General features: G+C 35.2%; 8 protein-coding genes across 34 annotated transcripts; 3 read left to right on the top strand and 5 right to left on the bottom strand.

Moving 5' to 3' along the window:
- Positions 1-3,247: 3,247 nt before the first annotated feature.
- On the bottom strand, positions 3,248-7,780 carry LOC112488968 (uncharacterized). Of its 2 annotated transcripts, XR_009634930.1 has the most exons (6): positions 6,332-7,780; positions 5,852-6,056; positions 4,939-5,005; positions 4,189-4,290; positions 3,993-4,066; positions 3,248-3,923 (listed from the first exon to the last, which is right to left on the bottom strand). XR_009634930.1 is itself a non-coding variant. In XM_060812836.1 (5 exons), the coding sequence occupies exons 1-4, from the start codon at positions 6,357-6,359 to the stop codon at positions 4,192-4,194; spliced, it is 399 nt and encodes a 132-aa protein (XP_060668819.1). In that variant the 5' UTR covers positions 6,360-7,780; the 3' UTR covers positions 3,930-4,066; positions 4,189-4,191. The 2 variants fall into 2 exon arrangements, 1 of the variants encoding a protein (XP_060668819.1); XM_060812836.1 differs by lacking the exon at positions 3,248-3,923 and having other exon boundaries at positions 3,930-4,066.
- A 1,826-nt stretch (positions 7,781-9,606) lies between these two features.
- On the top strand, positions 9,607-11,201 carry LOC125419235 (putative disease resistance RPP13-like protein 3). Its single transcript, XM_048464766.2, has one exon. It carries the CDS (start codon positions 9,630-9,632, stop codon positions 10,995-10,997), a length of 1,368 nt encoding a protein of 455 aa, XP_048320723.2. The 5' UTR covers positions 9,607-9,629; the 3' UTR covers positions 10,998-11,201.
- A 2,583-nt stretch (positions 11,202-13,784) lies between these two features.
- On the bottom strand, positions 13,785-15,937 carry LOC107433210 (uncharacterized). 4 transcript variants are annotated; one of them, XM_048465558.2, is made up of 5 exons: positions 15,801-15,937; positions 15,480-15,634; positions 14,343-14,407; positions 14,151-14,246; positions 13,785-13,979 (listed from the first exon to the last, which is right to left on the bottom strand). In XM_048465558.2, exons 1-5 carry the CDS (start codon positions 15,899-15,901, stop codon positions 13,893-13,895), a joined length of 504 nt encoding a protein of 167 aa, XP_048321515.1. In that variant the 5' UTR covers positions 15,902-15,937; the 3' UTR covers positions 13,785-13,892. The 4 variants fall into 4 exon arrangements, with proteins under 4 accessions (XP_048321515.1, XP_015899956.1, XP_048321514.1 ...); XM_016044470.4 differs by having other exon boundaries at positions 13,785-14,075; XM_048465557.2 differs by having other exon boundaries at positions 14,151-14,255.
- Positions 14,148-23,431, bottom strand: LOC107433181 (sucrose nonfermenting 4-like protein). Of its 6 annotated transcripts, none has more exons than XR_009634914.1 (16): positions 22,906-23,253; positions 22,439-22,626; positions 22,203-22,290; positions 21,411-21,590; positions 20,826-20,960; positions 20,655-20,714; positions 20,241-20,330; positions 19,655-19,789; positions 18,727-18,871; positions 18,476-18,649; positions 18,246-18,309; positions 18,023-18,092; positions 17,439-17,553; positions 15,801-17,078; positions 14,343-14,407; positions 14,148-14,246 (listed from the first exon to the last, which is right to left on the bottom strand). XR_009634914.1 is itself a non-coding variant. In XM_048464764.2 (14 exons), the coding sequence occupies exons 2-14, from the start codon at positions 22,561-22,563 to the stop codon at positions 16,987-16,989; spliced, it is 1,473 nt and encodes a 490-aa protein (XP_048320721.2). In that variant the 5' UTR covers positions 22,564-22,626; positions 23,313-23,431; the 3' UTR covers positions 16,401-16,986. The 6 variants fall into 6 exon arrangements, 2 of the variants coding, with proteins under 2 accessions (XP_048320721.2, XP_048320722.2); XR_009634916.1 differs by having other exon boundaries at positions 14,148-14,255; XR_009634915.1 differs by having other exon boundaries at positions 15,797-17,078.
- Positions 23,432-25,921: 2,490 nt separating this feature from the next.
- LOC125419612 (cysteine-tryptophan domain-containing zinc finger protein 7) lies at positions 25,922-37,156 on the top strand. Of its 18 annotated transcripts, none has more exons than XM_048465672.2 (14): positions 25,922-26,589; positions 27,371-27,443; positions 27,543-27,670; positions 27,815-28,213; positions 28,316-29,745; positions 30,027-30,466; positions 30,551-32,547; positions 32,651-32,808; positions 33,326-33,486; positions 34,194-34,348; positions 35,155-35,984; positions 36,091-36,209; positions 36,295-36,406; positions 36,535-37,156. In XM_048465672.2, exons 1-11 carry the CDS (start codon positions 26,485-26,487, stop codon positions 35,371-35,373), a joined length of 5,265 nt encoding a protein of 1,754 aa, XP_048321629.2. In that variant the 5' UTR covers positions 25,922-26,484; the 3' UTR covers positions 35,374-35,984; positions 36,091-36,209; positions 36,295-36,406; positions 36,535-37,156. The 18 variants fall into 18 exon arrangements, with proteins under 18 accessions (XP_048321629.2, XP_015899999.3, XP_015900000.3 ...); XM_016044513.4 differs by having other exon boundaries at positions 36,716-37,156; XM_016044514.4 differs by having other exon boundaries at positions 36,721-37,156.
- A 316-nt stretch (positions 37,157-37,472) lies between these two features.
- Positions 37,473-39,453, bottom strand: LOC125418236 (pentatricopeptide repeat-containing protein At4g15720). Its single transcript, XM_060812733.1, has one exon. It carries the CDS (start codon positions 39,345-39,347, stop codon positions 37,509-37,511), a length of 1,839 nt encoding a protein of 612 aa, XP_060668716.1. The 5' UTR covers positions 39,348-39,453; the 3' UTR covers positions 37,473-37,508.
- Positions 39,454-42,428: 2,975 nt separating this feature from the next.
- Positions 42,429-44,121, top strand: LOC125419285 (protein SRG1). The gene is made up of 4 exons (XM_048464895.2): positions 42,429-42,761; positions 42,841-43,088; positions 43,201-43,528; positions 43,618-44,121. The coding sequence occupies exons 1-4, from the start codon at positions 42,501-42,503 to the stop codon at positions 43,876-43,878; spliced, it is 1,098 nt and encodes a 365-aa protein (XP_048320852.2). The 5' UTR covers positions 42,429-42,500; the 3' UTR covers positions 43,879-44,121.
- Positions 44,122-46,665: 2,544 nt separating this feature from the next.
- LOC112488829 (cullin-1) lies at positions 46,666-52,258 on the bottom strand. Its single transcript, XM_060812711.1, has 20 exons — positions 52,049-52,258; positions 51,328-51,493; positions 51,130-51,229; positions 50,821-51,006; positions 50,679-50,726; positions 50,397-50,600; positions 50,232-50,309; positions 49,962-50,051; positions 49,799-49,879; positions 49,643-49,705; positions 49,273-49,308; positions 49,106-49,192; positions 48,880-49,029; positions 48,739-48,794; positions 48,477-48,597; positions 48,194-48,355; positions 47,906-48,049; positions 47,571-47,789; positions 47,319-47,486; positions 46,666-47,218 (listed from the first exon to the last, which is right to left on the bottom strand). Exons 2-20 carry the CDS (start codon positions 51,465-51,467, stop codon positions 47,117-47,119), a joined length of 2,235 nt encoding a protein of 744 aa, XP_060668694.1. The 5' UTR covers positions 51,468-51,493; positions 52,049-52,258; the 3' UTR covers positions 46,666-47,116.
- Between the last annotated feature and the right edge of the window lie 16,564 nt (positions 52,259-68,822).

Raw genomic sequence — 68,822 nt, forward strand, 5'->3', positions numbered from 1 at the left:
ATATAAGACAAAGTTAAATAAAAAAATTTATAAATTAAGGGAATGTATTCAATCTGCAATTTAAATTATTTTTAAAGTGTTTAAAAATTTGGATGTATTTAATTTAAATTTTAAATGAGTGTATACAAAGTTAATAGTATTCGATTCAGATTTTAATGGCTTTTATAAAAGTCCATTATTATTGAGGTGTATTCAATTAAGATTTTATATAATTCTTTTAAAATTTAATGGTATTCAAAAAATTATTAATTTTAAAAAATGATGGATTTTAATAGATTTGGAAGGATTTTAATAGTGAAATTGTGAAGAAAATTATCAATGTAAAATTCAGTTTTAATTCTAAAGATTTCGTTGGATTCTTATAAATTTTTTATGAAATTTATGAAATTCCATTACAATTTTAAACTCTATAACTCATTTTAAATCCATTAAACTCTAGATTGAATATACTCTCTTAAATTACATTTATTTTATAATTATAAATATGAAAAATAAAAATATTAAAGTAACATTAATTAATTGGAGAGCAAAAAAAAAAATTTAAAAACCATATCTATCATTAGAGAGCGAATTTGTGAAATTAACACTAATTAATTGAAAAGAAAACAAAAATAGTAACGCTGTATGCTGAATAAAAAGCCATAAAAATTGAAAAAAATTAATAAATGCCATTTAACCTTTTATATATATATATATAGTGAGTCTAGAATAGGGACTCATCGCACAGAAATCATGCGGACCAAAAACATGCTTATTTTGCTGACCGTTGGATTGAAATTGATGGTCCAGATTAGATTGCCATTTCCCTCCCATTCCTTTCCTTTCCCACCCATCTCCGGCCGTGTTCGATGCCCATTTCCCACCGTGTTCGAGCAAGCAGCCATCCCATTCCCTTCCTCTCCCTCCCATCTCTCATCTTTCCAGCCAGAAGTAAGGACCGTTCGATAGCCAGAGCCACCGCTGTTCGGCCCATATCGACATCCTAGACCACCCAAAACCCATGGCCAGAAAGAGCCACCGTTCAGGCCAATGTTCGTCCGAAACCCACTGCCCAGGCCACCTCTCAGAGAGACCATCTTTCTCTTTTTGATCTTTTTCCTCAAGGAACGATAGCGATTATGTTAGGGCTAGGGTTTTTAAATACATTATTCATATTTTTCATTCAATTTTTTATTTTTTATTATTTTTTAGGTTTTGATCGATCTTATTCTTTTTCTATCTATTGATTTATTTATTTTTGAGATTCTCTATCATGAAGATAGGTTTTTGAATTTGTATGTAAGATGCACCATCAGAGACACCGTCGACAAGGTTCTCGTCCTCTGATTTGGTTGTGCTTCCTATTCTATTTGTCTCCTTCTCGACGACGTCGTATGCGCCCCCCCCTCCCCCCCCCCCCCCCCCCCCTTCTTTTTCTTAGGGTTTCCTTTTTGCTATTTTGCTTGATTCTGTGTAATTTGTGAATTTTTGGTACTATACTGCTATCTGAACTAGCACCCTAGCTTTCTAAGTTCACAACCATCGCACTTGTTGATATGGATTCGAAGGATGTTCAACCAGGAACCCAGAATTCTGCTACTCTCTCTGTATGTTTAGTCCAATTTATATACAGTATCAGAGGAAATAGTGCTGGATACCAGAAGGAGATTTCTTTTGGAGAGGATGTTGTGATTGTAGCGCACGTTATTGATTTACTAATTTTAGATAATTTAATAGCAACTCTCTTTTCTTTTCTTTTCTTTTCTTCTTTTTTTTTTTTTTAATGGAAGCTTTTGTCTTTCATTATCTCCAATAATTCGCTGCAAAAATCATGGCAAGGACAGTGCATACCGTACTGCCATTTCCAAATCAAATTAGGGGTGGTTTCAAGGACACACTTCCTGATGATTTGCTTGCTGCTATTTTGAAGGTTGGATACCTTTGATCAACTTTATTTAAAATTTTCTACAATTTTCAATAATAAATGTTTAGAACGAAGATTGGTTCTGCTGCTTGGAGATTATGCTTTTCTAGAAGTTTGGTTAGTGTGAAGCTATAGTTTTTATAATTTTGCACTTATATATTGAAGCTTATCAATGCAAGCAGTGATAGAGAAAAACAAATTTGAATACAGGTGAAGTAGGAGACGACGTTGTTGGCACAGTTTCAACACCTGGTTTGCAGAGAGCAACTGAATGTAGGAAGGCGGCATTTTATGCTGGATTCCCCGGTAACTTTTCTTTATTTTTCCTTTTAAATTTATGTTTTATCAAATTAATGTGCAGTTCTCACTACATTGTTTTGAACTTGATAAATTCTACTTCATGGTATAAGACTACACAACTTGTATTTTAGGGTGTTCATTACCTGTATTTGGAACCCATATTGTAAACTAGGATTGGATCAATAATGAGTAATCGAATATTACAAGTTACTCTTCAAGTTTTCAATATTATAATCTTTCTTGGACATTTGGTGCCCTGATGTAAGATTCTATTTAGCTTATATTTCCACTATACTGTTTAAAACAGAAACAATGCTCATAAGAACCATCAACAGAAAATGTTCATGAGGCCTTTAGGCTGTTGCTGATGTTACTGCTTCTATTAAGGTGGGATTTTATGACATCAATAAGGAACATACTCGAATATGTTTTACACAACCTCAAATTTTGGCTCTGACCATTTTTGTATTCAGTGCAGGAATTGAAGCAGTATTGGAGTCCATAACAATAAATAAAATGAATAGGGTTACTAAAGTTAACCCAAAAGTATATTTCAAAGGCTACATTTTTGTTCTTCATTTCTTTTTCTTCTTCGAAAAATGATTGAAGTTGAATAACTTGTTTGGTGTATGATACGGTGTCAAGAGGTGGAGATCTTTACACATGCCCATGATTGTCTTCTTCTTGATGGTATTACATCTGAAAATGTCATACAACGTTATGGTGTGACACATGAAGAGCAGGATATAGCTGCTGTGAGGTCTATAGATTTAAATTGTATCTTTATGATTGCTTAAGTAAAATTTAGTAGACCACCATAAGGATAAATATATAATAAAAATTATTTATTTATTTTTTAAAGAAGGGATATTGTTGGGAACTCTGATTCTGATTATTCGCAGGTAAGTAAAATAGAAGGGATGTTGTTGGGAACTCTGATTCTGATTACTCACATTACATGCGAATTATAATATGCCAATTTGTTGTGGATTACATTGTTCTAAAAAATATAACAGAAGTGAAAGGGAAAAAAAATTACGGTACTAAATGTGACAGCATGTTATATTATATTTAAATTTTGGAATAGAGTTCATCCAAAATAGATTTGGAACATCAAACATTAACATAAGAATACTCATTCATGTATAATTCTTACACAACTTGTCAGCTAAAGCTAATATCCAGATCAATTTCATCATTTAATAGGTACATCCTCTGATTGATGCCCCAATGGTTTGTTGAGTGCTTAAATTGTTATATTTTTATACACTAGATTTATAAGCTGGAGAGTCCCCTTCCAGCTTCACCTTCATCTTTACCAAGGACTGGAGCAAAAATCAAAGTTAAACACGAGTTATATTAAATTGCATCATGCATGATAAACCTCAATCAATCACCACAAAATTGACCTATAAGTGTCTATTATATATACATATTAAAAAACAAAGAAAAAAGAAAAAAGAAAAAAGAAAAAAGGAAAAAGGAAAACAGAGTGCAAAATCAATTAAAAGAATTCACTTGCCTGAAACCGTATTCTGAGATGAGTCACTTGCAAAGTTATAACATGTTACCAAGCTTTTTTTTTTTATTACACATTCCTAAGTTTTTAACCCTAAAGTACCATATACTCCAGTTTATCATATGCGAGAGACCATTCCTTAACAATGGCAAGCAAAAATTAACATCGTAATTGAGAAAGTTCCTCTTAAAGTCTTCATACCTACACCCAAAACCAAGGGATTTATGCAATGCTTGCATATAAATCAAATGACTGAAGAAAATTTAATACCTTGGAAGGCCATGAGGCTCTTACATAAAACTACTTGCTCAAGTAACAAATGCCTGATGCTCATGCCCAAAGGACTGTCCACAAAAGAAGAAAAAGATATTAACAAAAGAATCTATTGGCAAAATATCTTAGCGCAAATAATGAAGAATAAAAAGTATGTACTAGCAAGAATTTTATCTATCTTAGAGGGAATTACCTCTCAGACATCCTCATGTAATAACTGATATTTAGGTATTCTTTCTGGGGGCAGAAAGCAATTCACTATCAGCTTCCTTGTCATTGCTCCCTTAAATATTGCCTGCAGAAAGTGCAAAGAAACTTCATCTAAGACCCATCATACATATATCTAGAAGCACATATATGAAAGAGCAAGAAGAAATTCTTAGAATCACAAAGTAAGAAAAAACATAGAATCTAAAACAATCATATGAAATGGTTAAAAGTAAAGAAAACTATAGCAAAGAACCTTATATATACTTTGATGTATCCTGAAATTACCAGGCTTTTGTCACTTAGATACAGATCATATTGAAACACATATTTTGCTTGTACAAGCAAATTTTGTCTAATCCAACATACTAATTGAGCTAAAATTTTATATATAGTTTATGAATGTTTTCTAAAAGCCTGACTGCTAATAGAAATGGATTACCACTAAGACATATACAGAGCATGTAGCAAGACCATGATATGACATGGCCAACAACTACAAGAAACGTGGCTGCTAATAGAAATTAGAAATAGGCATCTAATTTCAATTCAGGAAATTATGTGTCCTCATATTTATATGGCATCAAAAACACCCATAACTTGTAACTAGTGTTGTATTTGAAGAAAGTTAAAATAGTTATACTAAGAAAGTCAAATGGTTTATCAGAAAAAAAAAATTCTTATGAGAGTGCCAGTTCATTCATTGTTTAATTTATAAGAACCATATGCCATTTACCTCCACAACATCAATGAAGTCCTGCTTTTGGTGAAATGCGCCAACCCATTTAGTGTGATCTGCAGTCCTGCGTGACAACAAAACAACAGTCCAATGTGAACCACTATTCTCTCAAGATCTCAGTTGCGGGATGCTACTTAATATATCTAAAAATTGAAAAAGATTCTCCTTTCCCCCAAAGCCCATCCAAAAAAAGAGACAGATTCTATTTCTTTAAAATGCAAAGTCACAACTTTTATCCACTCAATTCATCTATAATGTGCAAAAACATCAATAAAGGAGTGCAAAATGCATATGGTCCCATTTGCAGTCACATATTGTAACAGCCCAAACCACCCGCAAGCTATATTGTCCGCTTTGGGCTGAGCCCCCACGGTTTTGCTCTTCCCGACCCCAGAACAACGGTGGGTCATAGGAAAAGGCCTCGCAAGGGAAAGGTATCCACACCCACTTATATGGCATGCTTCGTTCCCCTTTTCCAACCGATGTGGGATGTTACAATCCTCTCCCCTTGGGGCCCAGCGTCCTCACTGGCACATTGATCCGGGTCTGGCTCTGATACCAACTGTCGGGACCCGTCCAGAATTCCTCCCCGGAACCCTAGACAAGCTCTGATCCCAGGGAAATACCACCGAACCTTCCAACGGAAAATCCGGCAGCACCTCCCCTAAGGGTAGGACTAACCAAAGATTTCCTGCACTGAAAACACACTTCTATAAACATCCCCTTATTCCTCCCACGTTACTACAATTTGTTTCCACAAACTTACAGCACTTCAAAGAACAGTAAATCAGTGCATAAATAATAACTACACGTCCAATACAGTATACAGAGCATTATACAATAAATGTGGAATTAATACCATGACAGATAAGAAGCAATACAAGATAGAGAGGAAAAAGGGAAGAAATACTTCTTGAACTTTCGGCAACGAACTAAAATGATTGTAACATCCCACATCGGTTGGAAAGGAGAACGAAGCATGCCATATAAGTGGGTGTGGATACCTTTCCCTTGCGAGGCCTTTTCCTGTGACCCACCGTTGTTCTGGGGTCGGGAAGAGCAAAACTGTGCGGGCCCGGCCCAAAGCGGACAATATCGCATATGGGTGGTCTGAGCTGTTACACATATATTACATAAAAATCAGTTCAATTCAAATCCAATGATGTTCAGCATCAAAAAGTAATTTGCGAAGTGAAAAGATGGGCCTTAATGGAGGGTTTTTAAGATCTGATGGTTTAAAGAGAAAAAAAATACAATGAAACAAATGAGAGAGAAAAAAGATTAAACCGTAGATGAAAAAAAAAAAAAAAAGAAGAAATAATATCCAGAATCCATCGTCGAGAAGGAGACAAATAGAATCAAAAGCACAGCCAAATCGGAGAATGAGAACCTTGTCGATGGTGTCTCTGATGGTACATCTTAAATACAAATTCAGAAACCTATATTCATGACACAGAATAACAAAAATAAATAAATCAATATACAAAGATAATGAATAAGATCGATCAAAACCCAAAAAAAAAAAAAATTGAAAAAAAAAATTCGAATAAGGTATTTAAAAATCCTAGCCGTAATGCCATCGCTGCTGCTCGTCAAGGAGAAAGATCAAAAAGACAAAGAGTCTCTGTGAGCGGTGGCCTAGGCCATGGGTTTTGGATGGTCTGGGACGTCGATATGGGCTGAACGGCGGTGGCTCTGGCTGTCGAACAGTCCCTACTTCTGGCTGGATAGGTAGGAAAGGAAGGGAATGGGATGGCTACTTGCTCGAACACAGTGGGAGATAGGCATCGAACAGGACAGAAGATGGGTGGGAAAGGAAAGGAATGGGAGGGAAATGGCAATCTAATCTGGACCACCAATTTCAATCCAACGGCCAGCAAAATAAGCATGTTTTTGGTCCGCATGGGCTTCTGTGCGGTCGATCCCTATTCTAAACTCCCCTCTATATATATATATATATATAGGGAGAGGCTATTATCAGGTCCGTCTAGATCCTTTTATATGCTGTCTAAAAATGCGTGTTTATTCTATGCCTTTAGAATAAAAACAACGGCTCAAAAATTTCCTCCCAAAAATACTCTCGCAGGTGCCCACAGTCTTCCATTCCCTTTCCTTCCTCTTCTCCACCGTTCCAGCAGCCACAAAAAATCCACCTGAAAGTCTCGGTGTATTTTACAAAATTAATAACCAAGCTTCACCTTAGCTTCCTATTCTCTTGGATTTGACAAGATTTGCATCCCCTATCATCCAACAACGCCGCTGTTCAGCCCAGACCACCATCGTTCATCCTTCCCTTCCTCTTATCCTCTACATTTTTAAGGTAAAATTAAACAATTAAACAATTTTTTTAAACCAGGTCCTTTCCTAAACAACCTTTTAAACAGCGACAACCATTGTCGTTCACCCAAGCTTTGTTATCCTGGATTTTACAAGAAAAATTAAATTTTGATAAACAACTTTTTGAAAGTAAAGCAAAGAAAAGGAATAAATCTTTTTCTGCTTGATGGGTTTTCATGGCTGAAAATTGTTAGGTTTTCTTCCTGACTTTTGTCATTTGGGACCAAAACATAGAAAACCCAAAAAAAAGATAAAGACGGTTGTGACCAAGTTTATGTAGATGGGAGGTTATTGCTCTGTTTGTTGTATAGCAAGAATATAGTAAAATTTTGAACTAAAAAAAATTCTTTTTTTTTTTAAAAAAGACCCATGGAAGGAAAATATGAAAAGTAGACTTGGCGAAAGAGAAAGGGAAAGAGGTGGATTTTTTGTGGCTGCTGGAACAGTGGAAGCACAACAGGAAGAGGAAGGGAGGGCTGTGGGTCAAGTGAGAGAGCATTTTTGGCAGGAAATTTTGAAGTATAATGTGAGCCGTTGGCTTTAATCAAAGGGCAGGAAATTAAAACACGTTTTTGGACCGCATATAAAAGGATGAGGACAGAGCTGATGATAGTCTTTCCCTATATATATATATATATATATATTGGATGATGTGATATTTTTATTTTATAATAATAGTTTATGCAATTATAACAGTGATTTAGGATTTTTTTTCATTATAAAATTGATTTATAGGATTAAAAAGAGTGATTAAACAAAGGGGGAAAATATTAAAATGAATTTCCATAACCCAAAAAAGGGAAAGTAAAGCATTTTATAATTTTTTTCAATCGACGCCATTTCAAACATAATCCTTTTTCAATAATATGACCTGTGCACCATCGCTCTCAATTTGGGGGACCCAGGAATATTTTACAGAAGGGCACCGTTGGCTAATTTTTTTTTTAAAAAAAAATAAAACTATTAATATAAACGAGAGAACACAAAAATAATTATTGATAAGATTTATACAGTATGTTTTCCAAAAAAAAAAAAAAAGATTTATAAATCAATTAATAAACAAATCAACATTTATTTTGGATGTATTTTCATGTTGATTTTCATTTTTAAAATATTTTCAATAAAATAATATAATAATACCAAATGATATAATAAAAACTTTAAATCAGGAAGGGGAATCATTGTATATAATAAAACTATAAATTAAATTAATTATAATATAAACAAAGATATTTAAAATTACATCAAATTTATACAAAATAAATAATTTTGTGTAGTAATTTATCATCCTAAAAAACTTAAATGATGAATTAGTTATTATATATGTTTTGTACAATTAGAAACTATCTTACCAAGCGAACAAATTATGTGAACAGTTTAAATTAGATAAATTTTTAAAAAGCTAGTAATATCTTTTTATTTGTAATCTTAAACTAAAATAAAACTAGAAGAATTAGTTAAGTTAATTAATTTTTAATGGGATATATATATATATATATATATATATATATATACAAAGTCATATTTATTAAAATACTGAATTAAACATATTAGAAGGGAAACATTATGGGGGCACATTGATTAATTTAGGGGTATAAAAGTAAGTTTGCCAAAGAAATATAGAAAACGAATTAGGATAGTATGCTATGCTTGTTTTATGTTTGACTTTAAATTTCAATTATGGATTGTCAATCCAATGAAGAAGATCAAGTTATTTTATTAAAAAAATAAATAAATTCAATTTAAGCATGTGTTCAAATATATTTGAAGTGTTGAGAAAACATACATAGACAAATATTTAAAAAAAAAAAAAACAAAATCCAAATCCATAAAAGATAATTAGATCACTTTTTACCCCCAAAAAAAAAAAAAAGGAAAAAGAAAAAGAAGAAATGACTATTACTTATAATTCAACTGGCTTTCGAATGTGATAAACAGATTTACTTATGTATACTATTCTTGTACGGAGAGCAAAGTTATACATTCTCCTAAAGGGTATCGCGTAAAGGGCTAATACTACTTTTTCTATTACTATTAGATTCTCTCATGATGAACCGCAAGTATGAAATGCAAAACAAAAGTTTCAAGTTTTGAATTAATATGTATTAATTAAAAACGGGAATCAGAATTTTGTTTTCTTTTTCTAAAGTATTTCCCTTCAGACAGGTTAAGTATCTCTATGCATTCCAAAACCAATAAACAAGGAAAGAAAAGAACAACTTAATTGTAAAGTCATAATATCCAAAACCCTGTTCCGTTAGACAAGTATATTTCTTCTTATGTATATATGCTTGCAAAATCTCTTGTGAAAATACGCAATTAGCCGAGAAAGAAATATAAAACAAATTAAAATGAGTGACATTGTTGTTAGTTTTGTGTTGGAGAACCTAAAAAATTTGCTCATCTATGAGGCAAATTTGTTTCTTGGAGTGAAAGAGCAAGTCGATTTGCTCAAGGATGATCTTGGCTTTATGATTTCCTTTCTCAAAGATTCTGAAGGGAAACAGAACGAGGATTACACGGCGAAGGAGGTGATCAGCCAAATCAGAGATGCTACCTTTGAGGCTGAGGATGTTATAAGCATGTACATGGCCCAGGTCATAAAGCAACGAAGGAGGAACCTGCTGCAGAAATTATTCCACTCATTTGGTCATGCAACCATGCTTCATGATGTTGCAAGCGAGACAACGAGAATCAAGAACAAGATCGACAACATTTATGCTAATAAATCAAGATTTGGCATAGAAGCTGGATCTCTTTCTCATTTGGGTGAGGACGAAGAACGATTGCCTGTGCAGTGCCGGAGAGATGTCGAGGAAGTCGATATGGTGGGCTTCGACAATGACACAACAACATTGGTGCATCAACTTACTGATGGGAGCTTACAGCTTGAGGTAACTTCCATCATTGGCATGGGTGGTGTGGGAAAGACCACGCTTGCAAGAAAAATTTATAACAATTCTCGTATCAAGAATCACTTTGATTGTTGTGCATGGGTTATTGTATCTCAACAATACAAAACCCATAGATTGCTTCTTGATATGATGAAGTGTTTTATGTCATTATCGGATGAAATATTCAAAAAATCTGATAAAGAACTTAAGCACAAATTACGTGACAACCTGAAAGGAAGAAGGTATTTTGTTGTCATGGATAATGTGTGGAAACCTGAAGTTTGGGATGAGATAAAAGCAGCTTTTCCTGATGAGTCAAATGGAAGCAGACTACTAATCACTAGTCGGGAAAAAGCTGTTGCTACTCATGCTAGCCCAACTCCTTATTTCTTGCCATTTCTTGACGAGGAAGCAAGTTGGGAACTCTTTTGTAAAAAAGTGTTTCGAGGAGAAAAATGTCCCTCTTATCTAGAAAGTCTTGGGAGACAACTTGCCGAAAGTTGCAAAGGGTTACCACTTTCTATTGTGGTATTAGGAGGTATTCTAGCAAACAAAGACAAAACACACCAAATATGGTCCAGTTTTGTGGGTAATGAGAGTCGCTTCCTCTTTGAGGATCGAAACACTTGCTTTGATATCCTTGCTCTAAGCTACAACCAGTTGCCGCGTAAATTGAAATTATGTTTTTTATATGTTGGCGTCTTCCCCGAAGATTTTGAAATCCCTGTCAGGCATTTAACTCACCTCTGGATTGCCGAGGGATTTATACCTGTTCGAAATGGCATCAACAGAAAGCTGGAGGAAGATATGGGTATTGCAGAGTAGTACCTGGCGGAGCTAATCGATCGAAGTCTGATCCAAATAGCAAGAAGACGAAGTGATGGAGGAGTGAAGACGTGTCGTGACCTGCTAAGAGACTTTTGTATAAATGTGAGCATGGAGGAGAAACTTTTTGAGGTTCATGCGGATGCTGATCTTCTTTCCTCATCATCATCATCTAATAATACCACCATCAAGGCTCGAAGACTTTCCTTTTGTTACGAAATTGGGAGAAAAACAAATGGCAACAGAAACAAAGGAATCGAAGAACAAACACACAATTAACGTGGAAACCCTTGACGGGAAAAACCACGGGCAGGGAGAAGCAAATCCAATATCGAAAGATTTGTACAAGGTGAGCCAAATTTCGAGATACCCTAAAAAACCCCAATGACGGCCGAACAAAAATACAGATATATATATAGTACAGAAGAAACCCTAAAATTGAACAGGTCCATACCGCGGGGGCGCTGCCCCAGCACCCCCGTCGGGCTCAGTGGTGGGCTACAGTCTCGGGCCTATCGGCCCGAGACCTCCGCTTCCACCACAGAGCCCCAAATTTTTCTCCAAAATTTAGTTTCACCAAATGGGTCGCACCGCGAGCTTTTCGGATCGGATCAACAAGAATTCGGGTCACAAACTCTAACACCTTTCAAGGTAACATTTCTCATAGCACTTTCTTAGCCATTTTGGATTCGTTATCTGTTCGGTCTGTGTTGTCATTTCATCTAATAGAGTGGTGTAATAGTGTGAAGTACTTGAAATGGATTTTGAAAAACTTTAGGTTTATCCGTGTGTTGTCTGTTGAGAAATGTTCCATCAGTAGCTCTATTATTCCTAATGGAATAAAAGAGCTAATCTTTCTAAGATACCTTGGCATATCATCCAGTGATGATGACCCCGTAGTTATAAAATCAATTCCATCATCCATATGCAAGCTTTTGTATCTAGAAATAATTCACATAAGAGGTATTGTTGAGAAGCCTTTGCCAAAGAGTATATGGATGATGAAGCAATTAAGACATTTGAATGTAACTGAGCGAATGGAATTGTCGAATCCTTGGTCTTGGACAACGAAATTATTAGGGGATGATGATGATCACGCTTTAAGCAATCTTCAAGTCCTTTCCAATCTGTTTGTTGGTCCGACGACTGAGCTTCTCTTCACAAAATCTTCATTATTCCCAAATCGAAGGAAACTCCATTTAAGTGGAGATTATCGCCAATATTCTGAGCTCTCAAAAATATTGGCAAGCCTGCAGGGTTCTAATAATTCCCAGAACCTAAAAACCTTGAAATTGGGCAATCTCAGATTTGGGCAAGCTTTGTATTTGTTCCCATCAGTACTCACCAAGAAAACCATTATCGAATGTCCCTTGGACTCTGACCACTTTAAGATTCTTGGAAAGCTTCCCAATTTAAGGATTCCAAAGATCAATGATCCTCGAATTCCAGATAATTTAGGAATGCTTTCTGTCATGGCGGGTGAATTTCCGCAATTCGAAGTATTTCAAATGATTCATTTTGGACTTCAACGGTGGGAAATGGAGATGAATGCAATGCCAAACCTTCAGCGTTTGATCATCAAAAGATGTCCTTATTTGAGAAATCTGCCACGTCAGCTCTGGAGTTTGACTCACCTGAGACTGGTAGAGGTATACCACTGTCTCTCACTACGGATCAGAGGATTAAACATCAAAGCCGGATGCAAAGTCATAATATCTTAGTGCTCAGTGGTTCCACTTGGACTTGACGGCATTTTTCTCTCTCTTTATATATATATATATATATATATATATTTTATTGTGTTTTATGTTGTATTGGAAATAATAATTATGTATATAAATAATGTTCATTCTATAATAATTATTGTTGCATGTAATGTTAATTTTTTATAAGCATACGCTCATTTTAAATGTGATTCATTATATAATGTATTTTGGTCCAAAGTTCTAGAATCCCCCATCCCCACCTATAATCCCAATATCAAAATAAAATTTTAAAAAAAAAATCTATAATTACTAAAATTTAGATTTACCAAGAAATGTTTTTAAATTAAACTTAGAAGCTCTCCTTTTATTTTCTTCGTTTACTTATGTTCTCAAATAAATCAAACACTAACAGAAAAATGAATCCCCGAAATTGGAAAAACTAGACGAATGAACATCTAAATTTAATTCATAAATAAACCATAAATTTCTATACCAACTAATCTTTGTGTATGTACCAGAGGCTTTTCAAAATAAAGAACATCTTTTTAATGATAAAAACTGAAAAGCATTTTTGAAATTTTAAAAGATTTTGCAATAATACTCTATATTTTTCTCTTGCTCTTTGTTTCTATTTTTTCTATAAAATTTTACTGCTATGTTAATTTCCCTTTTTTTATTTGAATTTTCCTCTCAATTATTTATTAATATGATAGCGGCATTGGAATTTACTCAACATTAAATTAAAATATATAATGTTCAATACAAAGCAAACTTCTACTGGCAAACTCACTCTTTATATTAAAATAAATAAAATGAAGAATTGGTTAGGGCATGCAGCTTAGCTTTATAAAATAAAAATTATAGGACGGATAAAAAATCCGTTGGAAATGCTCTAACTTGGGAACTCCATATTTATTACATGTGCATGATCTCTCATGTATACTCATTCTTTTGCACATTTTGTATGTCCATTATGTATTGCTTTATGTTCAAATTAATTAAAGTTGAGTTTTTTTAATAAGTGGACCGCCATTTTCAAATTATCTTTTCTCTTACATAACATAGTTTGATACGCTTAATATAATTTGCGATGAAATCTACACAAAAATCTAATTGAAATGTGAAACATAATATACCATCGAGGGAAGTAAGTTCTCCACTTTCCCATGTTAGAAATGGAAGGGAAAGCTCAGTTATGAAACAACTCGCAATATCCATTCCTCTGGCTACGGAGATTCCTCACACCTGTCAAAGGAGCCCACTTAATTTTTTTCACCTACAATCCAATGAATTGCAATCTTAGCCTCCATCACAGTTTCGACTTCGTTTTTTTGGGTTTTTTCATCACAGCAGACCCATGGTCCTCCATGGTCTGCAAGCATAACAGAATTCTTAGTGGCAGACGAGATTGCAAATTCAAACAAAAATGACCAATAATTGAGCATACCTTCTGCTTTTTGTTTTTCTTCTTTTCATGTTTCTTCTTCTTTTTCTTACGTTTTTTTGGCTTAGAACTTTCCGCCTTTCCTTCTTCAGAAGATTCCTGCGCGTTCTTAACCATTTGAGAATTGAAATACTGAGAAATACTTCAACAGTTAATGATCAGGTTCCAATTTACGAGGATGAAGAAAAAACGCACCTCAGGCTCAGAGTCACCAAAGGAATTTACATGTCTAATATTTCTTCCAGAATCTGAAGTGCCGCCTGATTGAAAATAATAATAATAATAATAATAATAATAATAACAATGATGCCGTGATGGGTTTGGCTATTTATCTAAAATCATGTATAAATCTTGACAAAAAATCACACCATTTATTTTGACATGATAAGCATGAGTTGAGAGAATGAAAACAATTTCTGTCAAAATGGTGCTTAATAGCCTCCTCTTTTTTAAAGTGATAGTAATAATAAAACCAAAACCAGGTATGGCAGGCCATATTGATCATCTTACATAGCCCTAAAGCATTCAGACACCTTAGCATACCTCAACTATGACTTTAAAGTTCTTTAGTATCAAACTCCTATATTTCTCATCCAATTTTGAACCGTCAACACCCGAAACATTTCTCAAATCTTACTTTAAAAGCATAAAATCTCCAATAGGTATATATTGATATAAATACATACATACATATATATATATATATATAAGAACCAAAATATTAGCTGCTGACCTTATAATGATCATGAAAGCTTTATTTAACACCTTCACTTTTGCAGGAAATAGGCAAATATAAATGTTTTTCTACAATCTACTATGACGAATAAAATCCATCAAGCTTCAATATCTGGGATGATAAAATAACTTTAGAAGAAGAATAAATATAATTCTGATGCTAAAAACTACCTAGACATCTAAAGTACTCCATAGTTTCTGAGTGCTACTACTACTACTACTACATGGTTGTCCATAGTGTTATTTCATTATACTGTTCCATGGCACCACTGCATAAAACTTAAAATATTTTAAAAAAAAAATAGCATTAATATAATCTCATATCCCTGGATTATATAATCTCATGCCCCTGGATGTGAACTCAATGGCAGGTCTATAGAATATTAACAATCTCAAGATACAAATCCAGGAACTTAAAATTGCTAGAACCTATAAGAGAATAAGATACAAACAATAAACCCAAAATCCAGTTTCTAATTAATTCAACTGATACATGCCATTAAAAATAATAATAATAATCACAGAACTTTTTTTTTTTTTTTTTCAAAGAATGTAAAAGATTGAAGTAGAATAGAAGAGGGAAGGGTGAGGAAATACTGGAAAAGACAGTGTTTTTAGCATTATTAACAGCAAGTTCGATGAGATCTGGATTTAAGGAGGCCAATCCATTGGGTTCCTGAAGTTTTCTTTCGAGGAATTTGGCTAAAGCCGCTGCCTTGTTCGTCGTCAAAGGTCCACCTGGGTGAGCCAACCTAATTGGTTTCTTCTATTGTTAAATTTTAAACTACTAAAATTATATAACTAGGAAATTAACCCTAGAAATTTTAAAAACAAAAAGGAAAAAGCAAATAAGAATCAGTCTGGAGGAGGAGGAGGAAGGCGAAGAAGAAGAAAAGGGAAATTTGGGTTTTTACCTACCTGGGTTGGGAACGAGAAGATGAGGGTAGAGAGGGAAGGGGTGCGAATTTGCTGCCTCTCAAAGCCTTCTTTTCTTCTTCGCTCAACTCCTCGTCCTTCATCTCTCTCTCTCTCTCTCTCTCTGTGCGTAAATTGTGGGAGACCCAGTTTGAAATTTCTGGTGTTTGTATCCAATCCACTGGAGCTGATATAACATGGACGGCAACGACGTCGTACGAGAGTAGGATCAATTCACCAAACGGACTAATTACTAGAGTCTCAATAAGCCCAAAAAAATAAATAAACACATTGTTACAAATTCGACTTTACTTGCTTTAATATTTTCTTATATTAATAATTTTAAGTATAATCAATCTCATTCGCAAAAGTTAAACTATAATAATAAAATAAAATTCTTTTGATTCTTATTATTGTTCATTTCCACCTTCAGTCTTATTCCCATAAATAAAGGAAATTATATGACATTGTTTACCATCCATAGTATTAGAGACTATAAAAGGGTTTTTTTTTTAACTTGATCCGTTCGATTATTTGGCTTCCATAATAGCTTTTTGGATAAACGGTATAATATCCAAAAATTAATAATTTTGTTTCAAGAAATAAAGTGCAAGTGAAGTTTCATTCATACACCAAAAAGCCAAATTACAGGTTAACAAGTGAGCATAGCACAGAATAGTTTTAATCGTTCAGCATTCCTTCCCAGCCCCCACAATAACATCCTCTCCAACAACCATTCTTAATTTTTTTTTCTCTTTTTTTTTTTCCACAAATTTCCTTCCATGGTGACAAAATAACACTATTACAGGTCCCTGCTACCCGGTAACAAAGCATCTACATCAGCAGCATTCATGCGATCCATGAACAAGGGAGAAAAAAAAAAAAAAAATGGGGAATGGGGGAAGACCCAACAAATTTTCATGAGGGAATCAAATCCTCTCAATTTACAGGCCTCTCTATCTTTTAAGCCTAAATTCCTAAAAAAATATAGTAATAGAAAAATACAGGCGATGAAGCAAAGAGACCAATCCAATTGTATATTTTCAATGAAACAGGACCAAAGCACCGTGTGTAAGTACTTGGATTTAATAATGAACAGTTGGGTAAATACGATGTGCCTGGAAAACGTGGAGGGAGTCCAAACACCGATGACAGAGAGCCCTTCTGATTTTCGGTCATCTCTTCATACTTAACTGAGCAAGAACTTGAAAATGTCACTGACTGAAACAATGCCTTCGACCCTCTTACTTCCAGCTTCCACAATGACAAGTCGTCTGACACCTGAAATGCCAAGTCCAACACATGAAGAATTTTGGTTTTGAAGAGAAGCCACATAGAGATGTAACAACAACAAAGAGAAAGTTACCAGATATTGGTAACTGGAAAATTAGCATCACCTAAAGATATACATTAAGCCAACTATACAAACAACGCAATGAAAATGATTATCAACAAGATCCCATAGCCTTGTGCTGCAGCCTCCAAGCAGAGTAGTTAATAAAAGTTCAGGTACCATTTCCAAACTATTGTACCAAAAAAACCTTAAGAAAGCCTTCAAACATCATTGTTTGAATATATTGATGCATCTGTATCATAAATGACAACTACATCCAAAACTAGTGAATGGGAACTTAAAATTACCTGGATTCGCCAATCGCTCCATTACTTTCTGTAATGAATCAGAGCGCAAACACATCTGACATCTCTGACTTCTCATCTCATAAGGAGAATACGAGTCTTGTCCCAACTGCAGTGCCTGGATAGAGACACAGATGAAGAGTCAGAAAAACACACAAGGCATTGATTATGAATCTAACCAACAATATCAACCACTTTGAAGAAGGGAAAAAAAAAAAAAAAAAAAAAGTCTGTCCCCTACTTGAGGGGGGGTTAGCATACAGAAGCAGTAGTTTTCTTCTAGACATCATCACCCAAGAGCATAAAATTTTCTCCTCAACAAACCTTCACGTACAAAATTCTCCTTGACATCCCAAACCTCAAACCTCTCTATCTTATCCTTTGAAAAGAGACTTAAGAGAAAATGCACCTAAATTATTCTTGAAAGTAAACCACTGAAACTATGGCCGATTCTCAAAGTAAACACAACCTCAGAGTTTAAAATATGGAAGTCAACCAGCAGTTAAATTTACATCTCTCTCCTTTAAGAAACATAATGAAGCTGACTTTAAAACTTATTTAAAAAAAGAATAGGTATGAGTAGTCACCTGATGTATAGTCATTTCGTTAAGATTAATGTGTGTATAGACTCTATCTTTAGCCAAAGCTGTTATATCACTGTCCAGAAAAAGGAGAGAATATTAGACAATCATAATAATAACAATAAATATCACCCTAAAGAAGAGTAGCTAGATATCAATTTCTAGAGGACTTGAGTCATGCAATCAGTAATCAATGTAAAAGTTAGACCCTAAAGGAGTTAAGACTAACCTCCGACAATATATATCCAGTAAAGAGTCATTATCATCAACTATAGGTATTGAACTTACTTGAGCTGCAAAAGCAAAAATGCAATAACATAAGTGTTATAGGAAACTAAAAAACTAGATCTAAGACACATCTTTACAAAACTTTGACAAAAAACTTGCTCCTCCAATTATGTAGTTTTTGCAAAACCTTTACAAGACACTCCCTCTCCACTACAATGTAAATGAGCATACCTTGAACTAACAAATTTAATGCTGAACTAAGAGAAGCACTAGGTCTCAACATTGCTAATGGTTGTCGATTTGACTCTCCAATTTTTGGAACCCATGTTCCCACAGGAATTTCACATATTGGTAGTTGAAGTATGGGCAATAAGCTAGAACAGTTCCTAAAGTACCTCCAAATACCTGAAAATTAACATCTGTTAGTCAGCAGCAACTATCAAGCAATCAATAGTTCTTTTAGGGCACAGCTAACAGCTTACATTTAAGTATTCCAGAAAGTGAAGCAAGATGCAACAGCTGCGGAAAAGAACCATCTTCTGAGGTTGAATAAATAATGGGAACTGTAGCCACCTCATGTTGCAAAATTTTCAAAGCAACATCTTTCAAGTTATCATGAGGCCCAGCCTACACAATAAAGAACTTGGATTGTGGACATGAGAATATCCATGGTAACTTATTACAATAAATATGCTACCCTCTTGAGGGTGGACAGAAACCTAGAGATAACGATTCATAGAAACTAAGGGGCAGGTTTATTAATCCATCCATTGATTTAAAGGTACAAACAAATAGTTGGTCTCACATAAGATAATAAATTAGTTTTGTATGCAAAGTAACATTTTCTGTAGCATTTTGTTAGTCAGGTTATAAAACGATTGTCTGATAATGTAGCAATACAGTTCAAATTAATGCTGAATTGCCTGGCATATAATGACACCATGCATCTGGTGTACTACTGCTTATTGCAAGATTTGTAGGCATAAAAATAATATCTGATAGTAGATCTACTTATGAGAAAATAGTCTATAGCAGGGTTGAGTAGTGAACAATCTTATGAAAGCATTGTAACAAATCCTTTCCTTTTTTGATTAAACCATGGGTATTATCCTTAATTTCCAACTAGTTTTTACCTTTATCAAACACCCTGAGTTAATTGGTCAGTTCTATTCTCCACATTCCATCCTTCAATAGTACTTGCCAAATGAAATTTGCAAAGACAAAAAGGCTAATCTGTAACTTAGTTCTAGCCTGAACCATGAATACCAAGATGATACAGTGAAAACCAGATCAACTAGAAATATGTGCACATGTGACCACACAAGTACACAGACATTCAAAGGCACTACAGAAACACAATACCAAAAAGAGTTGCCCAATTAAACCTAAAAATTCAAATAAGATTCTCACATGGATGAGGTGTCTTGACAATGCTCTTCCATGCCCACCAATTTGTCCATTAAGATATGCTTTTCCCTCTTTCCAAGCAGATATAGTATGTGTTTCAAGCTCTTCTTCCGTCAGATTAGATCCATGATTCCCAAGCTAAAAATAATAGATGAGTAAATACATTACAAAATTATTATAACCAGATAACATAACTGAACATTAGATGAAACATACACGAAAAAAAATATAATAAAATAAGATAAAAAATAAAAAATATTATCTTACTCTAACCATCCAACAAACAGATGGCCATCAACCAAATTAAATATCAATTAGGCCAATCATGCATCTCAAATGTCAGAAACATCCAATAAGCTCAATCACTTTTCAGAAAAAAAACAAATAAATAACTCGCAGAACAAAGCAAATAATAATAGCAATAATAACAACAAAATAAAAGTAGTGAAATTCATAATAATCAAATAATGGAATTCTACTATTATGGACATCATAGCATCTATTTATCGAAGAACAAATAACAGTGACATATGAGCATTTGGGAAACCTGACCAGCTGAAAAGATAATGATTCTAGCAGCAGAATATACCTCTCTTAAGATTAATATAAAATCCAACACGCTAAGAACACCAACGAACTGCCCCTTGCAGAAGTCCCAAAGTGGCGCTAAAGGGATTCCCTGGAAATAATTTGGCTTAGAGAAATATATATATGAAGCTCTTGATCTATCAAGCAATTATGCAACAGCTGAAAACTGACATGAGAAGATCAATACTAAATCTATTTGTAGGATAGAATACTTGTACACCCCAAGGCTCCCAAAACAAAAAGGTTCAACCATTAAATTTGTGTTCTATTAACTACTATGGTGTCATTACTGCACCAACCCCCAACTCCCAAAAACTGAAAATAAATAAATCAAGGTTTCCTTTTTCTCAGCTTGAAGGCAGAGAAGACAACTCAACATCTTCAACCATATACCTTGGGAGGAAAAAATAGATACCTGCTCATGCAGTATATGAAATGCTTGCTTTACAGGTAAATCAACATCCAGGGCAACAACCTGTACACTAGATGTTATTAAATTTTCAAATGGTGGAACTATTTCACTGATCATTAGATCTAAAAATTAAGTAGGCCACAAAAAGGATTATCCATGGTAAAGAATCCAAACCTTGCCTGACTCCGGGAGTAGTTCATATACTGTGTGTGAAGACAAGAAAGCAGAGATACGGTGACGAGAGCCCTGTATATCAGCCTCTGATAACCTCGGCACCACATCGGTCAAAGTTCCATCTGCAATACGGACCTGCATTATAAATCAGAACCATGTTTTACATATGTAACTCAAGAACAGACCAAGAAGCAAAAACAGCAACACAATGGAGAACAACAACATAAAGGTTCATTAATTAAGTTCTAGGAAACAGCAAACTCTGAGGCATTTACAGTACAACAAATTATATACATAATATATATGGGATATATGAATAGAGATTGAGAGCATGCACTTCTAGGGAGAGAAAGTAAATATATCCAGTGACAAAATGAAGAAGAGTGGGTCTATGAGCTTCAATACATGCAGAGACCAACTGTGGATATAAATCTTAAGGAGCATCCATGTTCCTAATCTGGGAGAGATGAAATTACACTAGCATCCTTGAAATCAGAGACACTTTCAAGGAAGCACAGCTTAATATAGGATGAAGAGCTTTCCAGCTAACCATGACGCCAACTAAACAAGATGACCAACTCTTACCAAACGCCGAAAGGCCTCATTATCCACATCCATGTTAGATCCAGAAGATATCCCTGGACTTACATTTCCAGGAAGGAAATTAGCTGTTGCCAAGAGCACTGTGTTCACTATTCCATATTCTCCCGTCACGAAAGGTTGGTGCTCATCGTGTTTCCATTCTCCATCAACAAAAAATTTGTACTGCATGCAAGGCATGATCCAAATATGTATATAAGCATCCAATAATAAGAGCCAAACATATCATGTATCAATGACCCAAAAAAAACAAAGGGACTAATAGAAGCATTTCCAATTGCAAAAGAGTGAACATGTATTGTTTCAAAATTTTCACATTCAATAACTTTTAACACATAGTTCATAGGTATTTATTACCGCAAGTAACATTCTTTAAAATAAATAAATAAATAAAACAATTTAAATATAACCTTTTAGTACAAATTATATACTCTACACCTGTGTATTATCTGCAGTAACTTGTAACTAGTAACTTCAATAAAAATTCTTACACCAAAGGAACTTCAATCAGCATTTCAAACCCCCTTTCATAGAAACCATATTTTAGCAGATATAGCAAAAAATGGCAGATTGCCATATACTTAGTTCATAATATATAGGATAGGAACTTGTAACTGACAAGCATAAAACATGTAAATGAAGGCTTTCTTAATCTGTCACTTGAAAATTATAGTAATAAGTATGATTAACTGATGAATCTCCATGCGCAGAATGCAGAAAAAGCAGATTCCATCACCAAATCCACAGTGCATAGCACTCAGTGTATCACCAACTAACCTGGTGGAATCCGGGCATTACACTGTAAATAGCCTGAAACACAGTGGGGCAACCTTCAACGGGTGTCATTGGCACAAGTTCAGACCACCTTCACAGAAAAAACACAAAAAAAAAAAAAAAAAAACACCATTTATTAATATCCAAAAAGAAAACACCAAATTGAACTAAATTACAATATTTGATCCAAAAAAATCTCTTAGCAATTAAAATATAAGGCCGAGAACTAAGACTCTCACCGTGTGAAAGAACCACTGAGAAATACACTTCTACCCCCATAAGGCCATACGAACCGCATTGGAATTAGAACTGTGCTCGGAACCCCAGCGACTTCCCGCGTAGATTCCATGTCTGCAGCGAACATTTGCCCCCGATAAATTTTGAAAAATTTCTCAATTTCTCCACGGCATGCCCGCTTATCCGTTTACTATGAAGCAAAAAATATATATAAAAAAAAAAAAAATTCAACCAAATTACGCTGTGAATCAAAATCTCCATTAAGGAAAAAAAAAATTCAGAATAATGATTTTCCCGTACAATCCCTCCCAAGTAAATTAAAAAAATTACTCCATTTTCATCCGATGCGAGAAAACCTAGTAAAGCTAAAACGAAATACCAAAAATAGCAAAAACAAAATAATAATAAAAACTAAGAATTTATTCCAAATTAAAAATACAAACTGATAGACTAAAAGGAAACTACTTACACAAGCCCAAATCGTACGGACAAAACCCTAACCCTAACAATGAGGCCCTCGAATTTTAGAATCGCTTAGCGAATAGGGAAAAAAAATAATAATAATAATAATAAAAAAGAGCGAAATATTATCGAAACCCTACGGAAAAATTTTACATATAAACTTAATCTCCCCCCAAAAAAAAATAATAATAAAATTAAAATAAAAATAAAAGTGGGTGAGAAAATCGAGAGAGGGTGCGATACGATCGAATCTTTAATTTCGAACCCTAAAAGACAGAAGCTCTGATAAAGATGTTAAAAATAAAAATAAAAATCATAAAACGATGTGTTTTTTTCTTCCTCCGCCTTTTTTTTTTAGATGTAAAAAAAATTAAATAAAAATAAAAATAATATTTTGGACGCTTGAGAATTTACCACGACTTTGTGGGAAAAATAAAAAGCAAAAACTGGTAAAAAAGTTTTCAGAGAGCGTGAGACATCGTTGAAACTGTTTGGCAGCTCGGAAACACGTGCGGTGGATTCGTGGGAATTGGAGGAGGAACTCGGAAATGAAGAACCGGACGGGAAAAAAAAAAAAAAAAAAGACGTATTTAATGTCTACCATTATGTGTAAATTTAAAACTTTTAAATTTTCATTTTTCATTCAAATAAAAATAAAGATAAAACTGTTTAAAACATATTAATTACTATTGATTTGTGTTCGGAATTTATCTTGTATCAAGTTTTTCAATGAAATTATTTTTTTATTTTTTTATGTTTTTTAATTGGTTATTTGCGATTAATATTATATCTTGATACTTTCTTTTAATATGTTTAGTTTTTCTAAATTCAAAATTTTAACGGCTCAACAAAAAAATAAAAGAAAATCAAAAGTTTAAATATATTTCTTAATTAAACATACATTTCTGATTTTGTGCAATAGTTGCCTTATTTAAAATTGACAGAATTTTTTTTTTATGGAAAATTGACGATAATTTAAAGCTTGAAATAGAAATTGTAGTATATATACAAGTTTGATATTCCTATATGTATGAATATATACATATACATATTTCTAATTTTCTACTAGAGAATATTCTTAGTTAAATTTTAGCATAAAACCCTTAACTAGAGAATATTCTTAGTTAAGTTTTAGCATAAAACCCTTAAAAATAACCTTCTTCTTTTTTTCTTTTTTCTTTTTTCTTTTTTTTTTTTTTTTTTTGAATCACCCACTAATATACTTTTCATGGAAAGATTATTGAACAATTTTACAATATGAAATCAAACAATAAAATACAAACTATTCTATTTCAAAAGTAACTTTCAAGTACTATTGCTTTGACCCCCTTTTTGCTTTATGATAAAACAACTTGGAGTTTCAAGCATAATGAAATCCGTAATCCGTTTTGTCTTAAAACAATTCCCAAAGACTCCAAATCATAATTGAAAAAATATATATATGTTTGAAATTTTCTCATCACTTTTGTTCTATATAATATTTCTTTTTTTTTTTTTTTTTTTTTGTAATCTCTTTTAGCTTCTTCACTAGTTATGTCTTGGTGAAGACTAAAATACATATCATACATGATATTCCTCTTACTTTTTCTTATTAAACTCATCAATTTTTTATTCTTGCTATTTTAATTTATTGATTAAACTTCATATTAATGGTTTATATGTCTTAGTATTCTTAATTTCAAGTTTCATAAAACCCCACCAAGGAAAAAAACATGGTACGTTGTTTTAACCATATGGATAGGAACATATGGATAGGAACAAGACTCTTAAAATCATTAGAAGATATAATATTATCGAAAGGTGTCGTGATGTTTGATAGTTAGAAGATATTATTGATTTCCATGATTAAAAAAATAAAAAATAAAGTAGAAGAAAGATGAAGAAAAATACAAGGTTAATCAGCCATTTCCAAAATTTTAACTTTGGCTGTTTTTAATTGATTACGTACTTTAAGTAACAGAATTATAATTGCTATATTTTTTTTGTGTTAACATATGATTTATAATAAACTAATAAACTATTTAAATATTTTTAACTAAAAACATTAAACACATTTATAAAAATATTAATTACATTTTAATACCTTTGAGTTTTTCAAATTAGCCTTATATTTTTTATTGGTACGTATTAAATGTTTTGGAAACTTTTATTTCTTGTTTTTTTTTTTTAATAGAAGATAACCTTATGTTTGTTTTAAACTTTTATAATATATTTTTTTTCCTTTTATCCTTTTTTTTTAAACAATATTTTATAAACTTAATAATTATAGTTTTTTATTTTCTTAAATTGTTGCAGTTTTAAATCTTCAACATAACTATGGGGTATGGGCTGCAACATTAAACAATTAAAATAGATGTTTACATTTTGTTGAGGCTTAAGTGTAGCATTTTAAACATATAATATTTTGTTTGTATCATATTAAAAAAATTTGATGATGAGTGGATCATTATTTAACAAATTAAAAATTAGAAGCTTGATAAGGTGGGTTTTAAAACCAAACACTTAAATTGTAACATTCTATTCTATCCAAAAAAAAAAACAAAACAGAAGAAGAAAGAATTATAACACTCTAAAATTAAAATATCAAAATTCAATTAAACCTTTTTAAATCTTGTAAAATAAATAGTATATTATTATTATTATTATTATTTCTATCAAGGAAATGAAATTGATAATAAAGCTTTTTTTTGTTTTTAAAAAATTTGTTATTATTATTTTTTAAGGCCAATTTTGTTAATTTTATGTTTTTTTATTTATTTATTTTGCAGGAGTTTCACAGACCAACCGAAAATAGCCGTCAAAGTCAAACTGTTAACCAAAAAAAAAAAAGCTACAGCGTAAAAGTACAAACTAACAATTGATCCACTTTACTTGGCAAACGACACCGTATTTTATGAAACATGTTCCTTTTGAAAATCCAAGAAATCGTATATCCCCACGCGCTCTCTATGCGCGCGATCAAACAGAGTGAGAGAGAGAGAGAGAAAATAAAATAACACAAAGGGTAAAATAAAAAATTAAAGGAAAAAAAAAAAAAAAAAGAGGCCCAAGACCAAAACCAAAACCCAGCTCGCTCTCTGCTGTACAAAAATAAAAAATTAAAACCAGAGAGAAAGTGAAGGGGAAAAAAAAAAATTCGAATCCATTACGAACTCGACGACGAAAAACCCGTCAGAGTCGGAGTCAGGCACTGATCGATTCGTCAATATCCGCTGCACAATAATTATTTCCCGATCGTGAAGTTAGAGGGAGAGTTTTTATTATATTAATTTATATATATATATATATATATTTTTTTTTTGGTGTAAAATTTTGAAGAATTTAATTGGCTTAGTTATTAATTAGGGATTTATTTTTTGGTTGGAATTTTCAATGAGGATTTGTGATTTGGTAAGGAAAAAGTCGGTTTCAGGGGATTTCGTTTCTGGGTTTTATTGGGTTTTTTGAGTGCTTTGGTGGGTAAGAGAAAGGTGTGTATTGGGAATTGGGGGAGTGATGCTAGACTTCAGGGAAGGTCGGTGTGTGAAGGGGTTAGGGTTAGGGTTAGGGTTTTGGGGTTAGAAGAAGAGCCTCCAGTAAGTGTTTGATGAGGTTGGAGATGGAGGATAATAGTGAGCTAGAAGAAGGCGAGGCTCGCTATTACAAGGACGATGACAAAAACATTAACCCTGACACTGATCTCTCATACATTGTAAGGGTGTTTACCTGTTTCTGTTTCGAATTGGTGTTTCCTGTTGAAATATGCTTAGCTAAAGTCGTGTTGATTGCCAATGAAAGCTATTTCAAAATGCATTGCTTTTTAATTGTCTTTGATATTTATGTATGTTGAGTGAGATGAAAATTCATGATTGGTAATGCAATTTTTTTCTTATTGGTAAAGCTGAATGATCATAATGGGAACAAAAGAAAAAAAATAACAACTTTAGAAACCGCCTGAATGTTTTCTTCTGGTGCTTGAGATCATATTTGATTATAGAAGAATAATAAAATTGCATATTTTAGCTAAAGTGCTGAGTAGCTGAAGTTGTGGCAGCTCTGTTTGAATTGATTTTTGGAAATATTCCAAGCTTCATCCTTTGTATTATATAAGTTTTGGTATTTTTTTGACTTCACGATTCATCAATGACTGTTGAGTTACAAAAACAAATTTGTGTAGCTACTGGTTAAATAAAAATTGTGGATTTTTTAATGAATTATTATGAAACTTGACAGTCTGTTCTACCTTAAGGAAAAAAATTACTTATTGTCTATTTAAATCCCTTGAATTGTGAATTTAAATTTTATTTCTTTTTGTGGAGAGTTCATATGATTAGTTTTTATGAAAATAAAAGTGGAGATTTTCTCGGAGTGCAATTCTTTGCAAATTGATGCCCTGTTATGTTTGATAATTATTGATGTACATGTTTCTAGTTTATGTTTCATGTTATTAGATATCTAGTGACAATGAAGAGATATATTTTTTTTGCCTAAAGGATGTGAAGATTCAAAATTATTTGGGCCATTTCCAGAAAGATTTTGAAGGTGGGGTATCTGCAGAGAATTTGGGTGAGTGACAGATGATGGAAGTTATAAATGACCAAGAGAAGCAAATTGCTTCATTGTCCACTCTAACTGATGATGTGGGACAAAAATTTTTTATGGCAGGGGCAAAATTTGGTGGATATGGCTCATTTTTGCCTACCTATGAACGCTCTCCTGCTGTTTCATCTCATCCAATGACACCGCAGAAAAACCACATGATGTCCAAATCTCCTAGCAATTTACCAATGGAGGTATATGGACAAATATTTTCCTTTTTTTTTATTTTTTTTTATGGCCGTTTGGTAGGAAATATATATATATATATATATGCCTGACATCTTGTCGACTTGGGAATTCTATTCTGCTTGAGCACTGTGGGTTATGTGACCATACAGGGTGCCTCTCAGAATGAGAAAGCTTCTTCAACTGCACCCCAATCTGTGAGGCCCGGAGCTGTTTCGTGCAGTGCTCATCCATCACATAATAATGCAAGGGCACCTTCTGGAGATGTTCCACTCAAAAAAGATTCAAGCTTGCGTTCTACTCAAGTAACTGAAAAATATTGTTTGAAAAATGAAACTACAAACAGAATGAGTAATCCGACTGATCAAAGAACACTGAAGGTTCGAATCAAAATGAGTTCTGATAACATGGCCCGGAAGAATGCGATTTATAGTGGTCTTGGGCTTGATGACTCTCCATCTTCGTCTTCGGGGAACAGCCACGAGGAAAGTGGAGGGGTGCCACCTGTAACTCAAGAGTCTAAAAAAGAGTCTCCCACTGATATTATTCAGGTGATGACTATTCTGTATTTTCTTTCTCTTATGTTCCTTTGTCGGTAAATGAATGTAACTAATCTGGTAGCATTTTCTTCGATTATTCTGTATTCAAAACAGGTAATGACTTCCTTTCCCGTTCCTGGAGAGATACTAGTATCACCACTTCAGGACAGTATGCTTTGCCTGATAAAAAGGGAAAAACTTTGTAGAGCAAGTAATCTGGAGCATTCTCCCAAGCGTATTCAAGAGCAGTCAACCTTGTTAGTGCAGGAGCCGGATTCCATGAGGGGAGATAGAAAAGTGTTAAAGGAGAAGAAAACAAAATTAGGTGGGAGAAGTGAGAGACAGACTGAAGTGAAGCATGAGAATGTTTGTCATTTTGAGAATAACACAACAATTCCTGAGAAGAAGACATCCAAAAATGAGGCCCCAGAAGGCAAAGATTTTTTGCCTAATGGCTTGAAATGCATGCCTTTATCTAACTCGATATGTGGTGCTGGAGACTTGTTGAAAGTAACTGGTCAGCCATCTGAAGTTTCCAGGGAGGTGGACAATAAGAATGAGGTGAAAGGCAGATTATTTTTTTCTGAATTAGCAAAAGTGGAATCATTGGAGTCTTTCTCTGGTCAGGACCATCGCAAGAATGAGAAGAAAAAATCTAGGAGTGCTTCAGTGGAAAAGGTTTTGGAGAAAAGAGAGACAAATTGTCGCAAGGATGTTACTGGTGACCTTAGGGATCACGGAAAGGGCAAGAGCAAGGGCAAGGGCAAGAACAAGAACAAGAACAAGAGCAAGAGCAAGAGCAAGAGCAAGAGCAACAAGATCTCTCCCTCCTTAAAAATTTATGAGGTACCAAAATGTAAAGAAGAGGTAGATCTGCAATGGCAGAGTGTTGGTCAGAAGAGTATAGTTCATGAACAAGATGAAAGAAATGTGCCTCATAAGGAGGAAAAACCAACATTTGAAGGCAAGGATAAGTCAAAGGAGATACTAGGTAATGATAAGCCTACAGCTGTTTTAACCAAGGATAGTCTGAGGGTTGAAATGGGTGCAGTTCTTGAAGATAAAAAGAATATTGCTCGTGGTGTTGCTCCTAGTGGTAGTAAAATGCAGAAGCATAAATCACATAATAATAACAAGGGCAAAGATAATTACAAAGATCCATTAAGGGGCAAAAATTTGGAACAATCAGATAACAATATGGATCCAAGAGAGAGGCCTTTGGGTGATAGGCCAAAGGATGCTTACCTCGATGATGTTGAAGCAGAAAGAAAAATGGTCCTGGATAAACCATTGAAAACATTAAATGGTAAAAAGGTTGATAATCAGTTGATGTCAGAGGCAACTTTAAAAGGTGATCCAAATGCATTGCCTCCTGTGATGGCAAATGGACATACTTCACAGTTGGTACCGGCAGCAGTTGCTCCTGTAGTTATAGAAGAAGATTGGGTGTGCTGTGACAGTTGTCAGAAGTGGAGGCTTCTACCGTTTGGTACTAAGCCAGAGCAACTCCCTGAGAAATGGTTGTGTAGAATGCTAAACTGGCTGTAAGTTTCCTTTTTCATTCTGGGTTTGGATACTGACAAATTAGCCTATTCAGTTGTGTCTATTAATGGTTGTGGCTGAAGCTCCAGATAAATACTAAATAATAATTCTGTTGCAATGCCTATTCTCTTTGCTTATGTATGTACCCTCTCTCCCTTTTTAGGTGTTCATGCACTCCTGTATGTACACCAATTTATATGTATAATTATGTACTTCTACATATATTTATATTTGTATCTATATGTTGATGCCCTGCTAACTGGTCGCTGAAATTATAATGTAGGCCTGGAATGAATCGGTGTGACATCAGCGAGGAGGAGACAACGAAAGCACTAAATGCGTTATACCAACTACCTGTTTCTGACCATCAGAATAGCCAACAGAATCAGGCTAATGGAAGCGCATCTAAAGTAACTGCAGTTGGCGTCCAACATCCGGACCTGAATCTCCATAACAACAATTCCCATTCTATATCTAATCGAGGAAAAAAGCGACATGCATCAAAAGAAGTACCAAATTCAGGTGGCAGTGGTAGTTCATTTTGGATCCCAAACCCCACAAAAAACCACCTGCATGAACCTGTTAAAAGTAAAAGCTTGAATGACATGAACCATCCTCCTTTAGAATCTAGTACAGCAAAAAAATCTGATTCTCAATATTTGAGAAAGCCATGCAACATGGAAAAGAACATATCTAGGCAGACAGAAAAGCATGTAAATGGGGGTATGTATTTCATTTTGTGTGTGAGACTTTTAGTTAAAAGTTGGTAATCTGTGCATTCTTATTTTGATTGCCATTTCTATGCAGGTGATATTAAGGAGAGGAGAAATAAAAGCAAGAGGGAGGCTGATCAATATGCTTGTGGAACTTCCAAGAAACCTAAGATTGATGATATGTACATTGCTGTTAAACAACAGAATTCTGATAATGAGCTAGGGAAAATTGGTCTTGGTTCCAATGCTTGTTTGTCAAGTAAGTTACATGAGAAAGATGTGAAACAAAATGAATATGGTTTATCCAAGGACACAAAGTCTAAGGCCAAAGACAAGATACAAATTTCTGCAAGGAAACTGGAAGACCAAAGTCAGGTTTCGTCAGATGGGGGGTCTTTAAATATAAAAATGGGCAGTAAAAGAGAAAGTTCCTCGAAGAAAAGGAAATTGAAAGATTGGCAAGAAAACCAGATCTATGAGGAGACATTTCAAATTTCTATGCATGATGACATGGTACATATGAAGGAGGAAAGTAGTGAAAGTGGATTCAGAAAGGAGAAGAAGTCCAGGATTTCAAAGACTGATAAGAAGGAGTCAAGTGCTAATGGTGGATATGATAAATCAAAGGAGTCAAGTGCTAATGGTGGATATGATAAATCAAACAGAAAAGGCAGAGAGGCTTATGTTTCATCAGGCACCAAAAATCAGCAAGTTGATCGTATGGAAGAGAATGGAAGTATAGATAATGAACAACAGCCCAGGAAAGCAAATAAAAAGACTATGGGTGGTGTATATTCCCTGGGAAAAGATCTGGGGACTGGGCAAGTTTCAATGGCTGCCATGTCAAGCTCTTCAAAGGTTTCCGGTTGCCATAAAATTAGGGGTAATGTTGAAGAAGTGAAAGGCTCACCAGTGGAATCAGTTTCCTCATCTCCTTTGAGGAACTTCCATTCGAATAAGGTTACATCAGCAGTGGGGGATGTTTCCCAGAAAGATGATGCTGGAAATGGTGGTTTCCCATCCGTAAGTAATCCTATAAGATGTGGGGATGGGGATGCCAATGTTGAAATGACTCGATTTGGAACATCCAGGAAGGAGAAAATTTCATGTGATGGTCAACCAAAATCCTTTAAGATTTCAACTCTAGACTGTCAGGATGGAGATGCTAATCATAAATTCAGTGTCAAAGCTAAACCTTCTCCTGACGTTCGGAATGGCCATTTGGTTAGTTGTGATGTTGGTACAGTTGAACATGGTCAGTGCCCAAGTCATCAGCATGATATGGAGCACTACCATGATGAGGATAAAGGGCATAGGAATCAGGATGCAGTTTTTCTGCACAAATCTGGCAAGGGTTCCTCTTTGCAGTCCAAGGACAAGGGAAGAAGTTTGACTTCCAATATAGATAGAGGTAAGATGAAAGTTGTGGATTCAGTGAGTGAGTACTCAAAGAATGTCCAGAAGTATGAGTCAGAGATTGACACCAATCATCATGCACCTGGTACTGAAACAACTACTGATGTTAAGAACAGATTTTTTAAGAAGTGTAGCATTAAATCCGTCAAGGATGAGAAGAATCATAGTGTTAGAATGGGCCATGCAGGACAAGGGTCAAGTGGTAGTGGAAAGGAAATTCAAATGAAGCGAAAAGATTCTGATGGGTCAGAAGTGAAGTTGGGTGCCACTAATGGGAATGTCTTCTCGCACATGAGTCAGGATTCTGAGGGTGTTCCACCAACAGTCGAGTCAAGAACCAGGAAACCAAAACTGTTCTCAAATTCCACAAATGAAGGTAAAAATGAAATGCAGCACGTTGGGCGTCAACCTTTGCCAGGATCTGAAAGAGCAGGCACTTTGCATGGACTTCAGGTTGAAGCTCTTGGCAATGGCAGTGTGCCAAAGATACCAGAGCATTCTGGCAGCACAGGCAATAAGAGTAGAGCCAGTCGCAGTTTTGGACGTCTCTCACCCAACCAACAAGGAGCCAGAGATGTCATTTCATCAAGTCCTTTGAAAAACTCCCCTGACCCTACTGCTTCTAATACCCTGAAAGAAGCTAGAGAGCTTAGAGACTATGCAGATCGTCTTAAGGTTTGTCCATTGCTCTTATAAGTTTTTAGTTTTTGCTTAAATGGTTGACATGCTAAATAATCTTGTTTTTCTGTAATTGACTATGTTTTTCAATAATTTGTAGAGCTCTGGGTTTGCTTTTGAAAGTAGTGAGGCTTACTTCCAAGCTGCCTTAAAGTTTCTCCATGGAGCTGTGCTTCTAGAATCTTGTGGTAGTCAGAGTGCCAAACATGGAGAGATGTCTCAAATGCAAGTATACAGTACTACAGCCAAACTTTGCGAGTAAGTTAAAATCTTAATTTTTTTTTTTTTAAGAAATATTAAATTGAAAATCTCTCCTTTCTTATTTGATCTGTATGCTCACTGAAAACTTTTTTATATATTGGTGAGAATTTACCTCATCAGTTCCTTGTGTACGAAGCATTTTTGAACTTAATATTTGTAGAATAGCTATGTATTTGTTTAAATGAAAATATTTTAGTGTCATCCTGTTGCATTCTTCAGAATTTGGATGTTTGTATTCTCATGTGAATAGGAGCCCATCTATTCATAAGATTAATTCCAGTAGAGCTTACCTTATCTTTTTTGGGATCCAAAAAATATGCTCAGACTCTATTGAGATGCTGTTCAATTTTGTGAGCACCAGATACCATAATAGTAGCTCAATTAGCTGCATTTGCATAAAGTGATGGCTAATCTAACTTATTTCATTTTTTACTGCACAATAGTGATTTGAAGCTCTCATTTCTGCATCTGTCATCTGCTATATGGATTTCTGATGAACTAGTTAAATTTACAGATTCTGTGCCCATGAATATGAAAAACGCCAAGAAATGGCGGCAGCTACCTTGGCTTATAAATGCATGGAGGTGGCATACATGAGGGTGATATACTGTAAAAATTCAAGTACAAACAGAGATCAGCGTGATTTAATAGCATCTTTACAGATTGTTCCTCAAGGTAATAGAAGAAGATCATCAACATTGTGTACTCATGCTTCAGTTGTATGTTTGTACAAGTCTTTTGACACTTTCAAGTTGCATGCCATTCTTTTGATTATGTGTTGTCTATCATATTAATTTTGGAAACTATTTTAATGAATGGTAAAACAAACATTGAAATTGGTTTATATTGATTAGATCTAATATGTACAGTTCTTGAGCATGTATGATGAGAATATTTGAGGTATTTTATCATTAATTTATGAGAATATTTGAGGTATTTTATCATTAATTTTGTTTATATCTTTTTCTTTTGGGAGAAAATGCAGAGGAGCCTTGGGTTGGTTGGAATCTAACATGCACAGTTATTGAGCAGAGCATGATTAAGAATTTGAACTATTTTACCATTTATTTTATTTGTATTTTTTCTTTTGAGAGAAAAAAGGAAGGGGCTGGGGAGGATGACAGAGATATATTGAAGTCTTAAGATGCATTTTTAGCAGTAGTGAGTTCTAAAATTAAAGCATCCTATCCTTGATTTTTCTTTTGTTTGGGTTTGAAATTTTAGTAATAAGTATTGGTTTTTCTATTTTCTTTATTAAGTAAACCTTATTGGTCTGGCATACTAGTTGTGGTTGGTTTTAATGCGCATTTACGTGCTTCTGTGCTTCTGCACTGATATGAATCAATTATGGGTTGGTCTGTTTCACAAATCCTTTCTTGTAGGTGAATCTCCATCATCTTCTGCATCAGATGTAGATAACTTAAACAACCAAGTGACAGTGGAGAAGGCTACATTACCCAAGGGTTCTTCTCAAGTTACTGGAAACAATATCATTCTTGCTCGAAACAATCCCAATTTTGTTCGGCTGCTTGACTTTGTAAGTTGATTGTCTCCATTATATCACGTGTTTAGGAACTTTTCTATTTAAGGTGTCTTGGACTTGGCTCAAACAGCTTTTTTGTCATCATTTACTATGGAAGTTGTGGCGCCTTATGGATCAGCTACTTTAGTGGTTAGAGTAACAGGCCTCTAAGGTTAGTGAGGTTCCTGCTATGGTGAAGGATATACGGGCAAAAGAAGTTTTACAGGCAAAAGAAGTTTTACATTTGAACGGGAATCATCAGCCACTGGTCATGTGGTGCATGTTGACTTAGGATTAGAAATGGAGGTTCAAGGTTGTCAAAACACCATTTAAATTGTCTTGAAGACCTTGGAGTAGTCCTGTCTTATACAAGAAAATTAGGAGTGACTTCTGATGTGTCATAATTTTTTTTTTTGGTTGAGGTATCTGCCATTTTTATTCTTCAATACTAATAGAACTGTAGTTTGTAACTTAGTTTTAGATGGGCTTACAGTTACAGATTAATATACTTTCAATAGATTAGTGAAATAGATGGGTTATGTGCATAGAATTCATTCTATGTCCTGATTGTTCCTGGGATATAGTCGGATTAGTTAAAATTCGTATAGGTTAATGAGTGGTAGATTTTGTACTCATGGATATCTCTAAGAGGAAAAGTGGGATATTTAACGAGTGTTAGATTTTGTAATCATGGATATCTCTAAGAGGAACAGTGGGACATTAGTTTTTCTCCTAGCTCGATGTACGTACCTCATATGCTGTGCTATGCATGAATCAGGGTGTTACAAGAGGGTAACAGTCTATATGTTATTGTTTTGTAGACGCAGGATGTAAGTTTGGCAATGGAGGCTTCAAGAAAATCCCAGAACGCATTTGCAGCTGCACATATAAACCTGGAAGAGGCTCAAAATAGGGATTGTATTGCTACTCTTAAAAGTGTCATGGATTTCAGCTTCCAAGATATAGAGGAACTTATACGCTTGGTTCGGCTTGCTATGGAGGCTATAAATCGTTCTGGTTTCGGCAGTTCTAGAGACTAAGTCAACCCCTGTATATATTGCATGTTTTTCTGATTTTCTCCTAGTGAACAGGCATCTGAGGGGGAAAAGGGTGCCTACATAGACCTGCACTGGAAGATCTGCAAAGAGGCGGGTCATCGACAGTTCATTACCCCTCTGTACATGTGTACAAAAGTGAGATTGATTAGCAAATTTTGTGATGTAATTTTTTTGCACATTAAGTTTATTATTAACGTGGATAAGAGCACAACATGCTCAGCCTTAAGTTTCATGGGTTGGGGGTAGAGAAACTGAAATACTTGTTCGGCAGCACGTCTCAGAGGTCATGTAATAGTTCAGTTTAATATTCTTTTGCTCCAGTGATTCGGAGCTTGAGGGAACAAAAATATTTATAGAGATTGGACACTCTTAGGCAACCATTTTGAGGAGGTTGATACATTAATAGGGATGACTGGTTAATGTTCTATAAATGACTTTTTCTTTATATTTTAAAATTTTGATGAAATGGAAATACCAGGTTCTTGTGTTGGTTCTGTACTTCCCTGTATATCTCTAGAATTTTCAAAGCTTAAGATATTGGTCCTAACTAGCTGCGCAACATTCCTGGGAAAAGATACTGTTGGAGTCATCAGGTATTTAATATTTTATTTTTATTGCATTTTCAGTGAAATTTCTACTTCTAATAATTTCAACTTGCAGGTTGTGGAGTTCTTAATGGTAAATTTTTTTTCTGCATAGGTTGCAATAAAAAGGCTTCTTGGTCTGAGCAGTTTTATTATTTATCAGACAAAGTGAGAAGTTCAAAGGATTTCCAGTATTATGCGATTGGCATTCTGCTGCTAGTCAAATAACTCAAGGTTAGGGAAACAATTTTTTTTTTTAATAGCAAGAATTTCCACATTTGAGTCGTTACATTGAAATGATAATTTCACTGAAACATAGATGGCAGGAGGTATTTGTTAATCTCCATCAATAAGCCACTTGATCTTGGACAACAACATATGAAAGATTTTCTCTTCATGCTCTCCATTTATGCAGCATAGAAATGTAAGAGGTAAAAGTCAAATTTCATTTGTTTCTTAATGTTGTAAGATGATGTTTTCTTTTCTTCAATCATATTTTTAGAACACAGCAAATTTTTGTATTTCACTTTATGTACTGATTATTCATTATTGGCAACAGAAAACGATTCCTGGGAAATTAAATCTTTGAGCAACTAATTTCACTAAATTTCATTATGCTGCACCCTCTTTCTAACTCCTTGCATGACTGTGCTGTATCTCTTTCTGGTTGTCTCTGTGCTTGAATTCTGTCTTCGTTTTGTTCCTCTTTCTGATATTGGCTGTGGGTTGTGTTGAATTAGTGTAGCTCAGTGTTGCTGTTTCTCTTGGGTTTTATTGGTGATGTAAAGTACCCGCTTTGCCAGAAACTCCCTATCATTATCAGATCTTAATTCTGGTTTTCTAGGAATGATCATTACAGTTTTGTGTTCTTGTAACAATGAAATGGTGGATATTGTTTTCCTGTTATGATGAGAACACATTATCATATTGCTACTGGTTACGGGTACTGAAGCAGAGTTTTTATTGATTATGATTGTAACACTACCGGATATTGGTTTTAGGTAGGGGGGAAATAGATACGTCGACTTGGTGGTTACTAGCAGCAAATGCTGATGCAAAGGATGTCTTCCACTTATTTTTTTGTATCTAAAATTCTTTTTTGCTTAATTTATTTAGTATTCTTCTCTATTGATATGGTATAAATGTACACATTTTCTATATGTTTGCTGATTTCAGCGCTTTGTCCTCTATGTGACCTTATGTAAAACAATCTCATCTAATAAAATTGCACTTTTTTTTTTCGTTATTCTCACTGTCGTTTGCCTCTGCTTCCAACTTTTGTCTGGGCAATTGGTTCAACTTCATTTTTTTACATGGTGCAAAATTTATGAAATTTGAACCTACTTATTTGAAAATCAGGTTTTCGAATGGTACTGGACAAAACAACTGCTATTTGTTTGAAAGATCCAGCATTATTATAAGAAAGTAATCCGCTAATCAAGATTTTTTCTTTATGTTTGTTAATCTTTTGAATAAAGATTGCAAACTTTTAACATGGAAATCAAAAAGAGAAAAACTGAAATTAGTTGATCATCACCAGAAATCCCTACAAATACAGGACCCATTTTTAAAGAGATGAAATCTATTAAGATCTCTAACAACAAATTCTCTATCCACAATCTCACTAATAAGCGTGAAAACCTCATGACAGTCCCTGCACATTCTGAGGTTCTTCATTATTCTAATGGTAGCTCCTTTTGGTATGTTTATTAACCCAAAAGCCAAGGCCAATCTCTCGCTGTGCAGACCCAGTATTTCCTCCTTAGCCTCCTCCTCCACATCAACAAAGACCAACCCCATACTTCCTCCTACATACCCTCTTTCTTTCACTCGTCTTTCTAACTCCTTTAGCAAATTTACCATCTCACTTCCCTGTGGACATGATGATACATCTCCAGCATAGAACACGTATGTTGAATCTTTAATTTCAATCCAACTGCAACCTGGTTCTTTATAAACTCCGGTTTGCTTCATTTTAGACCGAAGATTATGAGCATTTTCCCACTCTCCTGCCAATGCATAAGTGTTTGATAACGTAATATAGGCACCTGCTACTTGTTGATTGGAATCTATTAGCTGTTTACTGGCTTTGACTGCAATATCCACCCTTCCAAAGAGCCTACTAGCTGAAAGAAGCGTTCCCCACAACAGAGCCCAATCATTATGTTCTGCTCGGGTAGATTTGGCTAATTGGTATGCCTCATCAAGCCGACCAATTCGTGCAAGCATATCAACAACACATGTATAATGCTTTGCATCAGGTACTATCCCGTATTTCTCATGCATAGATTTCAAGTATTGGAGGCCTTCATTGACAAGTCCTGAATGGCTGCACGCATGTAAGACCCCCACAAAGGTGACATCATTGGGTTTTATTCTTCTATCAATCATTTCTGAGAAGAGTAGAAGTGCCTGTTTCCCGAGTCCATACTTAGCAGTACTAACAATCATTGAAGTATAGGGAATTAGTGAGGGATATGGAATTCTCCTAAAGATCTTATTGGAATAATCAAGACACCCACATTTGGCATACATATCAACAAGTGCACTGGCAACTATATCACTTGAATCATGGCCCCTGCGAATAACTGCTCCATGCGTGACTTTCCCAGAAACCAACTTGCCCAAGCTTGCACAAGCGTTGGTGATGCTAGCTAACATAAAATGATTTGGATGGTCTTCCATCAGAAAATTGAATTCCCGAAAGAGTTGGAGCGCTTCATTGCCTTGTCCATTCTGCACATATGCAGTGATCATTGAAGTCCAAGAAACAACATTCCTATCGTACATAAAGTCAAAAACCCGCCGAGCTCCATCGACATCGTTGCACTTCCCATACATATCAACAAGCGAAGAGCACACAACAAGGTTAGCTTGAAAACCCAAAACCTCAACATGAGCATGGATTTCTTTACCAGTTCTGAGGTCAGCAAGGATCGAAGAGGCATTGATCACTGTAGCAAAAGTAAACTCATTTGGCATAACAGAGCATTCGGACATTTTCCCAAAGAGCCACAGAGCCATTCTGGCCTTACCTGTGTTTATATAACCAGCAATAAGCGAAGTCCATGACACAACGTTTGGTGCAAACATTTCGTCGAACAGTTGGCGTGCATGGTCAATTCTTTGGAGTCTGATATAGCAATTCATGAGAAGGTTGGTAGTGAAAGTACGTGTTAGAAACCCACATTTCACAGATTCCGAGTGCAGTGACGTTGCGGAAGCGAAATCTATGCAGTTCTGAAGCTGTTGAATATGATGATGGGCTTTTGAATGAAAATATGACCGTTTAATTTGGCGGGAAAGATATTGGGTGGTGAGGGCAAAAGTGGCATTTTGGTTCAACGGCTTTCTCATCGCTCGCTCGCACATGTTTCGCAGGTTGTCGTTTTGAGTTGGAGGTCTTATCGAAGGTGAGACGAGGGCATTTTGGTCAAACTGTTTAGGAGTCTCTCTCCATTTCAATATCCATCTTTCTGTTTTAATTTTTGACTATATATTACAAACTTTTTAGAGATATTATTTAACCTTTTTTTTTTTAATAAAAATAAAATTTTATTCTTTATTATTATTTTTAATTTATTATTTATTTATTTATTTTCACTTTTTAAGCTAGAAGATTGAAATTGGATTTGTAAAAATATATGTTCCACCGTTATTGTTCAAATATTTAAGACTTTTCTTGAATAACAATTAGTGGTGTACTATCAATCAAATTTCTTTCTTTAGCAAAGTGATGTAAAATTGCACGTTTGACCCGAAAAAGAGGCAAAAGGGATACATATTTTTAAGGTGGGCAAAATTTACTCCTAGTTTGTCTCCTAAAATTATTACATCATAACATTAAAAAGAAAAAAAAAATTACAAAAGCAAGAAAAAGCTAAAAGTGAAGCCAAAAGCTTGTTTAGGAAACAAAATGGTTTGGTTCACTACATAAGTCTATTCTACTTTGTTAAGACATGACATTAATATGTTATATGGACGACTATTTAAACTAAAAAATTATGAGAATTTCTTTTTTTTTCTTTTAATTTTTTTCTGTGTCTTTTTCACTTTCTTTTTGTGATAAATCTATGTGGATTCCCAAGTGTCTTTACATTTTTTTTTTTTTTTTGCCCTTTTCTTTGGTGAAAAATTTCCTTGAAGACATCCACATAGTGAGTAAAATCCCATCTAAGGTACAAATTAAATTACAAGCCAGTAACTTATTAAACCAAAAAAATAAAAATAAATAAAAGTAAATCAAAAATTCACAAAGACAGACATTTTAATGGGTATAGAAAGAGACAGAAAGGAGTAGTGGATGACTGGGGAGTTAGGCTATGGCTTTACTTTCTCAAGACCAAGCATGCTTATGGCAGTTTTCAGAGAGTCACAGACTTCTTTTTGTCCTTTACACCAATAATTAACACTGCTTCTTAAAAAGGACTATACTTTATCATAAAATCCAAATACTCTGTTAAACTAAAACAGCTTCAAAAGCTCAATCATATGGGAAAAGTAGGCTAGCTTTGGATTACAATGTCTATTCTACAATCATAGAATCTTATAAGAAATTTTGAGTTACAAGTCTAGCTCAATGCTCTTGACACTAAAATAAGAAATTAGCTCAATCTGATAAAACTGATAATGTTTATCCAAATACTGCTTTATAATAATAGACATTGGTTGAGAAATTGGGATGGTACCTAATTTCTGTACTTTCTGGATAACAAAAGGTGCTGACCTTTTTCTCCTTCGTTATATGTGGCTCTCCCATGGTTAAAAAAAGCAAATGAGCAGAGTCCATAATGCATAGAATTCCTCAAAATGTATCTTTGCTTTCCACAGTTTTCTCTTAAAACATTTTTCTTCCTTTATTTTCACTTTAAGGAAAAACACAAACCTATAAAAGAATCTTTTACTCCTTTGATTCACAGTAGGATCTTCCATGCTCCTTTTAGAAGACAAATTTATTCCTCATCCATTTGAGCAACAATCAATAATTTATTGATTTGGAGCTTGTTCTCTTTGTTGCAACAATACTTTAATTCAAAACAAAAAAGTATAAGAAGATTTTGATATCACAATTATTTCCTCACTTCAACCTTGATTTTAGAGCATCTTGATTTAACTTACATGCCTGTGCAAGAAATCACCTCGATAATTTGTCATATACGAGAGCTGTTAATGGGACACCATGATATGACAAATTTTAGGGTGTGATAAATTTTACAGGTGACGTTTCAATTAATCTCAATTAAAGATTTAAGACTAAAATCTAATTGGGAATGTGATAACCTTTAACATTAGCACGTTATCATATTTCATATTATAAATTTGGATGATAGTTTTATAAGATCAATTTACATATACATGTATACATCAAAGTTAAATTAGAAAGAAAATCTCTGTACATTCTAGGTGTGAAAATCTCAAGCGGTGATGTTAAATTATCCAACTGGGATGTTTCTGATTGATTTTGGTGGTTTAGCAGAAGCTTTTTAGTCTTTACAAAATATGGGTAATCTATAATTACAAATGGTTTTGGGAAGCCAGATTAGTCATACATAAATCAGAGGGCGGGGGCCTGGAGAGAAGGAAGTGTGGACCAAGGCATGATAATAACAACACTAGATTTGGTCTGCAGAAGTGGAGACATCTAAGTAGAAATTGTGAATGGCCCCTACCACTCACATAAGTCTGCCACAAGAGACAGTTAAATGTACCACTACCCATTACTGTTCGATTCCCTTCCTTGGTAAAAAAATCTCCCATTTTTCTCTTACTTTCACTCACAGACACAGACATGATTCTGTCACACATCTCTCTTTTCCTACCCCAGAGGAGAAAAGACTCAAAACATGTGTGTGTGTGTGTGTGTGTGAGATAGATATATATATATATAGAGAGAGAGAGAGAGAGACAGAGAGAGAGTATAACAAGCAAACAAACATAAGTCGTGTCCTGCTAACTACCCTATATAGATGTACCTCATTTTGGCCCCAGTATGACCCATAAAGCGAATCTGTATAAAAAGAAATTGGGGGATACTTTTTAAAATGTTATTTCTCATCAATGCTAAGAGCAACGACATGATTGTTCATCTGGTATTATTCAAAGTAATAAAAAGAAGAAAAGTTAAAAAATGAATTAACATTTTATGCTTACCACCAAATAAGTTCTAATGTTATTGGTGACTATGAGCGTTGATAATAAATGATAAGACTTTTTCATATTTATTAGTTTATATAAGTGACAAATTAATTAAGAAATTAATTTCTATGTAAGTAATGGGATTACATGTATGACTTAATAAAGTGCATTGTGTGGGTCCTGAAAATGGTACAGCAATAATTGGTGAGCAAAGAAAAGTTAAATTTGTTTAGAAGAAAAACCAACCTAAACAAGGTGCCTAGTGACTTCATATGTGCCCCTTTTCTGCCACTATAAATACAAGAACTCCCTAGGAGTAGTAGAGCTAACCAAATAAAAACTTGTTAGCCTTTTCACGTATCTTGTTTCTAACAATAACTCTATTTCCCAATGGCCCCTGTACCCATTTCTCAGATCAAAGTTGGGCATATAGATGATGTCCAAGAACTAAGAAGGTCAAAACCCACCATAATTCCTGAAAGGTTTGTAAGAGACATGAGTGAAAGGCCAACACTGCAGACCACTGCTCTATCATCATCCGGTAGCATTCCCATTGTCGATTTCTCCAAGCTTTCAAAAGGAAACAAAGATGAATTCCAAGATGAAATTTCACAGCTTGCTACAGCATGTGAGGAGTGGGGTTTTTTTCAGGTACAAAAATTTACATATAACTTTTGCATGTTTAGTAAAAATATGGTTATGGAAGCTAATTTATTGTGACTGTTTTCAGGTAATAAATCATGGGATTGACTGGAGTTTGCTTGAGAACATAGAGAAGGTATGTAAGGAATTCTTCATGCAACCTCTGGAGGAGAAACAGAAATATCCAATGGCTCCTGGAACTGTACAAGGATATGGACAAGCTTTTGTCTTCTCAGAGGACCAAAAACTGGACTGGTGTAATATGTTCGCTCTTGGGATTGAACCCCAGTTTATAAGGAACCCAATACTGTGGCCAAAAAAGCCAGCTAACTTTAGGTAATAGTTTTGCTCTATTTTTTTTTTTTTTTTTTTTTTGGGTTTGTCTACAGTAGTTGGTTTTCCAACTTCTAAATATTTATATATATATATATATATATTTTCTTCTCAGTGAAACTGTGGAGGATTACTCAAAAGAAATAAGGAAATTAGGCCAGAATCTTTTAAAATATATAGCCTTGAGCCTTGGCCTGAAAGGAGATGTTCTTGATGAGATGTTTGGTGTGGCTGTGCAAGCTATAAGGATGAATTACTACCCTGCATGTTCTAGACCTGACCTTGTTTTGGGTCTAAGCCCTCATTCAGATGGAAGTGCTCTCACAATTCTTCAAGAAGGGAAAGGAAGTTCAGTAGGACTTCAAATCCTTAAGGACAACGAATGGGTTTCTGTTAGGCCTATTCCAAATGCACTTGTTATAAACATTGGTGATACTATAGAAGTGAGACATCTCTAAATCTTATTGATAGCTTCTTTTCGGGGGTGGTCTTGAATTTTTCTAATATTGAAATTTATATCATATGTTTACAGGTTCTTACAAATGGAAAATACAAGAGTGTCGAGCACAGAGCAGTTACTCACAAGGAGAAAGACCGGTTTTCGATTGTCACATTTTACGCTCCTAGCTATGAAATAGAACTTGGTCCAATGCCTGAACTGGTGGATGAAAACAATCCATGCAAATATAGAAGATACAATCATGGAGAGTACAGTAAACACTATGTAACAAACAAGTTGCAGGGCAAGAAAGCCCTCGACTTTGCCAAGATTCCAAACAATAGCTCAAACTAAGGTCCCACATTGGGGATACCCATCATTAAGACTGTACCAAAAAATATGAGAAAGTTTATGTTTCGGTTCCCTAAACTTTGCCAGTAAAAAATATATAGACCAAAACAGTAGCTAAGAAGAAGGTTATGTATGTCAAATCCATGTTTAAATTATTAATGGAAAACACTGTTTTGGTACTAGAACTCTTTGATTGTACAAACCCCACCAATATAACATGAATTAGTGGTGTCTTCTTGTCTATGAGATTTTCTTGTCAAATTGTGTTTGTTTCCGAGGACTTTAATCAGATACTTATGCAACAGAATAAAAAACTAAAAAAACAGCAGATTATGCCACATTTTTACCGTTTCTTTCCACTATAATTCTAGTGAGGAAATAAGCATGGAATCATGCATGATCAGGAATCCAACACCCACCACTACGGTGATATAAATCAAAATTGAATATGGACAAAAACCCCTATGTTCCATTGCTGAAGGGGAGGATAGAGCCTTTTTTTTGAGTGGTGAGCGAGGAGAGGCCAAAGTTTTTTCTTTCTTATATCATTCTGTTGTGTTTTTTAGTTGTTCATTTTAATGGCGTCAAGGAAGCACTAAGCAAGCAAGTTGTGAATGATCATTGATGATGATTCAAGGTGAAATGACAGTTTTGAGTGGTACAAACAAGTAGAGCACAAAGCGCGCGCGCGCGCGCACTCACACACACACATACACACACACACACACACACACACACACACACACACACATATATATATATATATATAGCTCAATTCTTCAATCATTCATGACATGAAAGATGTGAGGTTAACCGAGGAACAGCAAGGTTTGCTACTAGTATAATTTAAGTGACCCACCACAAAGTTTTCACTACGTTAACAATAATAATGTTTATTTAACTGCAACATGCAACCAGAACAAAATTTTTGATGATACAATTTGCTTTATGAAATGTGGGGAAGAACAGAACCAAAAATAAAAAATAAAAAATAAAGGGATAAACCAGCAAAGATGACCTAATGCAACTGGGAAAATGAATGCTGATGCAATTAGTTTAGTGGAAATAATAATAATAAAAAGAAGCAGAATGCAGATTACCTTGTCAAAATATTTAAAATTACTTATAGTTTTTACTTCACCCCCATTAATCCACCATCTGGTCATGGACAAATAATCAGTTTCTTTCGTTTTACTCAGCTGGCTCCGCGTTGGGTTTTCGGGAAATGTTTTCAGCAACAGCAATATATTGCCAAAATATCATATGTAATGATGATAATGAAACTGATACTACCTAGAAAAACAAAATACCATAAGAGATTGTCAATATTAATGGTTAAGAGTAGTGCTCTTTAATTTCTTTAATTGGGTAATAATAATTACAAGAAACACGAAAAGACTTTTCATCATGACAAAAATGAGGTCACCAACAAAGTTAAAACCATGATTTTTGTTATTGACCTCCTAAACTTAGAGTGGGAAAATAAAAATAAAAATTTCAAGCTTCATTGGACAGCAGGCCTTGGCCTCATGCATAAAAATAAAAATAATAATAATAGATTTTTTTTTTAATTTCTTGTTGACTCATTCATTAAATCATTGACTTTTAAGAATTCCACTAAATTAGCAAGAAAAAAAACAAATAAATAAAAAATAATGCTCACGCAATGGTTAGCTGTTCATAACTAGCAATGACTCTTTATGATTGTGGGAACTTCACTCACTCATCCTTCCCCAACCCATCCTTTTCAGAGGGAAACACTTTTTGTTTGCTAAGGAATTTGAGGAAGCTGATCTAAGCAAAATGGGTGCCAAAATCCAAGCTCGAGGAACTTTATTAAGTTGCAAATACCTAACATGATTTAAATAATAATTTTGATCTCAGCATTAAAATTGCTTTCCAAAAAGGAGCCATTTAAAGAACGCAAGCTAGGAGGGTTCAGGCCACAATAATTGGCTTCCATGGAAGCAATTGCTGGTCTTTTCTTTGAAAGTAGTGGATTTGGGACATGGGAATTTGAAGACAGCCGTTGGTTTTGCTTCTTTCACTACCATTTTTGCAAATTCAAGCACGTTGTTTATTATGCAATAATTCATTGAACCTCCTAGTTGTCCCTATTTTTTTACCACAAATTTTAAAGTCCAACCCACCAAAATTCATCTTTTTCCTTTTCTTTTTGGGTGCCCTCTTTCCTTTTAGCAAATGTAAGAAAACGTTTTTTTTTTTTTCTTTTCATGTTGACGGTTGCTTTTGTCGGAAGTATTGTTAGGTATTTTGTTTGATATATGATATTCAGTCGGAGTAAATTTCAACCATGTTTTGACTGATCAGTAGTAGTTTTACTCCAAACTATGTTTCGTAGGTTGGATTTTGAGACGTATGAAAAAGGGAAACAAAGCACTAACACTTCAATATTATGACCAACATTGCAAATCTTATTGATAGTGGCTTCCATCTTCCAAGAATCCTAGTACGAGTGTAGAGAAATACCAGATTTTGGGGGAGAAAAGGACTTAACAAGAGGGTTCACTCGAAGAATTTTCTTTACTCCCTGAGAATCCTATTTAATCCAGCATCAACAAAGGAATAAGAGGTAAAAATGGCTCAACCCCAAAACCCCCCAAAAAAAAAAGATGCCATTCTGCAAGACCAACAATTTCGTATTTGTGATTATAAAAGAGGACTATTTGTAATTGCGTCTTATATTTAATATGAGTTTTCTCTTCTCCCATGAATACCTGGTGCTCACTACCACATAATTCACGTGGGGTTTGCTGTAGAAGGAAGACGTATAATAAAGCAAATGCATCAAATAGGTTTCGCATTCCAAAATACAAACCATTCACCTGATAAATTTTAATTGACAATCAAAATGCTAAAGGTGTGGAAATCATACTACACATTTCCTTTCAGTGGGGGCAAAGAAACCGTTAAAAGCAAAGCATATAATTTAGGTCATGATACAGGATGGTCCCACTGAAGCATTGGACCACATTATGGAATCAATTACAATTTCTCCATCATGGGTTCACAAATCTACAACTGTTCCCCTTATATGGCTCCGACGTCAAAATGTACAAACATTCTCAGCTTCTGCTTCTAAGGAAACACCAAAGGGGCATCCACAGAACGGCATTTTACACACAAGATTCGGCCACTCACGTTATGAACTGACCTTCTTTTTGTGCCAGTTTCCAAAGCGAGTCTCCAAGCCATTTGACAGATACTCGACAAGAATGAATCACGCCAAGTACCTGAACTGATTAGGGTTATCTTTGTCTCTTTCCAAGTAGTCTCGAGTGATCAGGTCCTCAATCCGCTTTTTAATGGCTTTGAAGTCAGGCTACAAAAGAGAATTGAATGAAAACCATTGGGTTAAAACTAAAGATATGAAACTGGAATCAGATCATATCAGGAGAAAAAGATACAAGTACTGCAAGAACCTTAAACATGCGACCCAACTGCTCGACACACTCCATAACTAACTGCTGGTGACCCAAAACTTTACGGCTCTTCATGATGCGCACAATTGAGGCATCAATGGCATACCGTCTGTCCTTGTCTACATCTTCAATTACTTTCTTCTTTTCATCCACAGGTGGCAGAGGGATCTGCAAAATGAACAATTTAATAAACCATCTCTCACACAAATTAGAAAAGTAAAGAGACAATTACAAGCTTTAGCATCTAGTTACCTTGATTCTCCTCATTTTATCAGTAAACTTCGAGTTGAACTCAAAGTGATCAGTAGGAGAGATTGTTTTTGTGTTAGGCTCCTTGTTTAGGATCTTATACTTGGCACATGACAATGAATGGAGCAGTCTAACAACATCATCATCGCTCAAGTTTAGCTGAGTCATGATCTCTGAATAACTCAATCTGTCTGAGGAATTGAATAGCAGCAGGGCAGATGCCTAAAAGGAGAAAAGAGAACTCCTCAGCAACAGAGAACATTATCACCCAAACCTCCACTCAACAACTAAATGTGGGGGATGAAAGAATCTACACTAAGAACTATGTAAAATATCACCTGATAAGTGGTGACAATCAACTCCATCGTTTTTGGTTCAAATTTGCCACTGATGTTACAAGTACCCAAGGAATATATCCATGTAAGTTTTCTATGCTTTGTTTTTGTTTGATAGAATTCCCTGAAGACTTCAACACACTTAACCTAAAAGAAAAGAAATTAAAAAAAGATGTTAATAACTCCCAGAATGTTGTGTTGAACCTAACACACACTTAATCTTGGAATGTTGTACGCGTGTTTGAGAGAGGAGGGAAAAGAAGTTGGAGGGGAACAGAAGTTGAAATATACCATCTCAGCTGGAAGGTTGAGGTCGAAAGACTTGTAACTTGGCCAGAAGCCAGTGGTCAAAACAGTAACAGTCAAATCAATCCCCGGATTTGCCTGAGGGTTATTATTTAGGTACTCCTCAAAGCTGGTTTGATTTTCCTTCGCCAATGTCAAATCTGTAACCTATAAAAACAAAAATAGCATTTTCTCAGATTCCCACTTGTTTACTCACATATACCCCCCCCCCCCCCCCCCCCCCCAAAAAAAAAAAAAATATGTAAAAGGATTATCCAAGGCAACCAACCATCCCCTCCATCTTTGACGTGAACTGTCCACCACACTGCTGCTTAAGTTTTGTCAAAATACATCTCTCATGGTCATCATTAGCACTCTTATCAAAAAGAAGACGTCGAGCAAGCTTTTTCCTGTCAGTCATGCACCATTAATCAGTCAATCAAATTTCTTCTATTTTCAAATGAAACAGTAACATAACCATCTACAACCCATAAAGAAAAGAAAATTCCAAAATGAATAAGTTTCTATTTCAGTTGAACGCTATCCGGTACCTATAGAATTCAGCGAACAAGTCTTTGTCACTAATATAAGCAAGCAGCTTGACGACCTGCACAAAAATTAAAGTTCGATCATAAAATTCAACATGTTTAACAAACTGAACACAAGCAACAGCACATTTCCGTGTAGCACACCTTTTCAAGTGTCTCCTCAATTGCTTCATCACTCAGTTTCTCACTTCCACCTTTCTTAAGGATATTATCACAAAATGTGGCTAATAGTTCAGCACTTGAGCTTCCAGCAACACCCTTATTGCAAAAGACCTCAAAAGCTTCCTTGAGGGCCTGCAGGGGAAAATCCAGTTTAGAGGAAGCATTTGCTGTGATAAATTCAATTGTGAAGACATTCAGAGATACAAACCTTGTGAAAAAGTGTATGATTTTGGAAGCAGTCACTGACATATGCTAGATATTTGTCATGCAGCTCAATGACTTTTCTAACAAAAACCTGAAGTACCAAAATTAACATTAATTTTCACCTAAGATAACCAGCCCAGCCTAAGTTTTAGAAGTAAGCCATGAAGCTACCTGTTCCTGCAGACCAACCACATCCTTCTTATCTGCCTGAGGCACAAATAATCAGCACCAAATACAGTGAGCAATGCAACCAGAGATAAAAAGAAGTCAATAATGGATGTCTTATGCCAATATAAACTGGAGAACTCAACTTTCAATATAAAAGGCATATCCAATCATTTGGCTGTAGATTTATGCAAAGAGAAACATTTGTTTTATTTCATAGTTCATGTATAAACTGCTTTCAGCATGTTTAACAGCTATGAATTGAAATATCAGTCAATATAAAATGAATTTCCATAGTGAAATGTTTATGCAGATGAATCTTTTCAGGCAGCATACAGTTATATTAATTAAAATAAAAGATGTTCAGGGCAAGGACCTTCTTGTTGCTAGCTGCATCTTCAGCCTGTTTGACTAAGGCCGTTCCTTCAGCAGTGACATGCTGCATCATGGAATATGATATAAGAACACATAACCATAAGATGAGAAAGGAAAAGATGTATAAGAAGCTAAACCATATTTGAAGTACACAAACCTGCTTAAATATGTTAGACACAGGATCCAGGCCTTTAGGTATCTTAGAAAAGAGCCTGAACATTCTAGACAAATCCTCTACCTGAAACAGCCAGCAATAATTGGTGATATGAAAGACAAAAAATTTATTTGTTTAACTTATTTTCTCCAATTTAAGATATTACCTTATCATCTCTAAGTAAAGCATGGCATCCAGAGTGCTCTTTCTCAAGCAATTGGGTTGCATACACCGACAACAACTCATGTTGAACTTTCTACAAAAAGCACATCACAACCAAAGTAGTTAGAATCTAGAATGTCACAGCAAAAGATGAAACCAATAAAATAAATTACCATTTAAGCCAAAACAAATTCCTAGATAAACATGCTCCATTCATATTCATAGACTAACTACACCTAAAAGGTGGATTTATAATACAAAATCAATAACGAACCTCCAGCAGCTTTGGCTCACTACTAGAGTGCAAGTAATGAGAAACTCTATCTTTCTCCCGTCTTAAACATTCCTCTGCCTGGAATTTCCAACAAGATGATTAAAGATTATCTAATATGGAAAAAAAATATGTGCTGCAACCACCTAAAAAGCACTAAAATTCTACCTTTAGCATATAATCTGGACAAGAATCTTCTAGAATCCAATTTGAAGCTTTTCGAGAATAATAGGCAGCAGTGTCTTTAAGCATGGCTTCTTCAAAATCATTTTCATAGTGATCCATTTGCCCCATCCCGACCTCAACAAAGATATCCAAAACATTCTTCAATAGAGCTCGGTCAATCTGCTCTCCTTCACGTTCTTGGTCAATCTGATTTGCAAAGTTTTGTCAAAACTTTTGACAACTACCAAAATAAGATCCCTGTCTTGGAAAAGGTTTTGAACTTACCAAAGAAATTACAGCATCCCTTACTTTTGCATTTACTTCCTGGTAGACCTGAATATTTAAAACAGTGGTGCACATCATATTATTGCAAAGAACAATAAAAAGAATACGCAACATATGACATGTTCCGGTCGTCGTGGCATACCTGATCACGGAAGCATGTGAGTCCAACCTCATTAAGGGGTGGAAGTGACCTTCGGGCAATAAAGTAGCGGTCCAGATAAAAGAAGAATCGAGAAAGCCACCTAACCATGATTTTATGGTTTGCCCATCTTTTCACAAGCTCTCTCAGCATAAATTCATCATGCTTCTCCCTTAGTGATGGCAAAACCTAAAAAGTGTGACAAACATTGACAAATTATACTCCGTAGCACACACATTTTGATCTTCTCAAGGATGCATTTCACATGTATGAAAGAAAATTAACAAAAATTCATCTAAAAGAATTCCTCACCGTTGAAGTAATATACTCTTCAAATGATTCTCGGTACTTGTCATACAGCTGCTGGGAGTAGTCATGTGGAGGCTTTTGAGTACACATGTTATAAATTGTCCTATAAGGATAACAAGGACAAACAAACAAACATAGAATTTCAGAATGTGCAACCATAAGAATAAAAGTGAAAACAAAAGCAAAAAGAAAACATCATACGTATAAAGCATGATGTAATCTTCAGCGCTGAATTGTGGCTCGGGCAGCCCTTCCAAAAGGTTCTTCAACTTTGTGATTCCCTTCTGCATAAAGTCCCATCCTTGATCTAGGTCAATTGTCTTGCGCTCGTTCATCGTCATCTTCCCACTCTTTAATTCTTAAAAATCTGCAAAATGGACAACGAATGTAAATATCCAAACACTTAGATTGATACTCCAATCATACTAAAAATTTCATAAACATTACCCGAAATTAAAATCACCAAAGCATAAAACAAAAACCGAAACTAAATAAACCTTAACAATCCAATATCTTAGCAAATATCAAACTAAGATAAAAAGCCAGACAACCAGAAACCCTAATGTATGTTTGGCAGTTCAAAAAAAGATGAAACAAAACAAATAACGTTGTGTCAAAGGCTAAAGTAGCTGCTATACAATTCCTTCCCTCAATTTCCAATCAACCTACCTCTAGATTACAAAAACCCCCCAAAAGCAAAATCAAAATGATACCAAAACCACAACCCAATAGCCCCAATAATTAACACTCCCCCCCCCCCCCCCCCCCAAAAAAAAAAAAAAAAAAAACAACAAAAAGAATCATCGATGATCGGTAAATCGATTAAGAATTACGATCTCGAATATATAAACAAAAACTAAAAAGCAAAACAGAAAGAGGATAAAAAAGGGAAAAAAGAAAAAAGAAAAAAAAGAAACCAGACCTGATTTGGAAGGCGAAGAAACCCTAATAACAATCGAAGAAGACATATGAGAGGGAAAATCCTATAAATGGAAGGTGGAGCAATAGGTCGATGAAGACGACGAGCTCCTACAGAGACTTAGAAAATTTCTGCGATCAAGAAAAAAGAAAAGAAAAAAACAACTTATTTTTTGTTGGGGGTTAGGGATCAGATTTGGGCTATTTCGGATTTCGGGTCCTCTATTATTTTCGTTTTAATTATTATTATTATTATTATATTATTTAAAAAAATAAAAATAAACGTTCGTTTATTTGTAATTTTTATTTATTTATTTATTTTTTGCAGTAAAGATCTTCACTTTTTCTTTAATGAAATTTGGACCTCTTTAGCCTCATTCATGGCGGTGGTAGGTGGACTTGTAGAGAGGAATTTTTAGATTTATTATTATTTTTATTATTTATTTATTTTTATTTATGAGTAAACGACTTTGATTTTTTTTCTACATATATATATATATATATATATATTTTAATAGCTGAGAGAGACTGATTTCGTATAATATTAAATGATCTCACTCTCCAAGTTTTATTTATGTTTAGATATCTAATACTAAATATAAAAATAAATGCTTCCAAAAATAAATGAAAAGGAAAAAAATTATGTTATGACTTATATATGTTAGACTTGACTTTAAACATCATCAAAATATTGTTGGCACAGGTTGAATATATGATTTAAAACATAAATTTGATAAGTTTAAAATTTAAATAATTATTTTTATTCATATTCAGTCAAAATCTGGGTGAAGAATTTTTTTTTTTTTTATGATGTATATATATGCGATTCTATAATTCCTAAAAGAAGCAAAATATGGTCAAAACTTGTCAAAAAAAAAAAAAAAAAAACTCATGGTCAAAACTGAAGCAATTAGTGAAATATATGGGAGAGAAAATTCAATTTAGCATCGTGTTCTCATTTTTATTGTTATTTTTATTTTAAAAAACATACTATATAATTTAGAAAAAGTGGTTTTATTAAAATGAAGAAGATTTAGATTCATCTTATTATATTGCAGCAATTAATTATCTATTTTTTTATGAACATATTGTAGCAAGTAATTATCGTATACATAATACACCTACACTTATTTTTTTTAATGAAAATGAGCTTTAATTTATAAAAATTTGTATAATAAATTTTTTTCAGCAAAAAATCTTTATTAAAAAATTAATAAATATTTAATTATAAATAAAAAAACTATATTAAATATTTATTTGTCTCCATATAAATTAAAAAAAAAATTTTATGAAAAAGCTTAAAATTTGAAATAGTTTTAAAAAGCTATTCTTTTAGTCAATAAATATATGTTATATTACTTTAACCAAAAAAAAAAAAAAATTTGACATTCAAATACAACTTTCAATTAAAAAAAAAAAAAAATCTGCGAAACACGTTTAAAATCCTGAAAAAACCCTTTGCCACAAATTCATGCCACGTGAGCATTATTTGTGTAATAAAAGATTTCTAGTAGCTCGGTTGGCAGAGCACCACAGCCCACGACGGGAGAGCTGGTTGGAGTCTAGTGGGGGAAGGGTCTTTTGCCTGGGGGCATAGCGAAAAAGAGTCTCCCTTATGTCACGGACTTGTTTCTTTTCCCTTCAAGCCGTGCGGCCTTAGTTGCTATTCCGACCCTTTGTTGCAACTAAGTAAGCCTTTTGCCCACTAAAAGAGAAAGCTAAGCAAAGAAAGCTAGAGCACAAAGAGAGTTTGGGAGAATGAAAATATATTGCTTGAAAGAGAGCTTTACAAGAGTAGCTTGGATTCTTGAATCCTTGGATGTTCTTGGATTCTTGGATTCTTGGATTCTTGGATGTGTTACAAATGAGAGAGTCCAACCCTTTATATAGAGGGCTTGGCATGTAGGAAAGTTCTAGATATGTACACATGTCACCTATCTAGTTAGGGTTCTAGATTATTCTAGGGTTATGCACAAGATATTTACATGGAGTATTCTAGAGAGATTCCAATCTATATTAGTCTAGGTTTCTCTTGAATCTTCTAGAATATTCCGGGCTTCTCTTGATTCTTCATGGAGAGTGTAGAGTCTTCCGGTTAAACCTCAAGGGTTTTACTCCTTTTTCGCGGGACGTGACACTCTCCCCCACCTAAACTCGCGACGCCCTCGTCGCGCCTTCTTCCTTGCCCGCCGAATGTGATCTTTGAGTTGCCGTTGTGTATCTTCGTGCTCCCCACTTACTTCACCATCCGGCAGGTCCTTCCCCTTCACCAAGTATTTGGTGTAGTTGGGTATGCCTTTATGTTAACCGACTCGACCCGCAGGTGTGGCTTCAACACTCTTGGCGGGTGAAGTCACTATCGTCGAGGGTGCCCCTTTTGACTTACCTTTCGCTAGGGCCTCCATGCCCCCTTTCCTTACAATGGGAAGTGACTCTTCATAGCGTCGTGCCTTCCCGTCATGTACCTCGTTTTGTTGAGGTGATGGTTTGGCTAAGTTCCCTTCCTTAGCCTCTTCGTGCTTTCTCTTGTCGTCTCCACGACTTGAAGCCAATGCACGCAAGCTCCCTTGGTGCAACTCCTTTGGCACATGTTGTACCTTAGGAGATGTCTTGGCATGGTTTGAGGCATCCTCACTAGGCTTTTGGGCAGCAGCCAAGTCGATTTGCTCCTCCCTCTCAACTTGCAATGCTGACAAAACCTTGGCCTCCCGCTTGCTAGCTTGTTCCGTAGGCACCATGCACGTCATTCCCCCATCCATGATGCATAACTTGCTTGCAAATGGGAGTGGGAAAGCCTTTACTTGGTTGAAGAAGTCCATACCAAGGACAACCTTGTAGTCATCCATGGACACCACCGTTAGGTTCAATTGGTCCTCCCAATCCCCGATGGTGGTTTTCACACCTCTAGCAACTCCTTGGAGCGGCTTCGCGTCGGAATTTACCGCCTTTACGAAGCCCCTTTCTTGGGTTGCTTTAATCCCCAGCCTTTGTGCCTCCTCCACCGACAGGAAGTTATGTGAGGCACCCGTGTCCACCAACGCCTTGGTGGGCACCCCATTGAGTTTTGCCTCCACGAACATTAGGCCACTCTTCTTTGTCTCCTTAGGAGCAGCCTTGATAGCATTCAACAACTGTAAGGAACCTATTTGTGTTTGCTCTTGAGTTTCCCTCTCTTCGAGCATGGCACTTAAGGACTTCCTCTTCGGACAATCTCTAGCCCAATGGGGACCATCACATAAGAAGCAATTTTCCTTCGGCTTAAATTCCGGCTTGCCTCCTTTCTTCCAATCTCTGTTAGGTAGTGGTGGCCTTCTTGGAAACTCCTTACTTTGGGGAGTTTTATGAAATTTGGCTCCCCCACCTTTAATATAATTAATCTTAGGCTTAGAGTTGGAAGACTCACCTTGCCTATATTCGATAAGCGTTTCGGCCGTAGTGAGGGCAGTGGAAATATCTTGTACTCCCCTTCGTTGAAGCTCTTGGCATGCCCACGGTTGCAACCCATCCATGAAGTTGAAAAGGAGGTCCTCCTCACTCATGTTGGGAATTTAGAGCATTAACGCAGAGAATTGCTCCACATATTCACGGATGGATCGTTGGTGCTTCAACTCCTTCATGCGTTTCCTAGCTTCATTCGCCACATTCTCGGGATAGAATTGTTTCTTCAATTCACTCTTTAAATCTTCCCAAGAATTGATAGCGCATATGCCTCTCTTCATTTCTTCATGCTTTCTACGCCACCATACCGCAGCAAGATTAGTAAGATAGAGGGTAGCGGTGTTTACCTTTTGCTTCTCGCCTTGGAAATCCAAGGCCTCGAAGTACCGTTCCATGTGCCACATGTAGTTGTCCAACTCCTTTGCATCCCTTCTCCCACTAAACTCCTTGGGCTTAGGAGCATCTACCCTTGGAGTAGAGACTATTTGTTGTGTAGTGACGGTGCCACTAGTTGCAGCTCTCTTGCATAATGCCCAATCCTCACGAGTCTCCTCTAAACTCTTCTTAAACTCATCTAATTGAGCTTGCATAAGGGACAAGGTTTCAATTACCTTTGTTTGGAAAGCTTGGCTTTCATGATGCCATGCCTCGGTGTTGGCCTCGTTGGTGTATTGCATGGTACCTCTAAGCTCCCCCACTTGGTCACCCACACGACCATCGAGCTCCTCCATGCCTTGCTCCACCTGATCAAGCCGCTCCAACATATCGGCAACGGCCAACTCCATCTTGACCACCTTGGTCTCCATGGCGGTGAGAACGTCCTTCGACTTTGAACGCCCACGTCCCTTCCTTGCAGCTTCGGGGATGACCTCCCTTCCCCTTGCTTCTTCAACCACAACCTCTGATGAAGACATGTTGCTCTAGATGCTAGCTTTAACCTTGGCTCTGATACCACTTGTCACGGACTTGTTTCTTTTCCCTTCAAGCCGTGCGGCCTTAGTTGCTATTCCGACCCTTTGTTGCAACTAAGTAAGCCTTTTGCCCACTAAAAGAGAAAGCTAAGCAAAGAAAGCTAGAGCACAAAGAGAGTTTGGGAGAATGAAAATATATTGCTTGAAAGAGAGCTTTACAAGAGTAGCTTGGATTCTTGAATCCTTGGATGTTCTTGGATTCTTGGATTCTTGGATTCTTGGATGTGTTACAAATGAGAGAGTCCAACCCTTTATATAGAGGGCTTGGCATGTAGGAAAGTTCTAGATATGTACACATGTCACCTATCTAGTTAGGGTTCTAGATTATTCTAGGGTTATGCACAAGATATTTACATGGAGTATTCTAGAGAGATTCCAATCTATATTAGTCTAGGTTTCTCTTGAATCTTCTAGAATATTCCGGGCTTCTCTTGATTCTTCATGGAGAGTGTAGAGTCTTCCGGTTAAACCTCAAGGGTTTTACTCCTTTTTCGCGGGACGTGACACTTAAAGACCATGAGTCGTGTGATGGAACACAAAGCGGTCAATTTTTATGGAAAAAAACCAAAAAAAAACAAAAAAAAAAAATATTCCAGCCTTCTTGTTTGTTTTATTCTATGGACCGCAAAGTTTTCTGCCGTCAAACAAATGGTCTATAACTCCCCCATTTCCACCATTGAAGCCCACTCTAGCGAGTAGCTATCAGCCACTTAAGCTGCCACTGCGACCCATGAGGAATTGTGTTTTATTTCATTATTTTACTATTATTATTATTATTTTTTTTTTGGTTGCATACAGATAGCAGTTCATGCTCAACAACCTGACACAAAATCATATGGTCTATATATATTTTTCAAAAAAGAGGAAAACATTTAGCAAACAAAGCAGTATTGTAGAAATTGTTCAACCATGGAATTCAAAAGAAGAGTACAACATGTTTTGATGATAAAAAATGTTTTACTGTAGAGATCTTGACTAAGCGTGTGTATATATATATATATATATTAGTAATGGACGATATAGTGATGTATCATGCAGTGAACATAAAATTTTCAATTCCACACTAATTTTCTCCAATTTTTAAGACATTCTTACCTTATCATCTTCTCTAAGTAAAGCATGGCATCCAAATTTGCTTTTTCTCAAGCAATTGCATTGCATATATGGAAAACCACTCATGGTGAACTTCAAACAAGAAGCTCATCACAAGCAGTGTCTCAATAGGAATCTTGAAATTTCATGCCAAAAGATGAAACCAATAAAATAATTTACCATTGAACTCAAACATATTCCTAGCTAAACATGCTCCATTCCTGGACTAGCCACACCCCCTTTTTTTTTTTTTTTTTGAAAGAATGGACTAACTACACCTGAAATGTGGATTTATATATATATATATATATACATATATATGATAATCAATAACAATCCTCCAGCAGCTTTGGCTCACTACAAGAGTGCAAACAATGACAACCTTTTTTCTCCTGTCTTATACATTCCTCTCCCTATAATTTCCAACAAGATATGTTAAATATTATCTGATAATAAAGATGTGCTTCAACCAAATAAAAAAACACTAAAATTTTTACCTTTAGCATATAATCTGGACAGGAATATTTTAGATTCCAATTCAAAGCGGGCTCTTTGAGAATATTAGGCAACAATGTCTTTAAGCATTGCTGCTTCATGGTCATTTTCATATATAGTGATCCCTTTGCCCTATCCCCAATCCCAACAAAGATATCCAAAGCATTCTTCTGTAGAGCTCGGTCAATCTACTTTCCATATCGTGTTGCTGGTCAATCTGATATGCAAAGTTTTGTGAAAAAAACTTATGACAACTATAAAAATAAGACCCATAATTTAGAAAAAAAGATATGAACCAACCAACTTACCAAAGAAATTACAACATCCAATTTACTTTTGCATTTGATTTCTGATAGACTTGAAAATCAAAACAGAGGTGCACATAGTATTATTGCAAAGATCAATAAAAAGAAAATATACACAATATATGATGTAAAATAATAAAATTGCATTCTGTTCGGGTTCGTCATGGCATACCTGATCATGGAAGTTTGTGAATCCAACCTCATTAAGGTTTGGAAGTGACCTCCCGGCAATAGAGCAGCGATAGAGATAATGGAGGAATCGAGAAAGCTGCCAACCATGTTTATTGAATAAAATTATCTTAATTCATATAAACAAGTAATATAAAATATTTATCATTTTTATATGTTAAATTAAATATTATAATATATGAAGAGCAAACAAAAGGTGCTATCATAAAAAAAAAAGAAAAAGAAAAAAGAACTGTTAATTGAACTTTAAAAAAACTTACATTTAGATATGTTTTTAATAAAAAAGGATTCTAATTTTTTTTTTATTAATTAAAATTTTGTGAGGAAGATAGTCTATGATACATGAACTTTTCTGGTTAATTAAAATACTAGGTTTTTGGTGTATATGCATTAGCTGTCGTAAATCACATCATGGCTTATTTTCTTGGTAAAGAAGGAAAAAAAATATATTTATGCTTTAAATTACCAAAGAAATAATTGAAGAAATTAATTAAAGCTTATACATGCAAATCAAGAATTCTACTAGACATCACCTAATGAACAAAAAAACTAGATGTCCCACATATAGCATTAATGGTCCCATAAGTGCTTGTGTCTTAAAAGGGGTTTTGGGAAAATTTTTCGTCTCCATGCCATAAAGATTCTTCTGCTTCTATAGCAATACAAATGCTCATTATATACATATTTAAGATAAAGTTTCACTTGTATAATGCAGGCATACGTTGAATATGTATTCTAAACTTTTATTTTCAAAAAAACACGTGTTCTTCCATCAATACCGAATATGAATTTTTTTTTCAAAAATATGTGTGCCTGCGTATATTATTGGCGAGTTTATTAATTAAATAACTAACACGATCTGTAACTCAAAAGTCTATAAAAGAGTCTCCCACTATCACTATTTAGTTTATGGCTATTCTGTATTTTCTTTCTCTTATGTTCCTTTGTCAGCAAATGAGAATGTAACTAATCTGGTAGCATTTTCTTCTGTTATTCTGTATTCAAATAGGTAATGACTTCCTTTCCTGTTCCTGGGGAGATAGCAGTATCACCACTTCAGGAAAGTATGCTTTGCCTGATAAAAAAGGGAAAAACTTTGTAGAGCAAGTAATCTGGAGCATTCTCCCAAGCGTATTCAAGAGCAATCAACCTTGTTAGTCCAGAAGCCGGATTCCATGAGGGGAGATTTTAAAGTGTTAAAAGGAGAAGAAAACAAACTTAGGAGGGAGCGTTGAGAGACAGACTGAAATGAAGAAGCATGAGAATGTTTATCATTTTGAGAATAACACAACAACTCCTGAGAAGAAGACATCCATTGAAGCATTAAATGGTAAGAAGGTCTATAATCAGTTGGTGTCAAACTAAGAGGCAACTTTAAAAGGTGCTCCAAATTCATTGTCTCCTGTGATGGCAAATGGACATGCTTAACGATTGATACCGGCTGCAGTCACTCCTATAGTTATAGAAGAAGATTGGGTGTGCTGTGACAGTTTTCAGAAGTGGAGGCTTCTACCCTTTGGTAGTAAGCCAGAGCAACTCCCCGAGAAATTATTGTATAGAAGCTAAACTGGCTGTAAGTTTCCTTTCTCATTATGGGTTTGGATATTGACACATTAGCCTGTTAAATTGTGTCTATTAATGGTTGTTGCTGAAGCTCCAGATAAATACTAAATAATAATTCTATTACAATGATTATTCTCTTTGCTTATGTATGTACTCTCTCTCCCCCCACACCCCCCTCACGTATGTACACCAATTTCTATGTATAATTATGTACTTCTACACATATTTATATTTGTATTTATATGTTGATGCCCTACTAACTGGTCACCGAAAATGTGTTGTACGCCTAGAATGAATCGGTGCGACATCGGTGAGGAGGAAACAACAAAAGCAATAAATACGTTATACCAACTACCGGTTTCTGACCATTAAAGTAGCCTACAGAATCAGGCTAATGGAAGCGCATCTAAAGTATTGCAGTTGGAGTCCAACATCCGGACCAGAATCTCCATAATAACTGCTGTGGAATTCAGAGAATCAAGAACATAAAAATAGTAATGAACACAAACAGTTTAAAGAGGTTCGGCCAAGAAAATGCCTACGTCCTCAATGCTCAAGTATGAGCCTCTGCTCTTATTATCTGACGAGGAAATACAAGCTTCAGTAACAATGTCTCCAATGGTGTTTCACATAGAAAAACACTCAAACACTCTTGTTGTGATCTCTTTACAACCTCATACGGAATCTCTCGATGTTTTCACCAAGAAAACCAATTACACTTACAGAACCTCCCAATGAATTGAATACAGTACAGAAGAACCAAAATTCTCTCTCAAACCCTAAACTCGATTCAATACATGCTCTGTAAAACTATGATTCTAACTTGCTTGAAGAAGAAGAAAAACTGTTTATATGCATAACTGTTTAGAGCTGACGTGACAAACTTGCTGATGTGGACCAATCACTATGAAGCTTCTCCCAACTGACTTAACAACCACATTTGCCATTTATGTGTTTTAGTTATTTTAAATAGATTCCAAAATGTTGTCGTTTCTTCTCGAATCACTTAAACTCTTCTTAGAACGTCATCGTTTCATCCTCTTTCTTTATTTCCTCATATCACAGGTTCGAACATTAGTAGCTGAACAATATCATATATTTCCTCAGCTCTTGAGGATTATTTCTTCACATTTCTCCATCTAATCCTTAAGAGCATGAATTACAGCAGGGACTCAAAGAACCTTCCTTGCATAGTTCAACTTGTTCAACACTAACCTACCCCGACTCCGAGCAAGGTTTTACATGAATTAAACATGCTCACGGGTAGGACTTTAGTCCCTATATCTATGGGATTCAACTCGGTATTTTGTTCAACTGAAATTCCTTTCTCTCCACCATGTCACGAATAAAGTGATATTTAATCTAAATGTGTTTAGATCTTTCATGAAACACAGGATTTTTGCAAAGGTGTATTGCACTTTGGCTGTCTGAATAAATCACAACTGGTTTATCTAATGCTCCCAGTTCCACCAGTAATCCTTTGATCCAAATAGCCTCCTTTACAGCATCTATCATTGCCATGAATTCAGCTTTAGTAGTTGATAAAGCTACCACTGGTTGCAAATGTGACTTCCAGCTTACACAATTTTCACAAACAGTAAATCCATATGCAGAAATTGATTTTCTCGTCTCGATCCCCAGCATAATCTACATCTGTGTAAGCAAGTAACTTAACTTCATCTTGACTGCCTTTAAATAGCAATCCCTCATTCATAGTGAACTTCAAATACCTCATAAGCCATTTCACAGCATCCCAGTGACTTCTTCTAGGGTTTGACATAAACCTACTGAGAATGCTTACAGCATATGCCAGATCAGGTATAGTACTAATCATTAAGTACATAACAGATCCTATAGCACTAGAGTATGGCACATTATTCATATCTTCTTTTTCCTGTTCAGTTACTGGACATTGGTCTATGGACAATTTGTAATGTCCACCCAATGGAACACTCGCGGGGCTTGCTTCACTCATGTTAAATTTGGTGAGTACCTTTTGAATATATGTGGTTTGCTGAAGCTTCATTCTTTTATTTCTTTTGTCTCTAACAATAATCATTCCCAAAATCTTTCTAGCCTGCCCAAGTTCTCTCATATCAAACTCAGAACTGAGAGTTTGTTTTACAGAATTAATGACATTTCCATTAGGTCCTGCCAGCAACATATCATCTACATAGAGAAGTAGATATACAGCATTTGAACTCATTGGATCTTTGAAATATAAGCAGCTGTCAAAACTACTCCTTCCAAAACCAGCTTTTAATACAAAAGTATCAAATCTTCTATACCACTGCCTGGGATTGCTTCAAATTGTAGAGTGACTTTCTTAATAAGCATACCAGCTCTCCACCCTTTCTAGTAACTTCATATCCCCATGGCTGCTTCATATAGATGATTTCTTCCAAATCTCCATGAAGGAAAGTAGTTTTAACATCTAATTGCTCTAATTCCCAATCATAATGAGTAACAAGAGAAAGTATAATTCAAATTGTATTATACTTGACTACAGGTGAGAAAATTTCATTATAATCTACACCCTCAACTTGTGTGAACCCTTTTGCCACCAATCTTGCCTTGAACCTCACGGGATCAGTCTTAGTTAGCCATTCCTTAACTTTGTAGATCCACTTACAGTCCACAATCCTTTGATTTGAAGGAGTTACTACCAAATCCCAAGTATGATTGTCATGTAGTGATTTTATCTCCTCATCCATGGCCTGTTTCCACTTTCTTGCAACTGTAGACCTCATAGCTTCTGTATAACTCTTAGGTTCATTATTAGAAAAATCTTGAAAGCCAACCAAAGCATAATCTATGAAATCAGCATAGCTGTACTTCTTGCTTGGTATTACCCTTCGTTTGGCTCTATCTCGTGTCAAGAGATATCCAGGTCAAGAGATATCAGATTCTGTATGTAATGTAATACCTTCATTTTGAACTTTAGGCTCTTTCTCCTTTAGTGTCCCTTCTATGTGATGATCTGATATCTCAAGCTCAAAGACTGGTATATCCATCTGTCGTGTCTTCAATTGTTGTTCATTACTAAGACTTGCACTGTTAGTAACCTTACAGGGCATAATATCTTCATTAAAAACAATATCCCTACTCATAATGACTTTGAATCCTTTAGACTCCCTATCCCAAAATCTATATCCTTTGACACCTTGAGGGTAACCTAAGAAGACACACTTTAAACCTCTAGGTTTCAATTTTTCCTTTGACTGGTGTGCATATGCTGCACAACCAAAACTCTCAAATGACCATAAATTGGTAACTTCCCTGACCATACAAACTTTGGTGACTGAAAATTCAAAGCTGTGGAAGGAGACAAATTAATAAGATGCATAGCAATCATTACTGCTTCTCTCCAAAACAATTTTGGTAACCCTAAAAACATGAACATACACCTTATTTTATCCAATAAGGTTCTGTTCATTCTCTCAGCAACTCCATTTTGCTGAGGAGTATGCTTTACTGTCCTATGTCTTAATATACCTTGAGTTTTGCAAAAATTATCAAATTCCATATTACAAAACTCAAGTCCATTGTCTGTTCTTAAAGCCTTCACAGACTTGTTTGCCTTGTTCTCAACCAGCAACTTCCACTCCTTAAATTTACTAAAAGCCTCATCTTTTGACTTCAGTAACAGTATCCAAACTTTCCTGGAATGATCATCTATTATGGACATAAAATATTTGTTTCCACTATGAGTAGAAACCTTGGCAGGACCCCAAAGATCAGCATGAACATAGTCTAGGACAAATTTGGCTCTATTAGTATTCAATTTGAAACTGAGTCTGTGTTGTTTATCCAAAATACAATTTTCACATAAATCTATTTTACTGATTTGGTCCTTACCAAACACATTTTTCTTATTCAAATAGTACAGGCCCTTTTCACTTATATACCTCAATCTATTGTGCCATAACATGGTATTATCAACAGGAGTATGAATGGAAGCGTTACAGGAATTAAAATTAGCCTCACCAAGTAAAACATACAATCCATTTTTCTTAACACCCTGTAATGCAACAAAAGAACCTTTGGTTATTTTCATTGTTCCACTCTTAGTTTTAGAAGTGTAACCAGCATCATCAAACATAACAAGAGAAATTAAATTTCTCCTCAAATCAGGAACATACCTCACATCATTTAAGGTCTTAGTAGTACCATCATATAGTTTAAACTGTACATTGCCAATTCCAACTACCTTACACGAATGGTCATTTTCTAAAAGAACTTGTCCTTTCTCACATTCTTTATAAGACTGAAAAACATCAAAGATTGGGCACATATGAAATGAACATCCTGAATCCAGAACCCATTCAGACTTATTCTATTCAGAATCAGCAACAAGAACCTCACCAGATTCTTCATTAGAAGAAACAACTACAAGATCACCATTCTCATGGTTCTTGCTTTTATCATCTCTCTTTTTCTTATAACAAAACTTTATTATGTGACCTTCCCTCTTACAATAGTAGCATTTTCGACCCCTTGCTCTAGACTTAGATCTAGAATGGTCATGACTCTTTCCTTTACTATCAGTATTCCCAAAATTTCTGGTTTGACTTCTACCTTGGGTGTTAAGTCCTTCTCCCTTAGACTCTGTCTTTATCTCTATATCCCTAGACCTTAAAGAGCTAATTAGCATATCCAAGGATAGAGAATCACAACCATATTTTATGGCATTCTTGACATCTTTATATAACTCAGGTAAAGAATTTAACAAAATTACAGCATTATGTTCATCACTGAAAGAAACTTTGCAATTAGCCAAATCCAAAATTATCCGATTAAACATGTCAAGATTATAGTCTAAATCCTTTGATGTATCCATCTTGAAGCCAAAGAACTGCTCAAGTAGCAAAATTCGATCTGGGAGAGACCTTACCATATAAAGCTGCTCAAGTTTGTTCTACATCTGAGAAGTAGTTGTTACCTCATCTACCTTCCTGAGAACACTGTCAAAGAGATGCAGGATGATTGTATTCAAAGCAATCTCATCCATCTCCAATCTCTTGTCCTCTAGAAGATCAGCAGGGAATGACCCGTCAATGGATCTAGCAACTTTCATCTGCACGAGAATTGCCTTCATCTTCTTCCTCCACAACAGAAAATCCCCCCTTGCCATTGAAAATTTCCACTTCTATTTTCGAAGCCATTGTGCTTATATAAGAAGCACAAGATTCCGATAGTAGAATCTTTCTTAAACACTCAAAAAAAATTAGAAAGAACGAAGCTCAGATACTACTTGTTGATGAATTCAAAGAATCAAGAACATAAAAATAGCAAAGAACACAAACAGTTTAAAGAGGTTCGGCCAAGAAAATGCCTAAGTCCTCGATGCTCGGGTCTGGGCCTCTGCTCTTATTATTAGATGAGGAAATACAAGCTTCAGTAACAATGTCTCCAATGGTGTTTCACACAGAAAAACACTCAAACACTCTTGTTGTGATCTCTTTACAACCTCACACAGAATCTCTCGACGTTTTCACAAAGAAAACCAATTACACTTATAGAACCTCCCAATGAATTGAATACAGTATAGAAGAACCAAAATTCTCTCTCAAACCCTAAACTAAATTCAATACGTGCTCTGTAAAACTGTGATTCTAACTTGCTCGAAGAAGAAGAAAAACTGTTTATATGCATAATTGTTTAGAGCTGATGTGACAAACTTGCTGATGTGGACCAATCACTATGAAGCTTCTCTAAACTGACTTAACAACCACACCTGCCGTTCACGTGTTTCAATTATTTTAAAATATATTGCAAAACGTTGTGGTTCCTTCTCAAATCACTTAAACTTTTCCCAAAACGTCATCATTTGATCCTCTTTCTTTATTTCCTCATATCACAGGTTCGAAGATTAGCAGCTGAACAATATCATATATTTCCTCAGCTCTTGAGGATTATTTCTTCACAATAACAATTCCCATTCCATATCTAACCAAGGAAAAAGGAGACATGCATAAAAAGAAGTACTAAATTCAGGTGGCAGTGGTAGTTCATTTTGGATCTCAAACCCCACAAAAAACCACCTACACAAACCTGTTAAAAGCAAAAGCTTGAATGACATGAACCAACCTCCTTTAGAATCTAGTACAGTGAAAAAATTTGAATCTCAATATTTAAAAAAGCCATGCAACTTGGAAAAGAACATATCTAGGCAGACAAAAGCATCTAAATGTGGGTATGTATTTCATTTTGTGTGTGAGAATTTTATTTAAAAGTTGGTAATCTGTGCATTCTTATTTTGATTGCCATTTGTATGCAGGTGATACAAAGGAAAGGAGAAATGAAAGCAAGAAGGAGGCTGATCAATATGCTTGTGGAACTTTCAAGAAACCTAAGATTGATGATACCGAGCTAGGCAAAATTGGTCTTCGTTCCAATGCTTGTTTGTCAAGTAAGGTACGTGAGAAAGATATAGAACATAATGAATATGGTTTATCCAAGGACACAAAGTCTGAGGCCTAAGACAAGGTACAAATTTCTGAAAGGTAACACCAAAGTGAGGTGAACGGGCGATAAAAGAGAAAGTTCCTCAAAGAAAAGGAAATTGAAAGATTGGCAAGAAAACCAGATCTATGAGGAGACATTTCAAATTTCTATGGATGATGACATGGTACTTCTATTTTCCTTCTCCATTGTCAAATTTGCAACCTATAAAAGCAAAGATAGCATTTTCTCAGATTCCTACTTGTTTACTCACATATAACATAAAAAACATAAAAGGATTATTCAAGGCAGCCAACCATCCCCTCAGTTTTTGAAGTGAATTGTCCACCACACTGCTGCTTGAGTTTTGTCAACATACGTCTCTTATGGTCATCATTATCACTCTTATCAAAGAGAAGATGTTGAGCAAGATTTTTCCAGTCAGTCATGTACCATGGATCAGTACCTATAAAGATAATAAAATTCCAAAATGAATAAATTTCTATTTCAGTTGAAAGCTATCCAGTACCTATGGAGTTTAGCAAAAAAGTCTTTTGTCACTAACATAAGCAAGCAGCTTCACAACCTGCACAAAAATTAAAGTTCGGTCACAAAATTCTACCTGTTTAAGATATTGAACACAAGCAACAACACATTTCAGTGTAGCACACCTTTTCAAGTGTCTCCTCAGTTGCTTCATCACTCACTTTCTCACTTCTACCTTTCTTAAGGATAGTATCACAAAATGTGGCCAATAATTCTTCACATGAGCTTCCAGCAACACTCTTATTGTAGAAGACCTCACAAGCTTCCTTGAGAGTCCGCAGGGGAAAATCCAGTTTAGAGGAAACATTTGCTGTGAAAAATTCAATTGTGAAGACGCTTAGAGATATAAACCATGCAAAAAAGTGTACGATTTGGAAGCAGTTACTGACATATGCTAGATATTTGTCATGAAGCTCAATGACTTTAACAAAAACCTGAAGTACCAAAATTAACATTAATTTTCACCTAAGATAACCAGCCCAGCCTAAGTTTTAGAAGCAAGCCATGAAGTTACCTATTCCTGCAGACCAACCACCAAAAGTCATCTTTTTCCTCTTCTTTTTGAGTGCTCTCTTTCTTTTTAGTAAATGTAAGAAAACATTTTTGTCTTTTTATGTTGACGGCTGCTTTTGTTGCAAGTATTGTTCGGTATTTTGTTTGATACATGATATTGAGTCGGAGTAAATTTCAACCATGTTTTGACTAATCAGAAGTAGTTTTACTCCGAAGTATGCTTCATAGATTGGATTTTGATACGTGTCAAAATGGTAAACAAAGCAATAACACTTCAATATTATGACCAACATTGCAAATCTTATTGATAGTGGCTTCCATCTTCCAAGAATCCAAGTACCGAGGGTAGAGAAATACTATATTTTGGGGGAGAAAAGGACTTAACAAGAGGTTTCACTAGAAGAATTTTCTTTACTCTGTCAGAATCCTATTTAGACAGTTATCAATAAAGGAATAAGAATAGAAGGAAAAATGGATCAGCCAAAAAATAAAAAAATAAAAAGATACCGCTCTGCATGATCATTAATTTGGCATTTGTGATTGTAAAAAGGACTATTTTGTAATTGTGTCCACGTAATTCACGTGGGGTTTGCTATAGAAGGAAGATGTATACTAAAGAAAATGCCTCAAATAGGTTTCCCATTCCAAAATACAAGCCATTCACCTGATAAATTGTAATTGACAATCAAAATGCTAAAGGTGTGGAAATCATATTACACATTTCCTTTCAGTGGGGGCAAAAAAACTGTTAAAAGCGAAGCATAGAATTTAAATCATGATGCAGGATGGTCCCACCGAAGCAATGGACCACATTATGCAATCAACTAAAATTTTTCCATCAGGAGGTCACAAATTTATAATTGTTCCCAATATATGGCTCCAACGGCAAAATGTACAAGTGTTCTTAGCTTCTGGTTCCAAGGAAACAGCAAAGGGGCATCCGCAGAATGGCATCTTAGACCTAATTCTGCCGCTCAAACTATGAATTGCCCTTCTTTTTGTGCCAGTTTCCAAAGCAATAGTCACCAAGTAATTTGACAGATGATCGACAAAATGAATCATACCACATACCTGTACTGATTAGGGTTATCTTCGTCTCTTTCCAAGTAGTCTTGAGTGACCAGGCCCTCAATCCGCTTTTTAATTGCATTGAAGTCAAGCTAAAAAAGAGAATTGAATGAAAACAACTAGGTTAAAACTAAACTAAAGAAACGAAACCGGA

Source organism: Ziziphus jujuba, chromosome 11 (genome assembly GCF_031755915.1).
Source record: "Ziziphus jujuba cultivar Dongzao chromosome 11, ASM3175591v1".
NCBI classification, from domain to species: Eukaryota; Viridiplantae; Streptophyta; class Magnoliopsida; order Rosales; family Rhamnaceae; genus Ziziphus; species Ziziphus jujuba.

Excerpts from the sequence above, each read along its gene's own strand:
- LOC112488968 (XM_060812836.1), bottom strand. The coding sequence starts at position 6,359 with ATGTACCATCAGAGACACCATCGACAAG. Across the intron at positions 6,057-6,331 it reads TCAGAGACACCATCGACAAG|CTCAGACCACCCATATGCGA; the intron begins GTTCTCATTCTC and ends TATGTGTAACAG. Across the intron at positions 4,291-4,938 it reads ACTTCATTGATGTTGTGGAG|GCAATATTTAAGGGAGCAAT; the intron begins GTAAATGGCATA and ends CACTTTCTGCAG.
- LOC125419235 (XM_048464766.2), top strand. The coding sequence starts at position 9,630 with ATGAGTGACATTGTTGTTAGTTTTGTGTTGGAGAACCTAAAAAATTTG.
- LOC107433210 (XM_048465557.2), bottom strand. The coding sequence starts at position 15,901 with ATGAAGGACGAGGAGTTGAGCGAAGAAGAAAAGAAGGCTTTGAGAGGC. Across the intron at positions 14,256-14,342 it reads TTGGTGACTCTGAGCCTGAG|AACGCGCAGGAATCTTCTGA; the intron begins GTGCGTTTTTTC and ends CAAATGGTTAAG. Across the intron at positions 13,980-14,150 it reads AGAAAAACAAAAAGCAGAAG|GTGAAAAAAATTAAGTGGGC; the intron begins GTATGCTCAATT and ends ATTGGATTGTAG.
- LOC107433181 (XM_048464764.2), bottom strand. The coding sequence starts at position 22,563 with ATGTTCGCTGCAGACATGGAATCTACGCGGGAAGTCGCTGGGGTTCCG. Across the intron at positions 20,331-20,654 it reads TTCATATACTGCATGAGCAG|GGAATCCCTTTAGCGCCACT; the intron begins GTATCTATTTTT and ends AATTATTTCCAG. Across the intron at positions 17,079-17,438 it reads GGAGCGATTGGCGAATCCAG|GTGTCAGACGACTTGTCATT; the intron begins GTAATTTTAAGT and ends TTGGCATTTCAG.
- LOC125419612 (XM_025066767.3), top strand. The coding sequence starts at position 26,485 with ATGAGGTTGGAGATGGAGGATAATAGTGAGCTAGAAGAAGGCGAGGCT. Across the intron at positions 30,467-30,550 it reads AGAAAAGCATGTAAATGGGG|GTGATATTAAGGAGAGGAGA; the intron begins GTATGTATTTCA and ends ATTTCTATGCAG. Across the intron at positions 34,349-35,154 it reads TTGTTCGGCTGCTTGACTTT|ACGCAGGATGTAAGTTTGGC; the intron begins GTAAGTTGATTG and ends ATTGTTTTGTAG.
- LOC125418236 (XM_060812733.1), bottom strand. The coding sequence starts at position 39,347 with ATGTGCGAGCGAGCGATGAGAAAGCCGTTGAACCAAAATGCCACTTTT.
- LOC125419285 (XM_048464895.2), top strand. The coding sequence starts at position 42,501 with ATGGCCCCTGTACCCATTTCTCAGATCAAAGTTGGGCATATAGATGAT. Across the intron at positions 42,762-42,840 it reads AGGAGTGGGGTTTTTTTCAG|GTAATAAATCATGGGATTGA; the intron begins GTACAAAAATTT and ends GACTGTTTTCAG. Across the intron at positions 43,089-43,200 it reads AAAAAGCCAGCTAACTTTAG|TGAAACTGTGGAGGATTACT; the intron begins GTAATAGTTTTG and ends TTTTCTTCTCAG.
- LOC112488829 (XM_060812711.1), bottom strand. The coding sequence starts at position 51,467 with ATGACGATGAACGAGCGCAAGACAATTGACCTAGATCAAGGATGGGAC. Across the intron at positions 48,795-48,879 it reads TTGAGGAGACACTTGAAAAG|GTCGTCAAGCTGCTTGCTTA; the intron begins GTGTGCTACACG and ends ATTTTTGTGCAG. Across the intron at positions 48,050-48,193 it reads TCAACCTTCCAGCTGAGATG|GTTAAGTGTGTTGAAGTCTT; the intron begins GTATATTTCAAC and ends CTTTTCTTTTAG.